This window comes from Hemiscyllium ocellatum, chromosome 3 (genome assembly GCF_020745735.1).
Source record: "Hemiscyllium ocellatum isolate sHemOce1 chromosome 3, sHemOce1.pat.X.cur, whole genome shotgun sequence".
Lineage (NCBI taxonomy): Eukaryota > Metazoa > Chordata > Chondrichthyes > Orectolobiformes > Hemiscylliidae > Hemiscyllium > Hemiscyllium ocellatum.
The window spans coordinates 96,569,815-96,641,903 of record NC_083403.1 but is presented as its reverse complement, the minus strand read 5'-3'; positions in this window follow the sequence as shown (position 1 = coordinate 96,641,903).

Genomic DNA, 72,089 nt, shown 5'->3' with positions numbered 1-72,089 from the left:
AATAGGAAGGAGACCAGAATTGCACACAATATTCCAACAGTGGTCTAACCAATGCCCTATACAGCCGTAACATGACCTCCCAACTCTTGTACTCAGTACTCTGACTAATAAGGGAAAGCATTCTAAAAGTCTCCTTTATTATTCTATGTTCCTGCGACTCCACTTTCATGGAGCTATGAACTTGCATTCCAAGGTTTCGTTGTTCAGCAACACTCCCTCAGACCTTACAATTAAATGTATAAGTCCTACGAAGATTTGCTTTCCCAAAATACAGCACCTCACATTTATCTAAATTAAACTCCATCTACCACTTCTCAGCCCATTGACCCATCTGGTCAAGATCTTGTTGTAATCTGAGATGACCTTCTTCGCTGCCCACCACACCTCCAATTTTGGTTTCATCTGCAAACTTACTAACTTTACCTCTTATGCTCACATCCAAATCATTTATATAAATGATGAAAGGTAGTGGACCCAGCACTAATCCTTGTGGCACTCCATTGGTCACAGGCCTCCAGTCTGAAAAACGATCCTCTACCACCACCATCTGTCTTCTATCTTTGAGCCAGTTGTGTATCCAAATGACTAGTTCTCCCTGTATTCCATGGGATCTACCTTGGCTAACCAGTCTCCCTTGGGGAACCTGGTCGAACGTCTTACTGAAGTTCATATAAATCATATCCACCACTCTGCCCTCATTAATACTCTTTGTTACTTCTTCAAAAAACTCAATCAAGTTTGTGAGACATGATTTCCCACACACAAAGCCATGTTGACTATCCCAAATCAGTCCTTGCCTTTCCAAATACATGTACATCCAATCCCTCAGGATTCTCTCCAACAACTTGCCCACCACCGACATCTGGCTCACTGGTCTATAGTTCCCTGACTTGTCCTTACCACCCTTCTTAAACAGTGACACCATGTTAGCCAATCTCCAATCTTCTGGAACCTCACTTGTGACTATCGATGATACAAATATCTCAATAAGAGGCCCAACAATCACTTCCCTAGCTTCCCATAATCTTCTAGGGTACACCTGATCATGTCCTGGGGATTGATCTACTTTTATGCATTTCAAGACATCCAGCACTTCCTCCTCTGTAATGCAGATATTTTTCAAGACGTCGCCATCTATTTTCCTACATTCTATATCTTCCATGTCCTTTTCCACAATAAATATTGATGCAAAATGTTTGTTTAGTATCTCCCCCATCTCCTGCAGTTCCACGTAAAGGCCAACTTGCTGATCTTTGAGGGGCCCTATTCTCTCCCTGGTTACCCTTTTATCCTTAATGTATTTGTAACAACCCTTTGGTTTCTCCTTAACTCTATTTGCCAAAACTATCTCATGTTCCCTTTATGCCCTCCTTATTTCTCTCTTATGTATACTCCTACTTCCTTTATACTCTTCTAAAGATTCACTCGATCTATCCTGTCTATACCTGACATATGCTTCCTCCTTTTTCTTAACCAAACCCTTAATTTATTTAGTCATCCAGCATTCTCTATACCTACAAGCCTTTCCTCTCACCCTAACAGCAATATACTTTCTCTGGATACTTGTTATCTCATTTTTGAAGGCTTCCCATTTTCCATCTGTCCATTTACCTGCGAACATCTGCCCCCAATCAGCTCTTGAAAGTTATTACCTAATGCATCAAAATTGGCCTTTCTCCAATTTAGAACTTCAACTTTTAGATCTGGTCTATCCTTTTCCAGCACTATTTTAAAACTAATAGAATTATGGTTGCTGTGCTCCCCCATTGACACCTCAGTCACTTGCCCTGCCTTATTATCAAGAGTAGGTCCAAGTTTTGCATCTTCTCTAGTAGGTACATCCATATACTGAATCAGAAAATGTTCTTGTACACACTTAATAAATTGCTCTCATATAAATCCTTAGTACTATGTCAGCCCCAGTCTATGTTTGGAAAGGTAAAATCTGTTATCATAACCACACAATTATTCTTAAAAATAACTGAGATCTCCTTACAAATTTGATTCTCAGTTTGTCTCTGATTATTAAGGGGTCGATAATACAAACCCAATAAGGTGATCATCCCTTTCTTATTTTCCAGTTCCACCCAAATAACTTCCCTGGATGTATTTCCAGGAATATCTTCCCTCAGTACAGCTGTAATGCTATCCCTTATCAAAAACATCACTTCCCCATCTCTCTTGTCGCCCTTTTTAGTCTTCCTGCAGCATTTGTATCCTGAAACATTAAGCTGCTAGTCCTGCCCATCCCTGAGCTATGTTTCTGTAATTGCTATGATATCTCAGTCCCATGTTTCTAACCATGCCCTGAGTTCATCTGCCTTCCCTGTTAGTCTCTTGTTTTGAAATAATTGCAGTTTAATTTATCAGTCCTACCTTGTTCTCTATTTTGTCCCTGCCTGCACTGACTGTTTGACTCGCCTTTGTTCTCAACTGTGCCATTCTCAGATTGACCTCTTTCCTCTCTATCTCCCTGGGTCGTACCCCAGCTCCCACCCACCCCCATACTTTACTCGCTTAAATCTCCCAGCCAGTATATTGGTCCCCTTCCAATTTTGGTGCATCCGTCTTTCTTGTGCAGGTCACTTCTACCTAAAAAGAGCTTTCAATGTTCCAAAAATGTGAATCCTCCTCCCATACACCAGCTCCTCCGCCTATGCATTCTTCTGATCTATCCTCCTATTCCTGTCCTCACTAGCTCATAACACCGGGAATAATCCAGACGTTACTACCTGCCTGACTGTCTGTCATCTCCCTCCAGAATCTCAACCTTTTCCCTGCTGTTCATTTCAATGTGTACAATGATCTCCTGCTGGCCCCTCTCCCCCTTAAGAGCATTCTGCACCCTCTCTGAGACATCCTTGATCCTAGCACCAGGGAGGCAATACACCATTCTGATTTTTCACTGCTGCCTACAGAAGCGTCGGTCCGTATCTCAGATTAGAGTGTCCCCTAACACAATTGATCTCTTGAAACATGACATACCCCTTAATTGCATTAGAGTCAGTCTCAATACCAGAAACTTGGATGTTCATGCTACCTTCCCCTGAGAATCCATCACTCCCTACATTTTCCAAATTAGCATACTTGTTTGAAATAAGGATAGCCACAGAAGACTCCTGCACTACCTGCCTGCCTCTCTTACCTTTCCTGGAGTTAACACATCTATGTTGCTGTATCTGAGACTTTCTCCCTTTCCGAGAACTGTCATCAATCGCATTCCCTTTTTACTGTAAATTCCTCAGTTCCTCTAACTGAATCTCCAACTAATCCATTTGATCAGATAGGATTTGCAACCGATGGCATTTACTGCAGATATAATCCTCAGTAACCTGTAAATTTGCCCTAAACTCCCACACCCATCAAGAGCATACCACGCTACTAAAGGTCATTTTTGCTTCTTTGAATCTACAGACCAAGACAATATTTATTTATTTATTTATTTATTTATTTATTTATTTCTCTCTTTCTTTCTTTCTTTCTTTCTTTCTTTCTTTCTTTCTTTCTTTCTTTCTTTCTTTCTCTCTCTCTTTCTTTCTCTTTCTCTTACTTTCTTTCTTTCTTTCTCTCTCTCTTTCTTTCTCTCTCTCTTCCTCTGTCTGTTCTACCTTTTAAAAGTGCTGTTGTTTTGACTTTTTTCTCTCCAAAAGTTCCAAAATAATGTAAGAGCATTTAAAATAGTAATTGCTGCTTCTAGAATTCGAGGAAATAACTTCCAACATCTAAAATACCTCAGAAAAGGAGCATCTGTTACAGCCAGAAGTTGTATCATCCTCCATTTTGAATTACCACGAATCCTTCCACTGGTCTGCAAGAGAGAAAGGCTCCCTCCATCTAGTGAAATAATCAAAATCTGGAAGATTCTCTGTCATCAGTTTCTGCAAGTTGTCTCTAACTAGTAACTGAAAGACTGAACTATTAAAGAGCTAATTTCCCTGTGTCTGCAATTGAAGAACTACAAGGGCTTGAAAAGAATGTTAAGCTCAGAGATCAGAAGGACTTGGGAACAAATGGAATGCCTCATCGAATTCTGTAGTCTGCTGCTATTGAACTGTGGTTCCCCAGCATGTTTTCTTACTATCCATAATTTCAATGTTTGTTTATCTGTCTGCATATATGAATAGGGGTCTAAGAAGGGTTTAGTGTTTTGGCTAGTGGTAATTCATAGAATCTCTGCAAGAATTCCTAATGGTAGTGTCCTCGACCCAACCTTCTTTAGTTGCTTCATAAATGACCTTCCCTCCGACAGAAGGTCAGAAGTAGAGATGTTTGCTGATTGCACAATGTTCAGAACCACTCATGACTTCTCAGTCCATGTTCAAATGCAACAAGATCTGGCTTGGGCTGACCATGATGAATAAGAGACAATCTTAGTGGGCGGCACGGTGGCACAGTGGTTAGCACTGCTGCCTCACAGCGCCTGAGACCCGGGTTCAATTCCCAACTCAGGCGACTGACTGTGTGGAGTTTGCACATTCTCCCCGTGTCTGCGTGGGTTTCCTCCGGGTGCTCCGGTTTCCTCCCACAGTCCAAAGATGTGCGGGTCAGGTGAATTGGCCATGCTAAATTGCCCGTAGTGTTAGGTAAGGGGTAAATGTAGGGGTATGGGTGGGTTGCGCTTCGGCGGGTTGGTGTGGACTTGTTGGGCCGAAGGGCCTGTTTCCACACTGTAAGTAATCTAATCTAACCACCATTCCTTGGCATTCAACAGTGTTATCATCACTGAATCTCCTACTCTAAACATCATTGTCATTGACCAGAAACTGAACTGGACTCACCACATAAACACAATGGCTACAAGAGCAGGTCAGAAGCTAGGAATACTGCAGGGAGTAATTCACCTCCTGATTACTCAAAGCCTGTCCACGACCTACAGGGCACAAAGTCAGGAATACTGCTTGGATGAGTGCAGCCCCAACATTAAAGAAGCTTGACACTATCCAAGACAAAGCAGCGCACTTAATTGGCACCACATTAACAAGCATCCACTCTCCCCACCACTGATGCTCAGTTGCAGCAGCATGTACTATCTACAAGATGCACTGCAGAAGTTCACCAAAGATCCTCAAACAGCACCTTTCAATCCTACGACCATGACCAGATATGGGAACACCACCACCTTCACTTACCCTTCAGAGCTGCTCGCCATCCCGACTTGTTGCCATTCATTCGCTATTACTGGGTCAAAAGGCTGGAACTCCCTCCCTACAGGCATTGTGGACTGCAATGATTCAAGAAGGCAGCTCACCACCACCTTCTCAAAGGCAACTGGGGATGGGCAATAAATGCTGGCCAGCCAGTGATGCCCACATTCCTACAAATGAATAATTAAAAAAAAATTTGCCTATGGCTCAAATTGCTTTCTTTGTAATGAATAGTAGTTTCATGTCAACTGCAAAGATATAGTTGGTACTTTCTGTTCACCTGAATCTATCAGGCAGAAAAACTGGAGACTTTGAGTAACTCAAACTGTTGCAATGACTCTGGGAGTAGTTCGGCTCTGTATCAGTGCACTTTCTCCAAGACAGTGACAGTTTAAAAATGACGTTCTCTTAGCACATTGTGTGATCTTACATTAGACATGACAAGCAAACATTTCCAATAGAATGCCCATTCTTCATAATGTAAAACAATGGAAGCAAGTGATATAAAGTTTGTTTAAAAGCTGCCCTTTAGCAATTCAAAATAGATACCTACTACTCAGTACAAGAAGGCATGGGAAAATATATGAAAACAAAATGATGAAGGATCTTCACATTGTTGATGCTGAATGGAAATTCTCACCAAGGTAGTCTTGATGGAGAAATCAGGATCCTCAGTCTGGAACATCTGGGACACTTATTGAATAAAACAGATCTTATCAGTCTCCAAACAACACTCAGTGTCAAAAGAAAATTCTGCGTGTGTTACTTGATGTTGTAAGGGCAAATAGAGATGAACATCCAAATAGGTTTCTTGATATTACTACATAATTTCAGCAGTTATCATGATTTGCAGGTTATGCTTAAAAAACAAAGATTTTTTTTATCTCTATCCATCGCTTCTGCTTCTGTTTTCTTGCATCAATCCTTGCCTCAGTTAAGTTTCAAAGATACTTTTCTGTCTTACTTCTCAGTGGTGGAAATGTATTCTTTCCTGCAGCTCACCTCAAATCTTTACTCCATATCTGGACCAAATTATGCAAAGAGGTCTAAAGCTTAGTGCTCCAAGAGGAAGCCATAAGTGAGCATGTCATTGTTGCGTGCCCATCTTATGATTGTAACATCGATGACACTTCCCATCACTTTGATTATTAAAAGACGTTCAAAGAGCAGTATTTGGCTGGAGTCTGTCCTTTTTGTGGACAGGTAATTGTCTGGTACATGTCAGTATTTAGCTGCACTGGAACAGCAAGGCTAATGGCTTAGATATTCCTGGACAATTAGTCTGCAGTACAACTGATCAGATAAAATTAGGCCCCACAGCCTTAGCAGCATACAGTGGTTGCCTTCAATGGTTGCTCAGTGAAGCTAATGACTGCTATCTTTGATTGTGTGGCCCCAGAAGCAGGCCAAGATAGACAGTCCATTTAAAAATCTGGCTGAAGATGGTTGCTAATTCTCTGCCTCAAGTACTCAGCAATTACAGATGGGGAGTTGTGGACTTGCTTCCTTTAGTTTGTTGTTTAATTGTGCGTTTCCTGTCACCACTGGATGTGGAAAGACTGCAGTGCATAGATATAATCCATTAGCTGTGGGATCACTGAGTTCTGTATATAACTAGTAGTCGCCGCTGTTTGACAGGCAAATAGCCTTCTTGACATGTTGCTCACACCTCAGTTTTAGGTAAGCCTGGTGCTGCCCTCCTGCACTCTTCTTTGAACCAGGGTTGATCTTTTTAATGAATGATAATTTACTGTCACTCGTACTCTATTTTGTGTTTTGTTCATTGTACAGTTAAAAGTTTCAACCGTTGCCACATTTCAGTGCCATTTGAATACTTTAACAATAAAAAGAATGAAAAGATAAAGTTGAAAGGGTCCATCTTCATTCTGCTGCTTCCACCCTGAGTCCTGAGCCACTCCCGCCTGCGCTGGACCCACCAGCATCAGAGTTGCCACTCTTCAGGTGCTATCTCTTCATCACTGGGCCTACACTTGCCCTGCCAAAAGGAGCCTCTGCTGCCACCATCTCCAGGATAATCAGGAGATCCTGGCTCTGGGCATACTACAACCAGAAGTCTTTGGTTCTTCTGAAGCCACCACCTTGCTGACACCTGGAGTCCCTCCTCCAGACCTACAATAACTAAGAATCCCTGGCTCTGCTATCAGGCCAGGAAGTGGCTGTCTGGAGTGGATGGGCCCAGGAGCCTGAATGTTACTTACCTTGCCAACGTTGCCATCTTTATAGAGTTGTCATCTTAACATAATTCTGGCTTGATAATCATGGTGGAAGGAGGATATACTGGTCAATGAGGTTGCAGATTATGGTTGACCACTCCTGCTGCTAACAGGTTACAATGCCTCATAGATGTCCAGTTTGAACAGCTAGGTATCTCTTCAGCACAGTGTTTGTGTCATACAAAATGAGGGAGGCTATGCTCATTAAAAAGATGCAACTCAGTCCCTACAAGGTCTGTGCTGAAATGGTCATGGACAAATCCATCTATGACTGGGTGATTGACAAGAACAAGGTCAAGGACCGGTTGCTCTGGTTTCCTCCCACAGTCCAAAGTTGCATAGTTAATGTGGATTGGCCATGGGAAATTGCCCCATACAGTGCAGAGACATGTAGGGTAGGTGGATTAGCCATGGGAAATACAGGGTTACAGGGACAGGGTGGGAGTGGATCTAGATATGGTGCTGTTCACAGGGTCAGTGTATACTCGATGGGCTGAATGGCCTCTTTCCACCCTGTAGGGATTCTATGATTCTATGAACATTTTCCCTCTCAGTTCTGAAGAGTCATATGGGATGCAAAACATTTACTTTGTTTCTGTCTCCACAATAGTCTCCCAATATTCTCTGTATTTGTTTCAGATTTTCAGCATCCACAGTATTTTTCTTGTGTTTTATTTTATTAGTTCCCTCTCCACCTGCTAAAGACTCAGCCTAGCAGCAATCTCTTTTTAGGATTCCTGGAAGCTCAGTCAGTTTCAGTGTGAGCAAGTAACTCTTAGTATGGTGCTTGAAGACTCCCATCGGAGTACATCTTATGCCTTTGCCACCTCAGTGATTCTTCCAAGCGGTATTCAATGTGGAATAGTACTGATCTATCAGTTGATGGGGTCGAGAGGTAATAATCAGCAGAATTGCAGCCGTGAGACCTTATGAAGGCCAAAGTCATTACTCAGTCACAGTTGTACACAACTGTGTCACTCCATTTGGTGGGACTGCCTTCCAGTGAAATATGACAATGCTACAGGAGTTTCTCAGAATAGTAGCATTTTCAGTTGCTTCATCAATGACTGTACCTCTATCATAAAGTCAGAAGTGGGGACGTTCACTGAAGATTGTGGGTTCACAAATCATCAGATACAGAAGCAGCCCCTGTCCATAAGTCAAGGATAAATCTAGGCTAGTCAAGTAACTTTCATTAGGTCCAAGTCTAGGAACGCCCTTCCAAACAACACTGAGTCCACCTGCAGTAAATGACTGCAGCCATTCAAAAAAAAATCAGTTCAACATCACCTCAATAACAGTTAGGATAGAAAACAAATGCTGAGTATACCTGCAGCACATGCATCCCATGATTGAATAATAAACAAAAGTCTAGTGCTACTGTTAGACCTTTGCTGTGCGATATGATTTACCATCAATGACAATGTCAGGCTGTGGCTCAATTTCTCCTTGGGACAACTCTCCCAATTTTGGCATAAGACTTCAAATATCAGACAGTAGGAATTTGCAAGGTTACTTGGGCTGAGTGTGCCATGATCATTTTAAACGAGTGGGTCAATATTGGACAGTCAGGCTGATTGTATTCTTTATTTAATTTTCTATTTTGGTTTGGTACAACTGCATGGCCTGCTCAGTCTTTGAAGTGAGCAGGTAAAAGTCAACCATGTTGCTGTACATCTGAAGTCATGTGTAGGCCAGACTGGGTAAGGACAATCATGCATGCCTGAAGAAGAGGAGTAAATTGGATAGGTTTATGTGACAATAAAATTATTTCATACTCAATACTGAGACCAGCTTTTGAACTTCAGATTTATTAACTAATGGAATTTAAATTCCATGAGCTGCTTCATTGAATTTGAATGCCTATCACCTTAGTATTCATCCAGTAATCTGAATTATTCTTCCAAAAACACTATCACTGTTCCATCATTCCCATTAGTCAGCGAAGTTCTTTCACTGCTTTCCTTTGAGACATAATTTCTCTTTGCTGCTAGTCATGTCTAGTGAAGGCATATCATATTCATAACTCTAAACAAGCTGCTGAAATTGAAGGTTCTGGAACAATCTTTTATTTTTGAAAAGGGACATGAACCAGGCTGTTACAATGGTTGCCAAAAGTAAAGTGACCTTTGAAAACTCAACACGTTGCTATATGAATGTCTTTAGTTAAAAGTCACACAACACCAGGTTATAGTCTAACAGGTTTAATTGGAAACACACTAGCTTTCGGAGCGACGCTCCTTCATCAGGTGATTGTGGAGGGCTCGATCATAATACAGAATTTATAGCAAAAATTTGCAGTGTGATGTAACTGAAATTATACATTGAAAAATTGATTGTCTGTTAAGTCTTTCATCTGTTAGAATACAGTGATAGTTTCACTTCTTCCATGTGTAAATCACAAAACCACCAAAATGGACCCGTTGGTTCTGGCAGCAGACAAGAGGAGTTCATCAGACAAAATAGACTCTGGGAATTCTTTCAAGGTGCCAGCAGTGATCCCACTGAGCCCACTGATGAACTAGAACAGTCATCACAGGGATCTGTAGAGGAGCGGCCAAAGAAGGTGTCAACATGGACCCCACTGGAGGGCCGCTGCCCTGGGCTTGACATGTATGCTCAAACTGTCAGGAAATATAGAAATGCCAGATTCATCAGCCATACCCACAAGGTAGAGCAAAACATCACCCGTTCACAATGCAATGCCATCCAGGCTCTCAAAACCAATCACAACATTGTCATCAAACTAGCAGATAAAGGAGGAGCCATTGTCATTCAGAATAGAACAGATTACTGCAAGGAAGTGCACTGACAACTGAACAACCAGGAACACTACAGGCAACTACCAGTATATCTGACCAAAGAACACACCCGAGAATTAAACACACTGATCAGAACTTTGGATCCAGTCCTTCAGAGTTCCCTACGCGGCCTCATCCCACGTACTTCTTGTGCAGACGACTTCCACTGCCTTCCAAAGGTACACAAAGCCAACACACCGGACGTCCCATCATGTCGGGCAATGGGACCCTATATGAGAATCTCTCTGGCTATGTGGAAGGCATCTTGAAACCTATTGTACAGGGGATCTCCATCTCTGTCGTGACACTACAGATTTCTTACAGAAACTCAGCACCCATGGACCAGTCGAATCGGGAACATTCCTCATCACAATGGACGTTTCCGCACTCTACACCAGCATCCCCCACAAGGATGGCATCTTGGCAACAGCCTCAGTACTCGATGCCAACAACTTCCAGTCTCCAAACACCATCCTACAACTCATCCGCTTTATCCTCGATCATAACATCTTCACCTTTGACAACCAATTCTTCATCCAGACACATGGAACAGCCATGGGCACCAAATTTGCACCCTAATATGCCAACATTTTTATGTACAGGTTCGAACAAGATTTCTCCTCTACTCAGGATCTCCAACCAACATTGTACACCAGGTACATTGACGACATTTTCTTCCTCTGGACACATGGCGAGGAGTCACTGATAAAACTACACAGTGACATCAACAAGTTTCATCCCACCATCAAACTCACCATGGACTACTCTTGACTGTCTGTCTCATTCTTGGACATGTGCGTCTCCATCAAGGACGGACACTTCAGCACCACACTCTACCGCAAACCCACTGACAACCTCACAATGCTACACTTCTCCAGCTTCCACCCAAAACATATTAAAACAGCCATTTCCTATGGACAAGCCCTACGCATACACCGGATTTGCTCAGATGAGGAACGTGACAGACACCTGGAAGTACTCAAGGATGCCCTCACAAGAACGGGGTTACGATGCTCAACTCATTGACTGCCAGTTCCAATGTGCCACAACAAGGAACCATAATGACCTCCTCAGGAGACAGACGCGTGCTGCAACTGACAGGGTACCCTTCGTTGTTCAGTGCTTCCCAGGGGCTGAAAAATTACGCCATGTTCTTTGTGACCTGCAACACATTATCAGTGAGGATGAGCACCTCACCAAGACCTTCACCACACCTCCACTACTTGCCTTTAAACAACCGCCAAACCTCAAACAGATCATTGTTCATAGCAAACTGCCTGGCTCTCAGGACAACTCCATACAACCCTGTCATGGTGAATTCCGCAAGACGTGTCAGATTGTGGACATAAATACCACTATTACGCGTGGGAACACCTCCCACCTTGTACATGGCAGGTACTCATGTGACTCAGCCAACGTTGTCTATCTTATACGTTGCAGGCAAGGCAGCCCGGAGGCATAGTACATTGGGAAAACCGAGCAAAGGCTGCGACAACAGATGAATGGGCACCGCACAACAATCAACAGACAGGAGGGTTCCCTCCCAGTTGGGGAACACTTCAGTGGTCCAGGACATTCAGCTTCGGGCATTCGGGTGACCATCCTCCAAGATGGACTTCAGGACAGGCAGCAGAGGAAAGTGGCCGAGCAGAGGCTGATAGCTAAGTTCAGTTTCCATAGGGAGGGCCTCAACCGGGACCTTGGGTTCATGTCACATTTCAGGTGATCACCATTGCATACACATAGATATTCCTCCACACACACACTCTCACATACCCAAGGACACAGGTACACACAGACGTGCACACAGACACCCACACATACCTTTACAGACACACACACTCCCACACTCACACATGCACCCTCTCACAGACTTAAGGCACTCTACACTCGCTACACACACACAAAGACATACGCACGCACACACACACACACACACACACACACATTATCACACTCACAACCCCCACCCCAGACAGACACACACACACAGACAAAGACCCACATGCACATATATATTTTGTGTGGTGAATTTGTACTTGCAGAGTTACATTGCACTTTGCTCAAAAACTGCATACATTCATGAAGAACCCTGAGCTCAAAAATTGCATAAATTTATGTAAAACTCTGTTATCTCACTTTTTAGATTAGAATCAATCTAAACATCAGGTCATAGACAGAGAACACAGGGGGCTAACACCTTCATCATATTGTTTCGCTATCACCATTGTTAACAGCTAACCCGAGAATGCAACTTTAAAAAGAGAGTTTTGTGATTTACACATGAAAGAAGTGAAACTATCACTGTATTCTAACAGATGAAAGGCTTAACAGACAATCAATTTTTCAAAGTATAATTTCAGTTACATCACACTGCAAATTTTTGCTGTAAATTCTGTTACGATCGAGCCCTCCACAATCACTTGATGAAGGAGCGTCACTCCGAAGGTTAGTGTGTTTCCAATTAAACCTGTTGGACTATAACCTGGTGTTGTGTGATTTTTAACTTTGAACACCCCAGTCCAACACTGGCATCTCCAAATTATGAATGTCTATCGATGGCAGTCTTCCCCTTGAATGGACATACTGTCCTTCTCTGAAATTCATCCTTGCCATTGTCCATGGTTAAATTTAAATTCAAAATCAACAGACTTTTAGACTACACGTCCCCAGATTTGCAAATTAGTGAAAAAGAATTACAGAAGATCAGTTAATACATGTAGTTGTGAATGACCACCTCCTTTGTACAGCAATGACTTAAACCTATTAAAAAAAACATTCTGAATGTACGCTAGTAGTTGATTATATAACTTAAACTTGTTTCTAATGCCAATACGATAAGAGCCAGAGAGCAACAGATAATTTGCAAAGAACATAACTGCAAAATGTCAGCAATAGATCAAAGGAGTAAAGTAGTGATTTTGTAAACATGGAGGCTTCCACGTTTTGGAAGTCTAGGCTGATACTCCCAGTGTTGCACTAAGGTGTGTTGCATTGTGAGAGTTCTTAGCTTCCAAATGAAAATTTGAAACCAAGGAGCTTTCTGTCACTCTCAGGCAAATGTTAAAATACACCACATCAATATTTGAACATTCTGGGAAGTAGTGAAGATTTCCTGACCAGCCACTATCCCTCCAGTCTACGTGAACAAAACACATGATCTTAATATCATTTGCAGGGCTTGCTGGGTGAACACCTGAATGATTTTCTCCCCTCAATGAAAATAATTATTGTACTTCAAAATATGCTTCATTATTGTAAGATGCTATTGGGCAAGTCGTGACCAAAAGTATTAATAAGTGAAATTTAATTTATATATTCTTGAACAAAAAAGAAACTTTAGCACATCTTTTCTGAGTGCAATGCAAGCTATATGAAATGGAAGGTAGAATACAGAAACAGAGACTTCTTTGGTGGAAATTGAAAGCTGTTAGTTGAAGGGTGGTTGCACATTGGCAAATTTATTTTACTCAGCAGTGTTCCTATTTATTGCCTTTTTACATATGGGACATCCTCATACGAGCAAGGATTTCAAAATCATGCCTGAAGGGCAAACCTTGTTAATGAGAACAAAATGGTGTCCAAAGTTAGATATTAGATTAGATTAGACTTACAGTGTGGAAACAGGCCCTTCGGCCCAACAAGTCCACACCGACCCGCCGAAGCGCAACCCACCCATACCCCTACATTTACCCCTTACCTAACACTACGGGCAATTTAGCTTGGCCAATTCACCTGACCCGCACATCTTTGTGACTGTGGGAGGAAACCGGAGCACCCGGAGGAAACCCACGCAGACACGGGGAGAACGTGCAAACTCCACACAGTCAGTCGCCTGAGTCGGGAATTGAACCCGGGTCTACAGGCGCTGTGAGGCAGCGCCTCTTTAAGCGTTTAATAGATTCCTTTACATTCTCAGTAGTTTAGGGAAGTCTTCATGATGTGCAATCACAATGTGGACTGTTATTATGTAATAAGGCTGCACTGATTCACAGACTGTGATGATAAATTGCTAGTGAGCCCTTGAGGCTGCAGTTGTCCTTATAGAGAGATATTCAGATAATACTGTTGAGTCAGGGATTCCATGATAGTGATCCAATGATGATATAAGCCCATAACGTGTGGGAACAGAAGCAGGTCATTCAGTCCATTAAGTCGGCTCCATAAATCAGTGAGATCATGGCTGATATGATGATCCTTGAGGACGTATCTGCCTTTTTCCATATCTCAGAGCAATGAGGACTGATATCAGTCATCAAGGCTCTGTTTGGTTTGACACTTTATGCTTAAAAGTGAACAACAAATCATAATTTGGCAGTTCATAAGACCACAAACATAGAAAGAAGAGTAAGCTGTTCAACCCCTTGAACCTGCTCCAGCATTCAGCGGGCTGATCTGATGTTCCTAGCGTCTACTTTCCTCCATTTTCTCTGTAAGTCTTGATTCCCTTGCTGATCAGAAATATGTCTATTTCAGCCTTACATATGCACAAGGACTCTGCCCCACAACTATCTCTGCAAGGAGTTCCAAGGAATCTCAACTCTTTGAGAGAAGAAATTCCTCATCACAGTGTTAAATTGGCACTGTTTATTTTGAGTCTGTTCCTTCTGGTCCTAGGTGGCCAGTGAGGGAAACATCCTCTCAGCATTTACTCTGTCAAGCCCTTTTAGATTCTTTTATGCTTCAATATGATCACCTCTCATTTATTCAAATTTCAAAGAGTAGGGTCCCAAACAGATTTAGTTTTTTCTCATAAGACAATCTTCCATACCAGGGATCATCCTAGTAAACCTTCTCTGAACTGCCTCTGATGAAATGATGTATTTCGTTAAATAAGGAGAGCAGATTCCCCAGATTCTCACCACCATCCATCTTGTATAGTTACAGTAAAACCCCCCTACTCTTCTACTCTAATCCTCTTGAAATAAGGGCGAACATTCCATTTGTTTTCCTGATTAACTATTGCACCAGTGTGCATGCTTTCTGCATTTCATTTCATGTGTTACAGCTTTCTACCGTTTCTCTTCATTTAAATAATACTGTTCTTTTGTTCTTCCTTTCAAATGAACATTTCACATTTTTCCATGTTATATTCCTTTTGCTAAAGTTTTGCTCATTTACTTAATCTATCAATCTCTTTCTGCGAACTGTTTGCACCCCTTTTGCAACTTGCCTTTCCATGTATTTTTATTTGGTTATAGAACATTCACTTTTTTCCTCCAAGTCATTGATGCCTATTGTAAACAGTTGCAGTTTTAGTACTGATTGTTATGGAAGTCCACTTCTTACATGTTGCCAACTGCAGCAGTGTATTGTACATGCTCATCGCAAAATGGCCCATGTCTGCTCTTGCAAAATGGCTGACAAACAAAGCCTGCCTTAGAATTAAAACAAGATGGCTGACAGGAGATAAATACAATTAACAGTGTGTTCCAACTTTTAATTAAAAAATGACAACATCTTTGAACAAAGTTACACTAAGGCCATGAGTACCCCATTCCAGGTAGTACTCATATGGGCATATAATAGACAAGCAACTAATCCTAGCCCTCATTAATGGAAAAGTAATTGCCCAGTGAATGAATGATCACCAGGCACAAGGTAAGCTCAGTCACCTCCTTAAGTCATTACCAGTACAACAGCTAAAGTTATTTTTTTGCTTGTTAGATTAGATTAACTACAGGATGGAAACAGGCCCTTCAGCCCAACACGTCCACACCAACCCTCCAAACAGTAACCCACCCAGACCCGTTCCCCTACATTTACCCTTGACTAACACACCTAACACCATGGGCAATTTAGCTTGGCCAATTCACCTGACCTGCGCATCTTTGGATTGTGGGAGGAAACGCACACAGGCATGTGGAGAATATGCAAACTCCACACACTCAGTCACCTGAGGCAGAGAATCAAGCCCAGGTCCCTGGTGCTGTGAGGCACCAATGCTAATCACTAAGCCACCAGTTGTTTCTTTGAAATGAATTACTCTGCAATAGGTTCTGGTTAAAAATTCTCTTGGGAATCATAAAGATAGTTTTTATCATAAAAAGTGTATACATACAACAAGCGCTTGATAAAAACATTAAAGAAAAAGCATTTAGTCCTAAACGTGAAAGTTAATTAGCTTCAGGAATTACCATCCTGCGCCCTGAACAAAATAGGTTGCTTACAGCCCAAAGCACTAAGAGTAGGAAAAGCTGTATTTAACCTTACTCTTTATAACTAACTTACCAACAAAAATCAACAAATCTTACAGCAACTATTTGAAACTGCCTTTTATATTTTTGCATGTATAATTAGGACAGTGGGCAATATAAAAGTAATAACTGTATTTAATAAAGAACAGCATGAAAATAAATAATCAAATTCAAACTGTCTCTACAGATAAAGCCAGCCTGACAGGCTTTACAGCAATAAACTTTGAAATGTAAATGAACAGGATGCATAGAAAAGTCCCAAGGCCAAGGAATTATACTGCCTGTTAATTACCATGAGATCGTGGGAAGCTGAGGCTGGTCAAACAGGTGCCTATCATAGATTATCAGATAGGATGTATGAATTAGGAGGGAAGGACTGCAGTTACATTGTATTTTAATAAAGAAATGTATGAAAATACCAGTTTTTGCTGTACGTGTTAGAGTGTGTCATTGATCTAGCTTCTGATTTGAGGCAAAGATTAGGCGAATGATTGAGTTTGTACATCAAGGCCAGATTCAGAGAAGATCCTTTGGTCCTGTTCCTTCTGCATGAATAAATGTCCACTTGACTGAGTTATGCCTGCCTCCTGAATTTTCATTCTCTATTAGGGAAAAATCGCTCCGACACCAACCTAAAAAAGAACCCCCGAATCCAACTCACAGTTTCCTGCCTAATTCTGTATTTTGTGTTGTTGGAAAAGCGCAGCAGGTCCTGCTACGCTAATGCTCCTTGGATGCTGCCTGACCTGCTGCGCTTTTCCAGCAATACATTTCAGCTCTGATCTCCAGCATCTGCAGTCCGCACTTTCTCCTAATTCTGTACTTTGCCAATGTACAACCTCTAAAGCCATGGGCTCTTATGACTCAACATTTTGTGAGGTACTTTGTTGAATTCCTTCTGGAAGTCCAAATACAAATCCATTGGTTTCCCTCTACACTGGTTGAGACTTCCTCCAAAACATCTAATGAATTAGTCAAGTTATGATTAGATAATGATTTTGTTAAGGTCTTCCTATTACCTCCTTAAAAATTGATTTCAACTCTAATCCAACAATAGACCTTAGGCTAATCAGCCTTTATTTACCTGTTTTTTGACTCTATCCTTTTTTGAATAGGGGGTGTCACATTGACACTTTTCCAAACCTTTTATATTTCTCAGAAACTAAGGATCTTTGGAAAATTACAACCAACGCATGCATTACTTCAATAGCTATTTATTTGAGGCTCCTAGGATGCAAGTCATCGAGGGACTTAACTACCCTTACCCTCTAAGTTCTTCTCACACTACTTCTCTAGTAATAGCGATTGTTCTTAATTTCTACCCCATTTGCTTGGCATTAATGGAATGTTGGAAGTATTTTCCATATTAAGACTGATGCAAAATATCTTTTAAACTCCTCTACCATTTCCTTGTTCCCCTTAAGTAATTCACCAGATTTATTTTTTAGGGGTCTATGTTCACTTATAGTCATAGAGTCATAGAGATGTACAGCATGGAAACAGACTCTTCAGTCCAACCCATCCATGCAGACCAGCTATCCCAACCCAATCTAGTCCCACCTGCCAGCACCCGGCCCATATCCCTCCAAACCCTTCCTACTCATATACCCATCGAAATACCTCTTAAATATTGCAATTGTACCAGCCTCAACCACTTCTTCTGGCAGCTCATTCCATACATGCACCACCCTCTGTGTGAAAACACTGCCCCTTAGGCCTCTTTTATATCTTTCCCCTCTCACCCTAAACCTATGCCCTCTAGTTCTGGATTCCCTGACCCCAGAGAAAAGACTTTGTCTATTTATCCGATCCATGCTCCTCATAGTTTTGTAAACTTCTATAAGGTCACCCCTCGGCCTCTGATGCTCAAGGGAAAACAGCCCCAGCCTGTTCAGCCTCTCCCTATAGCTCAAATCCTCCAACCCTGGCAACATCCCTGTAAAACTTTTCTGAACCCTTTTAAGTCTCACAACATCTTTCCAATAGGAAGGAGACTGGAATTGCACACAATATCCCAACAGTGGCCTAACCAATGTGCTGTACAGTCGCAACATCCCGTACTCAATACACTGACCAATAAAAGAAAGCATACCAAACGCCTTCTTCACTATCCTACCTACCTGTGACTCCACTTTCAAGGAGCTATGAACCTGCACTCCAAGGTCTATTTGTTCAGCAACATTCCCTCGGACGTTACCATTAAGTGTATAAGTCCTGCTAAGATTGGCTTTCCCAAAATGCTGCACCTCACATTTATCTGAATTAAACTTTGACCTCTGTCTTCATTTTTATCTAGTTAAAGAAGGTCATATTTGCCAGTTTTTATATTCATTGTAATTTGTCCTTTGTAGTTTATTTTTTCTCCTTATTATCTTCAAAAAAAATGGAACAGACATGCACAGGCAGTGAGCAATTGAGAGAAAAGTAAACAAACAATCTTTTATCAGGAATTTCGGGTTAAGACAAGCATATTTTATCCACCTTGATCCTTGTAGCATATTGCCTAATCCAATAAAGCCTTTCACTTCAGAGGTCCATCTGTAGCTAACAAATTTATCCAATGTTAATTGCTAGCACACATCAGATGTTCAGCTGTCAGGGAGATACAAACAGATGCCCCTGGACATAGAAACAACTTACAAATTAATCTGTTTTCTTATTAGAAGCCTCTCACACTTGTTTGTTCTGTTGCAGCAACAAGTACGTGTTTTGTGAAGTTATCAGGCTTGTAGTTATGAATTTATTTGCCAAAGTTCACAGACTAAACTAGTTTATTAAGAATCAGTGTGTGGGATGACACCAGATCATGGAAGATTTGAAACCCCAAGGGATCTTACCCCATTAAGAACAACCCAGGAAACCAACACATTAGAGAAGTGAACACAACTTGAAGTGTAAAAAAAAACTAGACACAAAAACATCAAATAGCTTGAAGCTTGCTTCTGACAAAGGGTTGAGTTTTCACCCTGGAGGCAGAAGTGGGGATTTGGAGGCTTCCTGGTTTGCTGGGCCTGCCTCAGCAAAATGTACAGCCAATATGGCCAGGGTGAGAGTGAGGTAGGCAGGCTTGGGCTTAGCAACATCTCCCTGGTGTATGCTTCATGACAACAACTCAACCACACAACAGCAGGTATAGATCAATAGGTTTATTTGAAAGTAAAGCTTTCAGACCACTGATCCTTCATCAGGTAGGTAGTTTGGCAAGAATATGGAACACAGAATTTACGGTAAAAGATCAAAGTATCATACAACTGATGTGAACCTAAATGGCTATTAAGGCTTTAATCATTTAGAATGGGGATGCTAGTTTTGATTGATTAATATGTAAGTCCCAGAATTTATTTCAAGTCACAACCCCGAGATTCCTTAAGGTTTTATCAGTAGATTAAAACAAAATCGGTGACATCTCAGCTCAGACAATGCATTGAAGGTGTAAGGTTAGAATCTGTCTGTTTCCCAACTTGGAGTCAGACTGGTTTTATTTCCAAAGTAAGAATTTATAAAATGTCACATGAACTGACTGCCTATATATTGTGTGCTTATTGAACAAAATAGAATGTAACTGCAAATGCCTTTCTGCAAATGCAAATTCACCCCACAGGCGCGTGTGTATTTGTGTGAGAGCATATTTGTGTGTGTATGCCTGTGTGTGAGAGAGAGGAAGAGAATGTGTGTGTGTGAGTCTGATGGAGCATATGCTTGTGAATGTGAGAATGTGGTGGGAGGTCGCCTGGAGTGTGACAGGAACCCAAGATTCCAGTTGAGGCTGTCCTCATGGATACCAAACTTAGTAATGAGCCTCTGCTTGGCGACCCGGCATTGTTGCATAGCCTAAAGTCCGTCTTGGAGGATGGTCACCCGATAATCCGAGGCCGAATGTCCCTGACCACTGAAGTGTTTCCACACATTGGGAGGGAACACCCCTGTTTGGTGATTGTTGGGCGGCGTCCATTCATCAGTCATTGTGTCTGATTGGTTTCACCGATGTACCATGCCTTGGGATATCCTTGCCTGCAGCATGTGTGATAGACAATGCTGGTCAAGTCACAAGACTATCTGCCGTGCACTTGCTAGGTGGTGATCCCACAGGTGATGGTAGTGTCCATGTTGATGTTCTGACATGTCTTGCAATGGTTACCATGACAGTGTTACATGATGTTGTGATTGATGTTGTCCTGAAGGCTGCAAACAATGGTCTGGTTAAGGTTTGACTTTTGTTTAAAAGCGTGAAATGGAGGCATAGGGAAGATCTTGGCAAAGCACTCATCCTCATCAACAACGCACGCTATGAAGGACATGGTGTAGACTCTCTGCTCCCAGGACCCACAGCAAAAAGTCACTGAAACACTTACATAATGATATCAACAACTTTATCCTATATCAGACTTACCATGGATTACTCTTTAGAATCGGTTTCATTCTTGGACACATGCATCTCCATCAAGGACGAACACTTCAGTACCTCACTCTACCATAATCCTAAGGATAACCTCATAATGCTGCACTTTTCTAGCTTCCACCCAAAACACATTAAAACAGCCATCCCCTACAGACAGGCCCTACACAAACACAGTATCTTTCAGATGAGGAGGAGCACAGATGAGGAAATATGCCCTCATAAAAATGGGATATGATGCTCAACTCATCGATCACCAGTTCCAACATGCCACAGCAAAAAAAAACATAATAACCTCTAAGGAGACAGGCACAGTTAATGACCAATAGGGTATTCTTTGTTGTCCAGTACTTCCCAAGAGTGGAGAAACTATGCCACATTCTTCACATCCTGCAACACGTTATTAATGAGGATGAGCACCTTGCCACAACCTTCCCTACGCCTCCACTTCTCATCTTTAAACAACCGCCAAGCCTTAAACAGACCATTGTTCACAACAAAATAACGAGCCTTCGGGACAACATCAACCACAACACCATACAACCCTGACATGGCAACCACTGCAAGACATGTCAGAGTGTTGACATGGATGCTACCATCACACATTGGGACTCCACCCAGCACATGCACAGCAGAAGTTGTCTATCTTATATCCTGCAGGCAAGGATGCCCTGAGGCATGGTATATTGGCAAAACCATGCAGATGCTATGACAACAAATGAATAGACAATATGGTACAATTGTCAGATGGGAATGTTCTCTCCCAATTGGGGTACACTTCAGTAGTCAAGGATATTTGGCCTTGAATATTTAGATGAAGGTCCTCCATGGTGGACCTCAGGATACACAACAACGCAGAGCCTGATAGCCAAGTTCAGAATCCACGAGGATGTTAGTCTCATATCACATCACAGGTGACCACCACACTATACACTCACACACACATGCACACACATTCTCTCTCACACACACACTCAAACACACTCACGGACTCTTTCTCATACACATCCTATCTCTCTCATACACACAAAGATTCAAACGCCCTCATAGACATGTACCCTGTCACACTTGCACATACACTATTAAGCACAAGTACATACATACACACAGACACATTTTTCCTCTCCTCCGTACATGCACACACAAATAAATTTATGAGGAGAATTTGCATTTGCAAATGGGTATTTGCAGATGCATTCTATTTTGCTCAAAAAACACACAATCTGTAGGCAGTTAGTCAATGTGACATTTTACAAATTCCTACTTTGGAAATAAAATCAGTCTAACTCCAAGTTGGCATACAAACAGACCCTAATCTTCATTGGATTTTCTGAGTTGAGATTTCAGCTTTTTTATCCACTGATAAAACCTTAATCTCGGGGCTGTGACTTGAAAGAAATTCTGGGATTTACATATTAATCAATTGAAACCTGCATCCCCATTCTAAGTGATTGAGAACTTAACAGCCATCTAGGTTTGCTTAATATATCACATTAGTTGTATGATACTTTGATTTTTTTTACTAATAAATTCTGTGTCCTATGAACCTGCCCCACTAGTTCCCTAACGAAGGATCAATGCTCCGAAAGCATATACTTTCAAATAATCTGTTGGACTATAACCTGGCATTATAGGATTTTTAACTTTGGCCACCCCGCCAGTCCAACACCAGCACCACCACATCAACTCTTCAACCAACACAGCTGATTTGATTTTGATTTTATTGTCACATCTACTTTACAGCAAGAATACAAAAAAAACAATAAAAAGCTTTTGTTTGTTGCCTTGAAAGGGCACCATTTTGAATAACTTAAGAATCAGGAACAATAGCAAGGTATAGCTTGAAGAGAATCCATCACAGGGTGGCTTACCAACCTATCAGTACCTTTTTATTATGCAGTACGAACTGTTCTTTCTTTTAAAATTTGAAACTGAGTAGGAGGCAAAAAATTTTGAAAGCATAGTTTGTCTTTTCAGCAATAGTCAAGTTGGAGTTTGTTGCATTATTTATCTTGACAGTGTCAGTGGAGAAGCTTGACTTTTAGAATGGCCTTAGATATTTGTGTCCATTCAAGCAAACCTTTTGAGGTACATTTTGTGAATGCATTACAGAATAACAATAAAAACAATGTTGCTTCCACAGCCACCTTGAGGCTGTCTTTTTTTTTTGCAACTTTTTTTAACATTCACATTTCACCATTTGCTGTGGTGGGGATCAAACTCATGCCTGAAGAACCTTGGCTTTGGGTTCTGGATCATTGGCCTAGCCATATTACAACTGAAACAGAGCATCCCCCTTTTCAAAGAAGACAGAAATAACCCAGTGACCTGGAACAGAAGAGTCATAACCTGCAGCTTTCTCTAAAATGTATTCTAAGTGAACTAGTTGGAATCCTCTTCTGGTACTCGACATACAACAACATCAGCAGTATTTTTACTTGAACTTGGATCTGAAGAAGAGGGTGGTGTAGATGGAAAATGTTTGTCATTGCTTTGCTTGTCATTGTTTCCGTATGTGTTAAAGCTCTGGAGACCCTTTCCCCTGTAAACTTCAACAGGAGAGCGCAGGGGTGGCATGATGGCACAGTAGCACATTGGTTAGGACTGCTGCCTCACAGCAGCAGGGACCCAGGTTTGGTTCCAGCCTCGGGTGACTGTCTGTGTGGGTTGCCTCCGGGTGCTCCAGTTTCCTCTCACAGTCCAAAGATGTGCAGGTTCGGTGAATTGGCTGTGCTATGTTGTCTGATGTTTTCAGGGATATTTAGGTTAGGTGCCTTAGTCAGGGGTAAATGTAGAGTAATAGGGAAGGGGAATGGGTTTGGGTGGGATACTCTTTGGAGAGTTGGTGTGGACATGTTGGGCTGAAGGGCCTGTTTCCACAGTGTAGGAGATTTTATAATTCTAGTGTAAATGTCTCCTTTTTGCCCTAAAGGTTTTCCATGAAGTTCTTCCTTCAGTTATTAGAGACAGATACACTTCCCTCCTTTCTCACTTTTCTCTTCAACAAAAATCCATGTTAAACATCCATTGAGCAAAGGAAGAACTGTGAGATTGTCTACCAAATCCAATTCTTCACAATCTAAGTGCAGATCAATTTTCCCTTCGACAGATCAGCCCCAGCCAGGTGGAAATTGGCAATTACATATGTACCTTAAACTTTCCCTGTTTTGCACAAGCTATTCTTAACCACAACTCGAGTCTGCACGTATACACACTCAACTGACACAGATTCATAACACTAGCATCCTACACTCTGTAACTGAAGGGCCTTTCATCCTCCCACTTCCAAGTTATTGCAGACTTGATGCCTTCCACCACTCACTGTAGTGTCAACATCTGAGAGGATCTTGAGTTGAAGGGTGTTATATAAATGCAATTTAGTTCATTGGCAGCAGAAATGAAAATTTCTGAAAACTGTGTATTCATAAAGTATCTTTCAAATTATCAGGATGCCCCAAAATTCTATGCAACTAAGAATGACTTGCTGAGGGAGTGATTTTGAAGGAGGTTTGAAAGTACTTGCTTACTCTCCAAAACAATGATGACACTTGACATGTTTTCAGTATCTTACAATTTTAAAAAAAACGTATGGGAGATAAAACTGTTTACATACATTAAACACATTGAAAATTTGTCTGAATCTTTACACATGGAGTCATTTTCAACCTTATCATGCCAATGGGATGTTCCGGATAAAATTACCTCGAGCAGATGGTGGAATGCTGTAAGGCATCAGATTTGTTGTTGGATAAAGTAGTTTAGAGTTTTCTATTATTGAGAAAATTGGAAACCTGATGCTAGATTTCTCCAAAAACTTTGCAAACACAAAATCAGGTCCTCCACTTAGATAGATTGAGACAGATAGGGTGGCACGGTGGCACAGTGGTTAGCACTGCTGCCTCATGGAGCTAGGGACCTGGGTTCAATTCCCACCTCAGGCGACTGACTGTGTGGCGTTTGCACATTCTCCCTGTGTCTGCGTGGGTGTGCTCCGGTTTCCTCCCACAGTCCAAAGATGTGTGGGTCAGGTGGTTTTAGGGGAGAGAAAGGAACTAGGGCTCTACATCTATAGCATCACCTGCTGTTCTGTAGGGGTATTCAACAGGGTTAATTTTACTGTTGAAATTAGCCTTACTTAATTTTCTTTTGGTCTCTCATTGACAGCTGCTGCCTACTGAGTGGCCTTGATATTTTCAGTGAGCTCTTGTGCCACTTTTTAATGGGGGCAGGTTCTGTGAGGGTAAGGCTAAATGGATAGTTGACTTCTTTCATGGGTCAGCCTGTCGTTAGGGTATGGGGAGTATACCCATGGATCGGGAGATCGTGTTACGTGTCATCATGAGGACAAACGGAAGTTCTGTGCCCAGGTTTCATTGTTCTGCTGCACCATCATCCTAATCATCCATATTAGGGTGTGGTTCATTCTTTCCATGATCCCACTAGATTGGGGGTGTATGCAATGTGAAATTTCTGATTGATGCCAAGCATAGTCATCGCATTCTGCATGACCTGGTGGATGAAGTAGGTTTCCTGATCTGACTCGATATTGCGGAGTAGATCCCATCTCATAACTACCTGTTATGTTAGGATTTGAACTGTCATTTTCGCTATATTTGTCCTAATGGGAAAAGCCTAGACCCATTTCATGAATGTGTTTATGATGACTAGAATATAGGTAAATCCAGTCAAACATATTGGACCTATATAATCAACTTGTAGATTCGTCCAGAGCCCTTCCACTGGACAGGGGTGCCTTAGTTCTCCCTTCTGAACGTACCTGTCTGGATTATTTTGGGCGCACACTAGACTGTTCCCTATATTGTGTGTTACATCCTTACGTAACTCAGGCCAACAACATAGTCTTTCAATCGTTTGATCGTGGCCTCTATTCTCCAGTGCCCATGCCTGTCACAGTACTGGTACATGATTTGATTACTGTCTTGAATCAGAGCTACATAAACTCCTGCATTTAAAATTAATGAGTCCCACAGGAATCCTACAGGAATCTCTCAATTTAGTGTAAGCATCCGGAAAAACTTCTGCCACAATCTGTTTTAAGGAATTATGGCAGTGTTGTGCTTGCCTTCGATCCTTTATGTTTGTTTGGTTTACAGTGACTGCATTTGCCTGCTCACCTATGGGTGGCTGCCAGAATTCTCCAACATGAGCACCTCTCTTAGTTCACTCATCTTCTTTGCAGTTAACTTCTGGTGGTGTTTTGTGGTGGCAACTAACTTTAATGATACCATATTTCCTTCCACCGGTGGCCTGCAGTACGTATTTTAATAAGGGAACAGACGGTAGGGGTTTCCCATTGGCATTTATAAAACCTCTGGCTTCCCATAATGGTAAAAATTCAGTTAAACTGTTGCACACATGCATGCTATTAGAGAGTTTTGAGAAGATTTGAAGCTCAGGTTCTGGATGTAATTTTGCTCACTGAGCTGGAAGGTTTGTTTTCAGACATTTTGTCACCATACTAGGTAACATCATCAGTAAGCCTCCAGTGAATCACTGGTGTTAGTGATAAATATGAATAGAAGGTGTGTCACTAACGCCTTCGCTTCACCGGAGGCTCACTGGTGATGTCGCCTATATGCTGACAAAATGTCTGAAATTGAACCTTCCAGCTCAGCAAGCAAACTTATATCTACATGCTATTTTAGAAAATAGTATCATGTGTGAAGAGAACAGATCAAGGTGGCTGATTACATAGACTATAGCTGCTAGTTCTGCAGCTTGTGCACTTAGATGGCTGGGCAATTTTAAAGCTAGTTCAACTAACGGCTGTCCTTGAGTGTCTGTCATATATATCCCACAACCGGTAAGCAGACTGCCATCCTCTATGCTGTAGAATTTGTACCTTTTTTGAGTTTATATTATATCCTAGCACCCGTAAACAAGTTGAGTAGTTCATGTGCTCCTCCTTTGTTTCAGTTTATAGGAGTAGGTCATCCACATATTGGGTTAGGCAGTCAGGTCAGGAAAACCCTTCCAGTCCCTTGGCTCACCCTGTGAATTATGGAATCTTTTGGGTAGACAAGTCCAGGTATACTGTGGTTCCTGGAAGGTAAACACAATTTTGTACAGACAGGATTGTTTTAAGGGTATGGACCAAAACCTATCACTGAGGGAAGTACTGTGAAATACTTTGCTTATGGGGCTTGCTTCATTATTGTGGCTAGGCTGGTGGATACTGTTGGTGCAGTGAGAGGGCTGACTTTATTATGTTCCTGGTAATCGATTGTGAAATGCCATGAACCATCTGGTTTCCTGACTGCCCAAATTGAAGCATCATTAGTGGAGACTACAGGTCGCAGCACTCCTTGCTGTATCATACTGTCAATTAGCTTGGCTACCCCTGCCTCTGCCTATCTGGGGAAATCATAATGACTTTGTGGTTTTGTGTCAAACTCCTCGATTCTCACCTCACCCGGGATAGGTCCACAGTCATGTTTATGTTGGGCAAATACCCCTTGTATTCCACTATCACATGCTTCCAAGCTGGATACTTGGTCTTAGTCATAGGATTTCAACCAAACTACCCTATTGCGTTGATCCGATTAGCATAATTTCCTGTGAAATGATGGATGGGGAATTGCTAACTGGAAACAGTTGTTATATGCAGGTATTCACTGGAACAAAGGTAAGATTACACCTAGTCATGTAATCAATGCTGAGGATGTGTTCTGCACCTGGGGGCTGGTTGACTAAGATATCAGGGTGCTGGCATGGAATGTTGCCTCGTCTAAATTCTATAGGTTCAGTAATGTATCCCTCTTGTACATAGCCAGTAAATCCACTTAAACAATAGTCCCTGTGATCTGTAGATCATTGAATTTCAAGGTGTCCAGGGTTGCACAGGAACTTCCAGTAATCCCAAGAGATTTTACAGGGAGGTCTCCTACCTCACTATTGACTAGTGGTCTACCTATACCATCCCAATTCATGATGTAGACCCTCACTGGGGAGGCAGAAGCCTGACACCGTCATACATTTACCTCATAGGTTAGGAGTCATGATTGGGTTGGCTAGTGTCCACAGTATGGACCAGAGTCAGCTGAATTGGGCCTTCAAACAGGGGTTGGTGACTCCTTCTATCACTCTTGGTCCCACTGTGGTCGGTGGTCCGTGTGGCTGAGAGTGCGACCATGCATGGGCTCTACATTCCCACATATAGTGTCCTGTGTGCCTGCAGTAGTAGGACCATGCTAGTTGCCAAATGTTCCTCTGCTGTGTCCCTCTATCTCTACCCGTGGCTGTGTAAGGTAGAACTGGGTTCTTTTAATAAGAGATTCCCCATTATCCTTCATTTCTCCACACTGGACCCTGGTTGGAGATTTGGAGAGGAAGCATTTTCTCTGCTTTTGCTGTTTTACTCTTGTTTAGTTCTTGAGCTTCTTTCTCCCACACCCAGGACATTCTCCTCAGAATCCCTGTCTCATTGTGGATTGGCTCTGCAGGATTGAATTTCACACATACTTTCCTGCTGTCTTCGGTGATGCAGAAAACTAGAGTCCTAGCCTACTTAACTAAGTTAGCCTCAGGTAACTGACCCCTGTTTAAATCTCCCAAAAAGTGCACCCATAAACGACTAGCAAAGGCAGTTGGGTGTTCCCCCTTCTATTGCCTACACTTGTTAACCCCATCTATAGGGTCTCCTTTATTGTACCAAATTGCTCTTAGGATCACCTTTTTCAGATTGGCTTGGGTTCCTTCCCATACATTTAGCAGGGCTGGCATTGCAGACTGCACTGACTGGTTCAGATACATTGCAATAAGTTTTACCTCCTCTCTTTCATCTAATTCACATAAAGCTTTTTGTTCTCTGACCCTTACAAAGAATATAGATGGATCAACCGATGGCTCAAAATTGGAATCTTTTCAGCAATTTTCACTACCTGTGCCACTGTAAATGGAGTGGTGTATGTTATTGCTGGGACATCGGCATCTCTGCTCCATCTTCCAATGGTAATTGGGTTCATTATGACAGGGTGTGTCTCCAGGGGGGCTGAAAGAGTTGACTCATCCGGGAAGGTTGGGAGCAGACCCCGATCCTCCATGCACATGGCGTAATGCTGCAAGTCTTCCCTGAGTTCATCCCAGTCTCCCTCCTGTCCTTCTTCCCTTTAACTTCCTTATATGTGCACATTATTCCATTGCAGGTTGTGAGTTGGGCTTCTAACTTCTCAATCTCCCACAGTCACTTAGTGTGGTCTGCGACTGCCTTTTTCTCATCTTTACCTACCTAGTGCATTACCTTTACTGCTGCTGCAAATCTGCACATTTACTTCTTAACTGACACTCTTCATTCTCAGTGGCATCTTTAGCTGACTCTGCACGTTCGGTATCCCGATATGCTTTTGCACACTGGGTTTGGAATTGCCTCATGATTTCTCTGGTCCTGAACTGCATTTTTCAGTTTTAACTCTGTTATTTCTTTCTTTGTGTCCTCTAAATCTTTACAGACCGTTTTGAATTCCTGCTCCATCCCTAACGACTGACGCAGACAGCACATCACTGCCATGACCTTTTCAAGTTTGGAAGCCTGCTTCCCTTTAAGTTTCCTGAAAACCTCCCAATAAATTTGTCCTAGAGATTCTGGTCCCATTTCATCATTGTAGCAAAATTGTGCCCATGTGGGCCACTTTTTATTACTAATGTATTGCCTAGCATCTTTTCCCATATGGGACCATTTCCTATTCCAGCATCTTTCTCTGCCATTCTTGATTAAACTAAGGGCTATAGGGGGTGGATCCGACTGAGGGCATGGCTTTTGCTATGTTCCGGTCCTAATCCTACTGTGTGTCTACTGACTTATGGTGTTTTACCTTACATATCCCACTAAGGATCTCTCTCCCATACACATGCACACACACACTCATTTGCTTGATCAGGAGCAAACACTTGTTGGCTTTATCCTTTAAAGAACAATTCAATTTAGACCTTTCTATTCCCTTCAATTTACTTGAATTCCTGGCCTTCGCATGGGACAGCTGTCCTCTTAGGTTCAGGCAAAATCTCAAGAAATATCCAGTTCTGCGGGATTCGATCTCAGAGCAACAAAGACACTCCTTATTGAAGTCCCATCTGGAGTGCCAATTGGTTGCGCCTGTCACACAATGTGTTTGACTCTTTTATCTATCAAAGAAACTGTGAGTCGACTGTTCATAATAAGGAATGATAATATTTATTTAACATAATTAATATTACAACAATAAAATACTTTACAAACTAACAATTTATACTATAAACCTAATCAAATATTTTGTGCTTTAACTTAACTCAGGATGATCAGATACCACCACAATAAAACTTGGCAATGATCATCTGGTCTTTCCCCGATGGTCACAGGGGTGTCTTCTCTTCTCAGTGGTTGGTCTCAAATTACTGTGGTCTTCGATGTCCACCATTAGATTAATCAGGGTTTGATCACCCTTATTGATTGGACCCAACCAGGTATTGATATGTCGATAGCAGGGTGGTGCTTGAGCATCCATTCCTGGAGGTGTAGAGAGCACGTAGGTCAGGTAGACCTTTCCAAATAAGGGTGTGAGAGACCCTTGTGTCTGGTAAACAATTGGTGTTTCCAATTGTCCTGGGAATGTCATTCAAGTCGATTCCATTCCGTTCAAATTAAAGTGAATTGTATGGTCTGCTGCTGCTGAGTCAATTACATACTGTCTGTAGCTGCAGTCCGTCTGGATTATACAGCATGTATATTCCAGGATCTTTGAATATGGTCACTTTTGACCAAGGCTTGTCTCAATTTCCCAGCATGCCTCATTTTAATAAATGTATCATTTTGAGCAATAGATAAACACACCAAAAAATGTCAAAGCTTTTTGATTAAGTTCAAGTGAATCTTTAATAATGCAAATAATTATCATCCTAGGCTGCACAGAAACCTTGGAGTAACCACATCAGTCTTTCTTCAAATTAAAATACCCTGAAATACAAACAAAAATGCAAAAGGTACTGAGCATTGAAAACTGGACAAGTCTAATGACAACATTTTGTAGGAATATTGATAGCAAATATTGCATAATGACCTCATTTCCCACCGGAAAATTAACTTTACAAGTTTGGTGTCTCAGTCTTTCAGACTGCTTTTACGGCTAAGGATTTAAATAAAAATATTAGAGGTCCTTATAGCTGATTATTTTATCTTTGTTTTTAACTCATATTTACATTCCTCTGTACAGTAATGTAGTGATGATTCTAATTTACAGTTTCTAGTTCAGACTCAACATGGCTAATTAAAAATTTCTTATTCAGATTGGTTAAAGAGTTACACAGTTGCTGTTCCTTGGCTCTGTATTCCCAGATCCCGCTGTAAAGAGCACTATGTTTGCTCCCTCTAATTTATGCTGAAAAATGTGTTGCTGGAAAAGCGCAGCAGGTCAGGCAGCATCCAAGGAGCAGGAGAAACGCGTTTCGGGCATAAGCCCTTCTTCAGCCCAAAATGTCGATTCTCCTGTTCCTTGGATGCTGCCTGACCTACTGTGCTTTTCCAGCAACACATCTTTCAGCTCTGATCTCCAGCATCTGCAGTCCTCACTTTTTCCCTCTAATTTATGATAAGCTTCTCGTAACAAATTCAATAGAAAGTCAGTGGGCAGGTGCAGTGTAACAACTGTCGGGGCTTGTCAGTCCAAAACATCTATTTTCAATTTTATACGCAACTACCCCCTAAGATAGCATTATGTTGTCTCCAGAAAATGTTCAAAACATGTTTTTAAACCATTGTCTTCAGCATCAAATATACAAATCATCCCTTGCTTCTCTTGGATGCAGTTACAGTGTGCTTGATGAAATATATTGTTTGATCTTCATAACTGAACAACTGTGAGCTGGGCTACCACATGACTGGATCACCTTCCACAAAATATAAACAAATCCAGTGAAACCTTTTCTTCTTCATACAACACTCATCATCTAACAACACACAACCACACATGTACCTCGATTTTAACAGTGGTCCTCCTGGTAACCAGAAGGAACAAAAGCACAAAGGGTGAAGCACTTCACACACAAAATAGTGATGCTCCTGGATGTGAACATGACTCGAAGGGCAGAATGGCCTACTCCTGCACCTATTGTCTATTGACAAAAGGAGAAATGAATGCACAGCAACAGCTGTATAAAATAAATTGAAAACTATGTTTCCAAAATATAAATAGGGTAAGAATGATCTGGTTGGTATAAATTTAAGTTTGATGCAATGATGATAATTAAGATGATGACAGATTGTCCAGCTGATTACTGCCTCTTTAACACAAGTGTACTGAGCAACTGTCTCGATTACAGTCTGTTCTCATGGAGGAATGCAGCCTGCTGACTATAACCCAGAAAAAACGGAGCTGCTGCTGAATTTAAAGGACAAATATTTGTCCAAATATAGGTTTCTCTGTTATTTGCTCAAACTCCATAAGGTCTGTTTGGACAATAAGGTTGATGCAATCAAAAGACAAAATGCTGGAAAATCTCAGCAGGTCTGGCAGCATCTGTAAGGAGAGAAAAGAGCTGACATTTCGAGTCGAACTGACCCTTTGTCAAAGCTAAAAAAAGGGAGAAATAGGGAGGTATTTATACCAGGCTGAGAGAAGGTGAGTCAAGGCTCCAGACGCAAAGGCAGCAATAAAGAGGTGTAATGACAGTGTATAGAGAGATTATTGGGAGATTAGGCGCTGTGAATGACCAAACGTGAACAAGTGATATAATCTCCCACTAATCTTTCTATGCACTGTCATTATCACCTCTCTATTGCTACCTTTGCTTCTGGAGCCATGACTCACCTTCTCTCAGCCGAGTATAAATACCTTCCTATTTCTCCCTTTTTTTAGCTTTGACAAAGGGTCAGGTAGACTCAAAACGTCAGCTCTTTTCTCTCCTTACAGATGCTGCCAGACCTGCTGAGATTTCCCAGCATTTTCTCTTTTGGTTTCAGATTCCAGCATCCACAGTAATTTGTTTTTATCCAAGGTTGGTGCAATACTGTAGAAGTGTTGCACTGTCAGTGCTGCTGTCTTCGAAATGCGCCATTAGGTTTCCCTGACAGGATATAAAGACCTCATTGCAGTGTATTTTGGAAAGCAAGGAATTTTTCCTTGCTGTGCTGACTAAAGTTTAACTTTCAACCAACTTTACTGGAAAAAAACACATTAAAAACAGCTGAATTTAATGCTTTCTTAGTTAAGTATGGGTTGGGATGAGATTTGAGAGGTTTTTTTGCCTGAAGGCTGAGTGGGAATATACAGCACATTTTACCAATTCCACCTCATTCCAGTATTGCTCACATTCATTTCTAGAAATATCTTACCATGCACTGTTGCTGGAACATCTCACCACTGCCGGTGACTCGCATCTTTGGCATAAGTGCCATCTTTAAAAGCCTGTTGTACATACTCTTTCAGTCTAGAATTTTCATACACAGTTCCTGAAGTCTGCATAGATGGCAGATATGGGAAGATTATCACTTTACGTTTTACTGGCAGGGACCTACTGGATGGAGTCATACTCTTTTTCCATAACCATCAGAGGAGGCTACAACACCAGAATATACCAGTCTAGTTTGAGTTTGGAATCAGAGTCCATGCAGTCTAAGGCATCTAGAGAATTGTCCAATGCTGTAGGAAGACATAATTGACCTTTTCCACTATGTCATCATAACTGTTACTATTTTGTCTCTGATGCTTCAGTCTTTTGCTAGTATTGTACCCATCTCCGTCTCAGCCCAATGCTCTACTATTCTCACTGTTGCCTGCAACACCATCCCACACCAGCCATCACCTGCACCAGCACCCTCATTACTAACCTTGCACGAACTACTGACTTGCTGAGAACCACACCCCTTCTGTCCCATAGTGCCAACCACTTTCATTTCCTGTAATACCTGTCCCTCCCTCATCCCAAAAGGCAAGCAATGCATATTAGGATAGAACGTATCAAGACGGTGGGCTGACTGACATTATTTCCTTACCTTTTTATGAGAAGAAGGCATTGAGTCTGACTGTCCAGTATGCTGACTGACCATGTCCAAGTCTCTGGACTATATTAGAGTCTGTCCTTGACCTATTGTAACAGTACCCAAGACTGTGAGCTTGGAACCTCTGACAAGGTGGAATGCACAGATAGGCAATGCAGGAATGTTGTGAGCTTCCAAATAGATATTGTGATTGGTCAGAGAGCAAGTAAATATAAATAAGCAATGTTGCAGCATTAATAAGGCATTTTGGATGCTATAAGCCCCCTTAATTGGCAACTCACCACAGCCAAGTGAGAAACTTGCCTTGTCAGTCAGTAGATGCATTGGAGATGCAACATGTCACTTCTGTTATTGAGAAAGGCCTTATCAGAATACTCATGGGATTCTACCACAAATCTCGCCATAGCTCAAATTGTTCAAGCCTCAGAAGTTTTTCTTTTAATTCACTTGTAGGACGTGGATGTCATTAGCTGAACCAGCAATGTTTGCCCATCACTAATTATTTGAGAAAGTGGTAGTGAGCTGCCTTCTTGAATCACTGTAGTTATGTGCTATAAGTAGACCAACAGGACCATTACGAAAGGAATTCTAAGTCAAGAACCAGTAACAGTGAATAAACAGCTGTATATTTCCAAGTCAGGATGGTGAGTGGCTTGCTGGGGTACTTGCAGGTGGCAATGTTCCTATGTATCTGCTGCACTTGTCCTTCTAGATGTAACTGGTCATGGGTTTGGAAGTTGCTGTCTAAGGATCTTTGGTGAATTTCTACAGTGCATCTTGATGATGATACCAATTGCTGCTATTGAGTGTCAATGATGATGAGAGTGAATGTTTTTTGTGGATGTAGTTCCAATCAAGGGGCTTGTTATGTCCTCGATGGTATTGAGCTTCTTGGGATCTGTACTCATCCATGCAAATGGGCCATATTCCATATCATTCATGGTATGTATTCTTGTCATGGTGGACAGGTTTTGGAGAGTCAGGAAGTGAGTTAACTGCTGCAGTATTCCTAACCTCAGACCTGCTCTTGTGGTGAATCCAGTTTAATTCCTGGTCAATGGTGAGCTTCACGATGCTGATAGCAGGGGATTCTGTCACGGTAATGGCATTGAATATCGAGGTGCAGTTGTTATATTGCCTGGCATTGGTGTGGCATGAATGTTAGCTGCCATTTTTGGCACAAGCCTGGATATTGTTTATATCTTCTTGCAATTGAACATGGACAGCTTTAGCTTCTGAGGAATTGCAAATGGTGTGAAATTGTGCAATCAGTGGCAAACATCCCCAATTGTGATCTTATGATGGATGGATGACACAGCTGAAGATGGTTGGGCCAAAGACATTACCCTGAGGAACTCTTGCTATGACATTCTAGAACTGAGATAACTGACCTCCAATTAACACAACCATCTTCCTCTGCACTAGGTCGGACTCCAATCAGCACAGAGCTTCCCATTCTTATTCCTTTCGATTCCAGCTTTGCTATGGCTCCTGTTACCAAGCGCTGTCACTTTCATCTCATCTCTGGAATTCAGTCTTTTTTCCATGTTTGCAGCAAGGGTGTAAAGAGGTCAGGAGCTCAGTGGCCATGGTGGAACCCAAATTGGGCATTACTTAACAGATTATTGCTGAACAGATACTGCAGTTGATGACAACATCCATCATTTTACTGATAACGTAGAGCAGATTGGTGATGTGGTAATTGGCCAGGTTGGATTTGACCTGCGTTTTTGTGTTGAGGACATGCCTGGGCAATTTCCCATATTTTCGTGCAGATGCCAGTGTTGTAACTGTTGTCGTGAGTTATAGCTTTTTCAGTATCCCGTGCCTTCAACAATTTCTTGATATTAAATTGGCAGAGTTTGAACCAGATTCCCGGGACATAAACTGAGATTCTTGATTAATACTCTTGCAATAATACCACTGGGCTATTGCCTCCCGTGCCCCTTGTTATTGCTGCTTTGGTGATTTTGCTGTGTACACGTTGATGGGTTGTTTACTTCAAAACCCCCAGTACTGAAGGACGTTACACTCGAAACATTGACTTCTTCACCTCCTGATGCTGCCTGGCTTGCTGTGTTCTTCTAGCCTCCTGATTGTCTACTTTGGATTCCAGCATCTGCATTTTTTTTTGTCTCTAACCAGTGTGTCTCACCAAGCACAAATAATTCCAAGCATCTGTTGAAAGAATGGCTGCTGTCAATAGGAACTGCATTCATCCTGTAGCCCATTGCAGCATAAGACCACACATCTGATCCATATAGGGCTTTGCAGGAGTCTTGTTTTTTCACACAGGGTTTGGGTTTACAGATCATCTTGAAATCAGTAAGAGTGTGCATGAGCTTGTGCGGTGCAGTGGCGAGTTGGTAAGAACGCAATCTGTGGTTTTCAAACCCACTTCAGTTTAGCTCTCAATGACATTTAAAACTCCCCTAATCATGATCTCTCACCTTTCCTACTCACCCCCATGTCACATTGCATTATTCAATTCCTTATGCCACCTGTGTACCCTTACAATCTCTCACAACCCCTTTGTCCTACTTCTTTTACATATCCTGCATGTGCACTTACCTAATATGCACTAAGTACTGTTCTCAGGAACAATTCGATAAAACCTATTGGAACTATATTATAAAATCATTGAAAAAATAATTAAATCTATATGAATCTAAGGAAATAGGGAACTCAAGTTTAGCATTGTTGATAATGGGCAAAGAAAATGTCAGATTTTGTGCTTTTTTTAGTTTTAAAACACATTATATTCATGGGCGGCACAGTGGTTAGTACTGTTGCCTCACAGCCCCCAGAGACCCGGGTTCAATTCCCGACTCAGGCAACTGACTGTGTGGGGTTTGCACATTCTCTCCTCGTCTGCGTGGGCTTCCTCCAGGTACTCCGGTTTCCTCCCACAGTCCAAAAATGTGCAGGTTAGGTGAATTGGCCATGCTAAATCACCTGTGCTGTTAGGTGAAGGGGTAAATGCAGGGGAACGGGTCTGGATGAGTTGCGCTTCAGCAGGTTGATGTGGACTTGTTGGGCCGAAGTAATCTAATCTTTCAACTATATATTTGTATGAATTTTAATATTTCTTGATTATGAAACTTCTGAAGCCCAGCCAAACATTCACCAAAATTGTCATTAAATAAAACTTCATATTCCATTGACAGAACAAATATAAATTTCATTTCATTGCAGAGTGCCTAACAATTACACCTGTCTTCGCAAACACTATCTTTAATGAAAAACAGCCAAATTTGCTCAGCTCCCAAGTGTCATGACCTTAATTCCTACCTTTGTAACTCCTTCCTTCCCTATAAATCTCTGAGAGCTATGTATTTTCCAATTCAAGCCTCACACATCCCTAATTATCATTGCTCTACCATCAGCATCCATGTTTGTAGCTACCTTTGCTCCAAGTTCTTAAATTCTCTCCCTAAACCTCTCTAATGCTCTCCCCATTTCTCCTTTAAGAAGTTGCTTAAAATCATGAAATTGACAAAGCTTTTTGGCCACCTGCCCTAAATTCTCTTCATTGACTGAGGGTCGATATTGCTGTTTGATTATTATCCCACACACAACCTTGGATTATTAGCAACTTTAATATGGCACACAAATAAAGTTGCCATTAATATCTCTTCAGTTTGTCATGACTGGGTTGAAATGAAAGGCAAACAATGGCTCCAATAGTGAAAGTTGAAATGCTGTGAACACTTAGTTGGCCAGTCAGCATCACAGAGTGAATATGAAATAAAGTTATACCAAGAATGTAATCATGTCTGCTCAACTGACCAAGCCACTGAATGATTTCAGTTTGGTTTGGTTGTTCAGTTTGAAGAACACAGCAAGAAAGGTTTCAGAAGAAGAACATGATTGCTTGCAATCAGTCAACAAAAAGATCTCTCCAGACATTTATTCAACACTTGGAGAGTCAGACTGATGAGATTTGCGTCTTACATTGGAACATACACAATGCCAGCTTTGATCAAGGCAGTGGGGGCAGTAATTTTATCAATACTTTCTTTTTCCATGATTAAATGCAAATCAAAAATGTAACCTTTTAGATACAGAAAGCAGCATTTGTTGCACTTAGGCACTTTGTCCATATGAGACTGTTTGTTGATTAACACTTGTTTGAGTCAGTAAACTACATAATAAGGTGACATACGAGAAGTTACAGAGCTGCAACAATCTCAGAGGACATGAGAAAATTGGAGACTGACCCAATAATTGACAAATGAAATTGAATATAGACAAATGTTCAGTTATACATTTTGGCAGAAAGAATGGGGAGGTCACTTATTATTTGTAAGGTGCAAGTTTAAGTTAACTAGAGAGGCAAATAATTTAATGTATAAATATATTCATTCCTAAAAGATGTGTCTTATGCTATCTAGCTGAAAATGTGTTGCTGGAAAAGCACAGCAGATCAGGCAGCATCCAAGGAGCAGGAGAATCAAATCATTCCTGAAGAAGGGCTCATGACTAAAACGTCGATTCTCCTGCTCCTTGGATGCTGCCTGACCTGCTGCGCTTTTCCAGCAACACATTTTCAGCTCTTATGTTATTTAGGCCATAAAGAAATCAAGCATTGGTGTTATTTCAAGGGTGATGGAACCGAAATACTAAACTGAAAGCAATACTAAACTATGGCTAGCATGCAGAAATAAAATCAGAAATTGCTGGAAAATCTCAGCAGGTCTAGCAGCATCTGTTTTCTCTGCTTTCTGTCCACAGTTGCTGCCAGACCAGAGGTGGGGGTAGGGGAAATGAGTAAACTGGTGAAGTCCACATTGATGCCCTGGGGTTGAAGTGTTCCGAGGTGGAAGATGAAGCGTTCTTCCTCCAGGCGTTGGGTGGTGAGGGAGCGGCGGTGAAGGTGGCCCAGGACCTCCATGTTCTCGACTGAGTGGGGGGGGGAGTTGAAATGTTGGGCCACAAGTTGGGGTGGTTGATTGGTGCAGGTGTCCCAGAGATGTTCCCTAAAATGCTCTGCTGGGAGGCATCCAGTCTCCCCAATGTAGAGGAGACCGCATCGGGAGCAACGGATACAATAAATTATAATGGTGGATGTTCAGGTAAAACTTTGATGGATGTGGTAGGCTGTACAAACAGTATAGACTACAGATTCAAAAACATCAGCAACGGTTTTCCTTCAAGACCCTCTGCTCCACGCTCGCAGCAATGCGCCGGCACCTTACCTCTCTACAGTCAACCCTGCCACAGCTGAGGGCCACACTCTCTCAGAATTGCAAAGGACCCCTTCTGTACTATATTCTCAGGAGAATTCATACTGTCAACAAACAGTATTTCAACTCTGTCTCAAACATCAAAAACTGTAAGTACACACTGCCCTTTTACATTTTATTTTGCTAAAAACACTGCATGAATTCATGAAAGATTCTGTAAATCCATCTTTTAGATGAGAATCAGTCTGACAGCCTCACAAGGAAGCTCACACCTTCAATACACTATTTGGGCCAACATAACACCAATTGTTAAAGTTACTTGAGAATGTAACTTTTTAAAAAAACATTATGCAATTTGCATATGAAAGAACTGAAACCAACGTGGTCATTCTAAAAGATCAGAGACTTTACAAACAATCGAGATCTTTTTCATTACATAATTTTAGTTACATCACACTATAAACTTCTGCTATGATTTCTGTGTCTTATTCTCCTGATGAAGGAGCAGCGCTTCGAAAGCTAGTGTGTTTCCAAATAAACCTATTGGACTATTACCTGGTGTTGTGTGATTTTTAACTTTGTACACCCCAGTCCAACATTAGTGCCTCCAAATCAAGAAAAAGATAGAAGGAGAAAAAACTTTGAAAGCAAACTGCGAGTAACATTACAATGGACAGCAAAGCATATTTAAATGTATAAAAGGGAAGAGAGAGGTCAAAGTGAACATGGGTCCCCTAAGAGAATTAGGCTTGGGAAATAATAATGGTAAAACAAGAAATGGCAGATGAATTAAATAAATACTTTGCATCAATCTTTATAGCAGAAGACACTAATAGCTTCCCAAAAATACTAACTATTCTTCAAGAGGGAAAAGAAGGAAAAAAAATATAAATACAATAATTACCTTTAGAGGAAAATGTACTAGTGAATTGAATGGGAGTAAAGACTAATAAGTCCCCTTAACCTGACAGTGAAGGATATTAAATATTAATATCTAGGATATTAGAGGAAGTAGCTGCAGAAATAATTGATGCAGTGGTAGCAGTCATACAGGAATCTAGAAGTACTGGAAAACTCCTAGATAATTAGAAAACTGCCAATGTAACATCTTTACGTAAAAAGGGAAGGGAATAAAAATCAGGTAACTTTGGCTTGTTAGTTTAACGTCTGCTATTAGGAAATTGTTCACATTATTATAGGGAATCTAACAGCAGAGCATTTAGAAATGCATAATATAATCAAGCGTAGTAAACATGGCTTCATGAAGGGGAAATCATGCGACACATTTACTAGAATACTTTGAGGACATAGCATTTGGATAGATAAAGGGAAGCAGTTGATTTCCAGAAGGTCCATAAGCTATTATACATTTGTCTACTTAATATGATATGAATCCATGATGTTGAAAGTAATATATTAGCATGGATAGAGGATTGGCTAACTATGAGGAGACAGAGAGTGATGATAAGGGAATATTTTCAGGATGACAATATGTTAGTGTGCTATAGATGAGAAGGCAAGTGCTGAGGATGACACAAAGATTTTGTAGACAGGCATATTGAGAGATTAATGAATGGGCAAATATTGGCAGATGGAATAAAATATGTGGAAATGTGGGATTATGCATTTTATTAGGAAGAATAGAGGAGCTGAATATTATTTAACTGGAGAAATGCTGCTGAAAGCTACAGAACACAGGGATTTGGGAGTCCTCATCCATGAACCACAAAAAGCTAGCATCCATTTTAAGCAGGTAATAGGAAAAACATATGGAATGATGGCATTTATTTCAAATGAAATGGAATATTAGTGTAAGGATGTTTAACTAAAATGATACAAGGCACTACTCACACCACAGCTGGAATACTGTGCAAAGTTTTGGGCCCATTATCTAAGGCAAGATGTACTGGCATTGGAGGCAGTCCAGAGAATTTTCATTCTACTGATACCAGTATAGAAGGACTGTCTTATGAGGGAAAATAAAATTAAGTAGATTGGGTTTGTACTCCCTTTGAAATCTAAAAGAATGAGAGAGAACCATAGTGAAAAATACAAGACTTTTAATAGACTTGACAGGGTAAATGTTGAATGGTTGTAGGAGAATATACAACCAGAGGATATAATATCAGAATAAGGGGTTGCACATGTAAGACAGAGGTGATGAGGAATTTATTTTCTCAGATGGTTGTGAATCTATGGAATTTCTTACTACAGAAGGCTGTAGAGGTAGTTTTATTATCTATATTTGAGGCTGAGATGGACAGATTTTTAAATCAGTGAAAGAATTAAGGTTAATGGGGAAAAGGCAGGAAAATGGACTGAAGGATTATTACATCAGACATGATCACACTGAACGGTGGAACAAACTCAACATGCTGAATGGCTTACTTCTGTTCCTAAGCTTTGAGATCTTAAGGATTCTTTGTCATTATGTTCACAAAATCCAGGCCTACATGAAGCACTATCTAATGCTGAAATTCCTGAAACAACTAACAAACTGGGATTGAGTCAATTTTAAATGTTCTTAAGTTCTTTAAGTGGAATCAGGAATATGGCCTTTGAGCCATTAATAGCATACGATGAAACTGATATTCTCGGTGCTGAGGCTTGTTTGAACTCAGCGGTGTCAGCAATGTGCTTCATCAAAACTTGGTCCTATTGAACTCAATATGTGTTCAGAACTTTGGTGTGTCAGCATTGCGCATTCTCTGAAAAAAATGTTATATAAACAAGATAGTTTGCTTGACAATGACAAGATTGAACTACACGTTACAAACAGATTAAATGACTACAGACTGGATCAAATTACCCATTTCAGGTGAGGTGTTGGATTTCTTTTGTCCCCGATGTTTCTCATGGTGAGAATTCTTCTTTATTTGCATCCAAGTGGCAGCAACATATGCAGCAAGCAACTTAACAATTTGACATTTTTTTCTCTAAACCATATGGGAAATAATGTTACTCAAACATTAAGCTCCTCTCTTGTTGCGGTTCTGTAATAGGAGTGGGTAGTTGAGAGAACTTATAGCACCTTATTTACTGATGCAATTGCTTCTTGACTACTTCCCAGAAATAATAACTTCTCAATTACCTACGAGACTAAATGCAAACAGATGGCAATAACCACTAAAGTTAATTTAATCGGCAAATTGCTATTGTTCTTTGAGTGGTGATAGCATCTAAGCAAGACATTTTGTTTCAGATTTCCAGTCTATACGAACAATCTGTGCTTCGGGAAAAAACGTGAAAAATGAATACATCCATTAAAAGCTCATAAAGCCATTAACCAAACAAAACTTATAAAAAAAAATGATCTACCCTGCAGTGCTTACTTCCCATCACAAAGGCATACTTGTGGTTTCTGGGCAAGAGTACAATTAAATTGAGCTGAGAATAACCAGGCTTAAGTAACACCTTCAAACCTCTTATAAACAGAATTCTAGACTTGGAAATGTTTACAGCACTGCAAAGGCCATTTGGTCTACCATCCCTGCTTCACTCAATGAAGATTTGACTGCACTAATCCCGTTTTCCTGTTTTTGGTCATGGGAACAAAAGTTAATATCTAAATACTGCTTAAATGTTGCAAGATTTTCTGACTCAAAAAGAAGAGTAAGCTGGATGTTTCATAAAAACTTCCATTTGTCAGAAATAATAAGTTAGTGAGTTTTAAGAAGGCTTGTAGCTCAGGCTGAGGTTCTGGATGTAAGTTTGCTCACTGAGCTGGAAAGTCTGTTTTCAGACATTTTGTCACCATGCTTAGGTAAAATCATCAGTGAACCTCCAGTGAAGCATTGGTGTTAGTGACCTGCTTCCTATTTATGTGTTTAGGTTTCCTTTGGTCGGTGATGCCATTTCCTGTGGTGATATTGTTTCATTTTTTTCCTCAGTGGGTAGTAAACGGGGTCCAACTCAATGTGTTTGTTGATGGAGTTTCGATTGGAATGCCATGCTTCTCAGAATTCTTGTGCATGTCTCTGTTTGGATGGGTTGTCCCAGTTGAAGTGGTGTCCTTCCTCATCTGTATGTAAGTATACCAGTAAAAGAGGGTCATGTTTTAATGTAGCATGTTGATGTTCACACATCCTGGTGGCTAGTTTTCTGCCTGTTTGTCCAAAGTAGTTCATGTTACAGTTCTTGCAAGGTATTTTGTAAAATACATTAGTTTTGTTTATAGCCTTTGTAGGGTCTTTCAAGTTCATTAGCTGCTATTTTCGTGTATTGGTGGGTTTGTGGGCTACCATGATGCCAAGGGGTCTGAGTAGTCTGGCAGTCATTTCAGAGAAGTCCTTGATGTAGGGGAGAGTGGCTAGGGTCTGGGTGAATTTTGTCAGCTTGTTTGGGTTTGTTGCTGAGGAATCACTGGACTGTTCTTTTTTGAACACGCTGTATAAGTGATTTCCCTCTGCTCTTCATTGTTCTGTGTGTGTGTGACTCATTGAAAGAATGTTCTATTGCAGCTCTGTTTGTGGGTGTTGGGATGATTGCTCATGGGAGGTCAATATTTGGTCCGTATATGTTGTTTTCCTATAGATGTTGGTTTGAATTTCCCCATTGGGAAATCCACTTTCCTCCTCTTCCATGAATTTTAGAAAGAATGTGTATTTTAAAGAAACACTTCAATGACCTTAAGACAACCCAGGAAGTCTATCTGTTGTAAAATCATTTTTTCCTAAAATTCAGACATGGAATGTGGATGTCACTGGCCATCCTAATTGACCCAAAGGGTAGTTAACCACATTGCTATGGTTTTGGAGTCACATGTAGGACAAATCCGATAAGGACAGTAGATTTTGTTCCCTGCACTGTAAACACACCTCACAATGAAATCCAGTAACGTTTTTAGAAGTGTAGTAATTCCTTCTATAGTCTTGGCTTTAAGATAATCTCTTTCACATTTCAGTCTATAATAAAAAATAAAGAAACAGCAAAGGGTGTGATTGTTGCATATGAAAACAGACAATAAAACTGGATAGGAGATAAATGCACACTCTAAAGTTGCAGGGACAGCAAATGCAGTCAAAAAGATAACTTGAAGGTCAAGACCCTAGAATAAGATGACGAGGTACCTACTTTATTAAGAGCGATGCACAAAGATGAAAGGCAAGAAAGAAAGAATTCGAAAAGCTTGCATTTATATCATGCCTTACTGAATGACCAATGTCTCAAAGCCCTTGACAGCCAATGAAAGACTTTTGAAGTGGCCGCACTGTAGGGAATACTACAGCCAATAAGTGTATAACACTCCCACAAAGGCGGTAAACATTCGACTCTACTGCCTGTTCTGTTACTCATTAAAAACATGTTTGTTTGTGTTTTGAATTTCACATTCTCAACTACCCCTGACAATCTTTTTTGATTCCCTGCCAAACAAGAATCTATCTACCTGTCTTAAAAATATTCAATGACTTTCCTCCACTGCCTTCTGAGGCAGTGTTCCAGAGCTGCACAACGCTCAGGGAATATAATCATCTCTTCCCAGCGTGCATTGCCAAAGATAGAGGAACACTTGGAGAAATCATAAGAGACCGTCTTGCCTATCCCAGACACTCATTTTTGTTCCCATGTCCTGGCAGTGCAACTGAAACATTTTACCTAATTAAGGCTCTGAGCTACAGAAAAAAAACTATCGCTGGTGGTTCTGGTTTCATGATGGAGACTGTTTCATAGTCAAGAATTGAACTTTACTTCCAGTTTCTCATTTCATGTGGCAAATGGGATAATGTGATTAAAGAGAAATAAATGCTGAAAAAAATTTGGAGAAATTGGGCAGGTCTGGCAGCATCTGTGGGGAGAAAACAGTGTTTTGAGTGCAATATGATTCTTCTTCAGAACTAAGCAGTCATATTGGACTCAAAACCCATATTTTTCAATCCGCAGATGCTGCCAGACTTACTGAGTTGCTCCAGCATCCTCTGCGTTTGTTCCAGGTTTCCAACATGCACAATATTTTGCTTTTGAGTGGTTAAAGTAGATTTGCTCTGGCTTTTGGGATGTTACATAAATACAGGGATGCAATATATACATACAGGTTGTTTTGTTATAACGCACGTTTCGTCAACGCAAATTCGCTGTAAAGCAATTAACGAATTGGGGATACTGTTTCTAAAGTGCAAACTTTTAAAACTTGATGTTTGATGCGATTACATCGCCAACACTTCAAGCGCCATTTCTGAAGATCCTTTTCTATAACACAGAGTTGCACAAGAATGCAACCATCACGTTACAGAAGAACTGACTGCATATATTTCAGGGCAAAGGTGAGGACTGAAGATGCTGGAGAATAGAGTCGAGAGTGTGGTGCTGGAAAAGCACAGCAGGTCAGGCAGCATCCAAGGAGCAGAAGAGGCAACATTTTGGACAAAAGCCCTTTGTCAGGAATCATATATTTCACAAGTATTACAAATAAATCTGTCCACTCAGGGGAAAACCAACATTATTTTGAAATGAATGTGCTAGTCATGCTGGAACTCCAGTTTGAAGTATACACGAGTAATCAGATGAGTATGTGCGTTTGACAGTATTTTTTTCCTTCTGGATAATGCATTAAAGGTACTTTTTATCAAATGGTGATGCACTAAAACCATTTGAATCTCACAGGTACAGTATGGTAAAAGTTGACTATAGTCAGTTGCTGCCAACAAAATGATATGTGTGGGCTGCATGCAGTTGTACAGTTTCAAATCAAAAATGTATTTTTGTTGCTTGCTTTGTTGAATAATAAATAACATGTTTAAGCAATGTCACAGCCACTTTGTGACAAACATGAGGCCATGGTGATAATTCACAAGCAATGAAGTTGAAAGTAAGTTAGGTTTAACCTCAAGAATGGAGTTATTTATCATGTCTTGCTGCTAGTCATGATTATTTAGGACATTCACTTAGGATGTAACAGATGCTTCTATTTGTTTGCGAGTACTGAGATATGCAATCCTAGGACACATATATGTGCATTTATGAAGAAGTTTAATCAACAATTTTAATAGTATCAACTGAGGCATGCTTGGCCTGTTAAGACTGCCATTCTGAGAGCAAGAAGAAGAATATGAAGTGATTATGTTGTCTTTTTATAGGAATAACATGAATAATGCTCAATTCACCTTTGGATCAAGAGACTTTCTGCTAGTCTCTTTTGACAATTTTGACAATTACATATTTGCCAATACATGATAGGCAGCATGGTGGCTCAGTGGTTAGCACTGCTGCCTCACAGTGCTAGGGATCCGGGTTCAATTCCAGCCTCGGGTGACTGTCTGTGTGGAGTTTGCACATTCTCATTGAGTTTGCATGGGTTTCCTTCCACAATCCAAAGATGTGCAGCTTAGGTGAATTGGCCATGCTATAGTGTCCAGGGCCGTGTAGGTCTGGTGTATTAGTCAGGGGTAAATGTAGAGTAATAGAGTAGGGAAATGGCTTTGGGTGGGATACTCTTTGGAGGGTCAGTATGGAGTAGTTAGGCTGAAGGGCCTGTTTCCACACCTTAGGGTTTCTAAGATTAAAACCTGTTTAAATAGTGTAATAATACTTCCAATAATAAGTATCCCAGATATGTCAGCAAACTGTCATAAGAGCTTTCTGTTGCCACAATGCATATTTTGCTATTGTACGGATTTGCTTAATGCTCATAAGTACCCATTTTAACAATGGTTAACTGTTTAACTCAGCGAACATTAATTCAAGAGAATTACTCTTTTGATGTACCCACACACACAAAAATGCTTTTGAGGATATTTGCAAGGTCCACTACTTTTCGTCATGTATATAAATGATTTGGACATGAGCCTAAGAGATATAATTAGTAAGTTTGCAAATGACACCAAAATTGGAGGTGTTGTGGACAGCGAAGAAGGTTACATCAGATTGCAGTGGCATATTGATTAGATGGGCCAATGGGCTGAGGAATGGCAGATGGAATTTAATTCAGATAAACGTAAGATGCTGCATTTTGGGAAAGCAAACCTTAGTAAGACTTATACACTTAATGGTGAGGTCCTCTGGAGTGTTGCTGAACAAAAGGACCTTCGAGTGCAGGTTCATAGTTCCTTGAAAGTAGAATTGCAGGTAGATAGAATAGTGAAGAAGGCATTTGGTATTCTTTCCTTTATGGTTAGATTATTGAGTACAGGAGTTGGGAGGTCATGTTGTGGCTGTACAGGACATTGGTTAGGCCACTGTTGGAATATTGTGTGCAATTCTGGTCTCCTTCCTATCGGAAAGATGCTGTGAAACTTGAAAGGGTTCAAAAGAACTTTACAAGGATGTTGCCAGGGTTGGAGAATTTGAGGTATCAGGAGAGGCTGAACAGGCTGGGGCTGTTTTCCATGGAGCGTCAGAGGCTGAGGGGTGACCTTATAAAGGTTTATAAAATCACGAGCAGCATGGATAGGGTAAATAGACAAGGCATTTTCTCTGGAGTGGGGGAGTCCAGACTAGAGGGCATAGGTGTAGGGTGGGAGGGGAAAGATATAAAGGAGACCTAAGGAGCAACTTTTTCACACAGAGGGTAGTGCATGTGTGGAATGGGCTGCCAGAGGAAGTGGTGGAGGCTAGTATGATTGCAACATTTAAAAGGCATCTGGATGGCTATATAAATAGGAAGGGTTTGGAGAGATATGGGCTAGGTGCTGGCAGGTGGGAATGAATTGTGTTGGAATATCTGGTCGGCATGGACCAGTTGGACCGAAGGGTCTGCTCTCTATGACTCTATGTGTGGTCTAAAACAATCGTTTATCAATAAATATTTACTCAGAATGAATATTATTACTAATTTGAACTCAAAGCACCATTTTCAGTCAACTGGCAGATCTTTAGTCACGTTGTTTTTCTTTATAGCAGCAGCCCCTCCAGTCGTTAGTTCTGCAAGAAAGGCATGAAAATTGCTTTAATAATGTGTTATCTGGCTGCAGTTGCTGTCTGCTATATAATATCTTATAGCTCAAGGCAAATTGCATGCAGGAGTTATATAGTTTAGAGGAAAGTGGCTCCAGGAGAAGTAACTTGATTTCTGGAAACCACCTGGAGGGGTTAAGCTAATACAACTCATCCCCCTGAAGCCAAATAAGTAAATATAAATTTTAAAAAACTCAGTAAGATTAGAGGTAACTAACACGTGAGGAAATAACAATGGCAAGCAAAAAATATTAAATTTTGTAAGCTGCCTTTATTTTTCTGTCATTATTTTATATTTTATCTTCTTTTGTGTCTGACATGATTTTTTAAAATATGATGGCTTCTAATGTGCGAATTGCACAGATTTAATTAACATTCTGCTTGACCGATAGTCAGAGTTATTTTTTCATGGATGAATGTTTGATCAAATATCCTTTCCGTAATTCTAATAATTTGGATTATCTACATATTCTCTGCATAGGTTAGGAAGTGGAGCAGATTTAGGGGCTAGCTAAAAATCTCCACACTAAACTGCATACAACTGTTATATGCCAACAAAGACCTCATGGCAAATCTTGCTAGGCTGTAAAAATGCTTGTGACTTTGCTGTCTTCAGGTATTTTGTACCAGCAGTGTATGTAAAATAAAAGCGTGCACCCACATTACTTGTGTCCCACATACATTTTGAGGTTTTCCAGTCAGCTGCAACCTCTGTGCCGTAGACAATGGCGATCATGGCGTTTTTATATTTTGTTTTATTATTGTCAGTTTCAACAGAAGCATACACAAATATCAGTTGTAACATATGTAGGATCAGGTCTTTAACAAACTCAGGTTACATGACTTAATGAAGATACTTCATCACATTAATTGTAAGAACTTAAGTGTGTCATGATTCAGAATTCATGACTAAAGCCAAAAGTGTTTATTCAGAACTTTTGTACCAAACTCACCTTTGATATTTACATGTGCTTATTATCACAAATCCTGGAAATGTATGCATTAAATATGATGGCATAGAGAAAACACTTTTTTTTTCTAAACTAACCTCTCCTGATGATTCAGTTACCATGATTACATAATCCATTTATGCCCTTCAATCACTTTACTATTAAACAGTGGCCAACACAAACACCCCATATCCTCAGATCAATTATCTTCACATATTCCTCCAGTTTCTCATCCATGTCTTAGAGTCATAGAGTAATACAGCATGGAAACTGGCCCTTCAACCCAAACTGGCCCATGCTGACTATGTGTCCACTCAGTTCCATTTGCCTGCATTTGGTCCATATCCCTCAAACCCTTCCCATCCATGTACCTATCCGAATGTTTTTAAATGTTGTTATTGTATCTATCTCAACCACTTTCTCTGGCAGCCCATTCTTATACGCACCACTCTCTGCATGAAAATATTATCTCTTAGATCCTTTTTAAATCTTTCCCCTCTCACATAAATCTGTGCCCTCCAGTTTTCAATTCTCTATCCCTGGGGGATAAAAAGATTGCATGCATTCATCCTATCTATGCCTGTCATGCTTTTATACACCTTAATAAGGTCACCCCTCATTCGCCTATGTTCCAGGAAATAAAGTCCTATCCTGGCAAACCTCTCCCTACCACTCAGGCCTACTAATCCTGGCCACATCCTTGTTAACATTCTTTGCACTCTTTCCAGTTTAATTATGTTTTTTCCTATAACAGGGCGATCAAAACTATACAATACTCCAAGTGTGGCCTCACCAACAACTTATATATCTGTAACATAACATCCTAACTCTTACACTCAATGCCTCAACGGATGAAGGCCCCCACACTAAATGCCTTCTTCACCACCCTGTCTACATGTGACGCCACTTTCAAAGAACTATGTACTTGTACTCCTCGGTCCCTCTGTTCCTCAGGACCATATTATTTACTGTTTAAGTTCTACCTTGGTTTGACTTTCCAAAATGCAATGCATCATACTTATCCGTATTGAATTGTATTTGCCAATCCTCAGCCCACATCCCCATCTGATCAAGATCCCCCTGTAATTTTAGATAACCTTCCTCGATGTCAATGACACCTCTTAATTTTGTATCATCCACAAACTTACTAATCATGATTTGCATATTCACATCCAGATCAGTATTCATCACAATTAATTAGAATGGATGGCTTTGAGGTATGTAGGGAAGAGGTGTTGGAAATTCTGGAAAGGGTGAAAATAGATAAGCCCCCTGGGCCTGATGGCATCTATCTTAGGATTCTCTGGGAAGCAAGGGAGGAGATTGCAGAGCCATTGGCCTTGATTTTTATGTCCTCGTTATCCACAGGAATAATGCCAGAAGACTGGAGGATAACAAATGTGATTCCCTTGTTCAAGAAGGGGAGTAGGGATAACACTAGTAACTATAGGCCGGTGAGTCTCACTTCTGTGGTGGACAAAGTCTTAGAGAGAATTGTAAGGGATAGGATTTATGAACATCTGGATAGGAATAATGTGATCAAGGACAGTCAGCATGGTTTTGTGAAGGGCAGGTCGTGCCTCACAAACCTTATTGATTTCTTTGAGAAGGTGACTAAGGAGTTGGACGAGGGTAAAGCGGTAAATGTGGTGTATATGTATTTTAGTAAGGTGTTTGATAAGGTTCACCATGGTAGGCTACTGCAAAAAATACAGAGGTATGGCATTGAGGGTGCGTTAGAGGTTTGGATTAGGAATTGGCTGGCTGGAAGAAGACAGAAGGCAGTAATTGATTGTAAAGGTTCATCTTGGAGTGCAGTTGCTAGAGGTGTTCCACAAGGATCTGTTTTGGGACCATTGCTGTTTGTCATTTTTATAAATGGCCTGGAGGCGGGGCTAGAAGGTTGGGTGAGCAAGTTTGCGGATGATACGAAAGTCGGTGGAGTTGTTGACAATGAGGAAGGATGTGGCAGGTTACAGCGGGATATAGATAAGCTGTAGAGCTGGGCAGAAAGGTGGCGAATGTAGTTCAATGTAGGTAAGTGTGAAGTGATTCACTTTGGTAAGAGTAACAAGAAGATGGAGTACTGGGCTAATGGTCGGATACTTGGTAGTGTGGATGAACAGAGGGATCTTGGTGTCCATGGACACAGATCTCTGAAAGTTGCCACCCAGGTAAATAGTGCTGTGAAGAAGGCATATGGCGTACTGGCTTTTATTGGTAGAGGAATTGAGTTCCGGAGTCCTGAGGTCATGTTGCAGTTGTATAAGACTCTGGTGCGGCCGCATCTGGAGTATTGTGTGCAGTTTTGGTCGCCATACTATAGGAAGGATGTGGAGGTACTGGAACGGGCGCAGAGGAGGTTTACTAGGATGTTGCCTGGTATGGTAGGAAGATCGTATGAGGAAAGGCTGAGGCACTTGAGGCTGCTTTCATTGAGAAAAGAAGGATTAGGGGTGACTTGATAGAGGTGTACAAGATGATTAGGGGTTTAGATAGGGTTGACAATGAGAACCTTTTTCCACATATGGAGTCAGTTATTATGAGGGGGCATAGCTTTAAATTAAGGGGAGGTAGGTATAGGACAGATGTTAGGGGTAGATTCTTTACTCAGTGAGTTGTGAGTTCATGGAATGCCCTGTGAGTAGCAGTGGTGGACTCTCCCTCTTAATGGGCATTTAAACAGGCATTGGATAAGCATATGGAGGATAGTGGGCTAGTGTAGGTTAGGTGGACTTGGGTTGGCACAACATCAAGGGCCAAAGGCCCTGTACTGCGCTGTATTTTTTTTAATGTTCTATGTTCTAAGAAAGGTCTCAGCACCAATCCCCATAGCACATCACTCGTCACAGGCCTCAAGTACGAGAAACATTTGCTTAGATTTGCTTCACCAAGTATCCATATTCAACAAAATTGAAACCTGTTTGAACCAATCTTACTTACATCTTATGGTTTTAAGAGGGAGCTGCAGAGGATGCATGGCATAAAATCTTCTAAAATTCCTTGGATACTAGAATGATGTACATGGACTGGCAGGTAGCTAATGCAATATTTATGTTCAAGAAAGAGAGGTAAGAAAGGAACTAAAAGCTACTTAGTCTGGCATTCATTGTAGACAAATTTGAGAACGTATCATCAAGGAACAGGGTAATTGGGCACTTGGAGAGTCACAATATAGATTTACAATTTATCTCCAAGATCTTATATGAAGTGAAAATTATGCTTGACAAATGAAATCTTTAAGTGTGTAACTAGTAGGATAGGTAAAAGAGAAATTATAGGATGAAACGTAAGTGGATTTTTGGAAGACATTTGTTGAGAGGTTGTTAGTCTCAAGTTTAATGCTCATAAGATGTCGAAATATATTATGAAGGACAAAGGCTTGGCTAAATTGCAAAAGATAAGTATTAGTAGATTAGATTCCCTAGAGTGTGGAAACAGGCCCTTCGGCCCAACCAGTCCACACCAACCCTCCGAAGAGTAACCCACACAGACCCACTTCCCCTCTGACTAATGCTCCTAACACTATGGGCAATTCACCTCACCTGCACATCTTGGAACTAGGGGAGAAAACCAGAGCACCCGGAGGAAACCCACACTGATACGAAGAGAACGTGCAAACTCCACACAGTCGCCTGAGGCTGGTATCGAACTGGGGGCCTTGGCAGCAGTGCTAACCACTGAGCCACCGCGCTGCCCCACAGAGAGATCACATTTGAGATAAAATGGTGGAGCTAATGGCTGTTAAAATAATCAATTCTGGGGCCTCCCTTTTTGTTAGTTAAAAGAAAGGCATACATGATGGACCTAAGTATAATATTTCTAAATTTGCTGACAACATATTACGGAATCAGCTGACAATAAAGCTATTTTCGGATCTATTATAATCAATGAGGCAAGATTTATTATTAACTTCATAGCAAACTATCTGCCAGGAAATAGTGATCATATACAATTAAATTCCATGTTCAATTTGAAATTGACATACTCCAGTGCCAAACAAGAATCTTAAACTTTATGAAAGCTAACAGACAGACAGAAGAGCAGAGCTGACTAAGATTAACTTGATAAATAGATGCAGTATCTTGACTTGCAATTATATTGCTGTTCCTTGACTGTTAGTGAGTCAAAATCTTGGAACTTACTTCCTAATAGCACTGTGATATCTCTCTATCTCAAAAACTGTAGCAGTTCAAGGTAACAGCTCAGCACACCATCTTAAGGACAATTAGCAACAAATACTGGTTTAGTCAGTGACACCAACATCATAGCACCAGATAAAATAAAAACTACATTTTTTACTTATTTGTGGGATGAGAGTGTTGCTGACTTGCCAGCTTTTATTGTCCATTCATAGATTGTCCTTGAGAAGTTGGTCCATGTGCTGTGGGTTGACCCACAATTCCATTCAGGATAGAATTTCAGGATATTGACCCAGCGACAGTGAAGAAATGGCGATACATTTCCAAGTCAGGATGGTGAGTGGCTTGGAAGGGAACTTGAAGGTGGTGGTGTTCCCATATATCAGGTGCCCTTGTCCTTCAAGATGGAAGTAGTCAGGGTTTAGAAGATACTGTCTGACGATCTTTGGTGAATCTTTGCAATACATCTTGTAGATAGCACGCACCAGACTGCTGCTACCAGGCGTGAGTAGTGGAGTGAGTGGATGCTTGCGGATGTAGTTCCCATCAAGCAGTCTGCTTTGTCCTAGATGGTGTCAAGCTATTTGAGAGTTGTTAGAGCTGCACTCATCCAAGCAAGTGTGGTCTATTCCATTCCACTCCTGACTTGTGCTTTGTAGATGTGGAAAGGGTTAACAAATATACTGTGGGAAATAAAACCAGTAAACAAATAAACAGTGGGAAACATTGACAGACAATTCGAAATGTTGAACAAAATACATCCCATTAACTAAAAACTCTGAGAAAGCTCCATCTGTAGCTCAGGAAGGAAATTAAGAATAGCACTAAATTAAAAGAAGAGGTTTCCAGACAATAAAGAACAGCAGTGAGCCTGAGGATTGAGAGTGTTTCAGAAATCAAAGGTGCCCCCAAAACTTAATTTAAAAATGTAAAAAAAAGAATATGAAGATAAGCTATCAAATACATAAAATGCAAGGAAGTAATATTGTCCCTTAGAAGCAGAAACAGGAAAATTATCATGGCACTGGAAGAAATGGCAGAGATATTGAACATATAAGTAGTGTCTGACTTAATGTTGAACAGTGAGCTAACCAAGCTGTTAAAAGAAAATGGAAATATAAGGTCATTAACATTAACAGAAAAAAAAACACTTTTGAGAATTTTAAAGACTCAAATTTTGCAAATTACCAATACCTGATGGCCTAAATCTAAAATCTCTTTTGGGAAAATGGAATGCAGTCATGATTTCTTAAAAAAAACCCAGATTTTGGAATGGTCCAACTCAATTAGCAAATGTAATGCCACCACTCAAGAAAAGAAGAGAAGTAGCAGCAGGTAAGGCAGTATCCAAGGAATTTGGGCTTATACCTGAAACATCGATTCTCCTGCTCCTTGGATGCTGCCTGACCTGCTGTTTTTTTCCAGCACCACCCTCCCGCCTCTGATCTCTTGCATCTGTAGTCTTCACTTTCTCCAGGTAACAGGGAATACTCAATTATCCTGGCATCTGCCAAGGAAAAAATACTGAAATCTATGACTAATAAACTTTTGCTATGATTGACATTGTTGTGAACAGTTTTGATGTCCTTATTTAAACAAAGTATAGCAGCCTTAGAAAGTATTCAACAAAGGCTCACTAGATTGATTGTTGAGATGAAAGTGCTGTCCATGAGTTGGATTAGCCTGTAGGCTATGAAGTTAAAGGATGAGAGATCACACTGAAACCTCAAGAAATGTTCAAGGGTTTGAAATGGTTGACGCTAAGATGCTAATTTTCATGGCTGTAAAATCTAAAATGAGAGGTCATAATCTCAAGGACATTTAGCACAGAGGTGAGAAGAACTTTTGGATCATTGGAATCTCTTCTTGGGTAGAAATGACCTGTACAAGAAGGATGGATTGCACCTGAATTTGAAAGGGACTAACATAATGGCAGGAAGATTTGCTAGAGCTCTCCAGGAGGATTTAAACTAGTAAAGTGGACTGGTGGGACCCAGGGAGATAGTGAGGAAAGAGATCAATCTGAGACTGGTACAGTTGAGAAAAGAAACGAGTCAAACAATCAGGTCAGGCAGGGACAAAGCAGAGAACAAAGTGAGACTGATAAATTAAACTGCATTTACTTCAAAGCAAGAGGTTTAACAGGGAAGGTAGATGAACTCAAGGCATGGTTAGGAACATGGGACTGGGATATTATAGCAGTTACAGAAACATGGCTCATTGATGGACAGGACAGGCAACTTAATGTTCTAGGATACAAATATTACAGGAAAAACAGAAAGGGAGGCAAAAGAGAAGGGGAGTGGGGATTTTGATACGGGGTAGCATTACAGCTGTTTTGGGGAGGATATTTCCAGAAATATATCCAGGAAAGTTATTTGGGTGGAACTGAGAAATAAGAAAGGGATGGTAACATTATTGGGATTGTATTATAGACCCTCTAATACTTAGAAGGAAATTGAGAAACAAATTTGGAAGGAGATCTCAGCTATCTGTAATAGTAATAGATTAAATTACTTACAGTGTGGAAACACTGGCCCAACAAGTCCACACCGATCCTCCGAAGAGCAACCCACCCAGACCCATTCCGTTCCATCGAACACTACGGGCAATTTAGCATGGTCAATTCACCTAACCTGCACATCTTGGGACTGTGGGAGGAAACTGAAGCACCCGGAGGAAACCCATGCAGACGTGGGGAGAATGTGCAAACTCCACACAGACAGTTGACCAAGGCTGGAATTGAACCCAGGTCTCTGGCGCTGTGAGGCAGCAGTGCTAGCCACTGTCCCACCGTGCCACCCAATAGGGTGGTTATGGTCGGGGATTTTAACTTTCCAAACATAAACTGGGACTGACATAGTGTTAAAGGTTTAGATGGAGAGGAATTTGTTAAGTGTGTGCAAGAAAACTTTCTGATTCAATATGTGGATGTACCTAGGAGAGAAGGTGCAAAACTTGACCTACTCTTTGGAAATATGGACTTCAGTAAGGCATTTGGCAAGGTTCCACATGGGAGACTGGTTAGCATGGTTAGATCTCATGGAATACAGGGAGAACTAGCCATTTGGATACAGAACTGGACAGCAAAGAGGGCTACTTCAGATTACAACAGGATCTTGACCAGATGGGTCAATGGGCTGAGAAGTGGCAGATGGAGTTTAATTCAGATGAATGTGAGGTGTTTCACTTTGGGAAAGCAAATCTTAGCAGGACTTATACACTTAACGGTAAGAGCCTAAGGAGTATTGCTGAACAAAGAGACCTTGGAGTGCAGATTCATAGCTCCTTGTAAGTAGAGTTGCACGTGGATAGAATAGTGAAGAAAGTATTTGGTATTCTTTCTTTTATTGATCAGAGTATCGAGTACGGGAGTTGGGAAGATATGGTGCGGCTGTACAGGACATTGGTTAGGCCACTTTTGGAATATTTTGTGCAATTCTGGTCTCCTTCCTATCAGAAAGATGTGTGAAACTTGAAAGGATTTAGAAATGATTTACAAGTATGTTGCCAGGGTTGGAGGATTTGAGCTGTAGGGAGAGGTTGAATAAGCTGTGATTGTTTTCCCTAGAGCGTCAGAGGCTGAGGGGTGACCTTATAGAGGTTTAGGGTGAGAGGGGAAAGATGTAAACAAGACCTAAAGGGTAGATTTTTTATGCAGAGGGTGGTACATATATGGAATGAGCTGCCAGAGGAAGTGGTGGTGGCTAATATGATCGCAACATTTAAAAGGCATCTGGACCAGTATATGAATAGCAAGGGTTTGGAGGGATATGGGCTGGGTGCTGGCAGGTGGGACTACATTGGGTTGGGATATCTTGTCAGCATGGATGGGTTGGACCAAAGGGTCTGTTTCCATGCTGTACATCTCTATGACTCTATGACTCTAACTTCACAAAACCTTCTCACTCACAATAATATGAAACTTTGAAATTCTCTGCTCCAGAGGGTGGAAGATACTGGGTTGATGACAATATTGAAGTGAGATTGATAAAAGCTTGGGCGCTGGATCAAGGGCTGTGTGAAATTGTGTGACAGAATGAGGTAGGTGTTGAAGTTTAGACATTTTAGTACAGAGATTGGATACATAAATCACGTAGCTGACAATTGCTTTTATTTATTTTGCTTTACTAGCAGAAGAACTAAGGAGGATAAAACTGGACCCAATTGATCTAGGCTGAGGGTCATAACATAGAAGGGTGTCCATGTTTTTCCATACATAAGGTAGGTATAGCCAGGAATGTCTAACTACTTACTGCTAATGAGTAAGTGCGGATGGTTGGAGGATCGGAGCCCTTCTGGCGTCCATGCTACTTGTGTTATGAGGACACTAAAAGAAGACCAGATGCAGACTTTAAATTAGTTATTTATACAGTGCCAACACAGGTAGAAAGTATATGTGGAACATAACAAAAAACCCCAGTGATCTCTGTAGCACCCCACATGACGCATTGCCCTTCTCCTGCAATCCTCTGGAAAGGGAACCTCCTCTCTCTCACCACAACATTAGATGCTAATTTACAATCAAAGATAGGGAGAGGCAATGCCTATTGATATTATCATTGGACTGTTAATCCCAGAAATTCAGGTAATGTTCCAGGATCCTGGTTTAAATCCTATCTCATCAGACAGTGGAAAATAAATTCCATGAAAATTTGGAATCAAGTCAAATGATAAGCATGAATCAAGTGTTGATTATTGACTCACAAATGTCCTTAAGGATACAAAACTACCATCCTTACTTGGTCTGGTCTATAGGCAACTCTAGACCTACTGCAACATTATTGATTCTTAATTGTCCTCTTGTCAACTAGGGATGGGTAATAAATGCTGGCCTATCCAGTGATATTCTCATGCCATGAATGAATAATAATAAAAAAGGCATTACTTAGCCCCAGGTACCACTCCTTTGGCTATTCTTTGACATTTTGCTTGCCTTTGGTGTGATGGAAGGCTTTGGCACAATCAACTGATATCTCCTTTAGGAGATTCAACACTCTCAATGATGACTGCCCTGGGATGTGTAAGTCAACACAACACTTTGACCAACTATCTCCATTTCCACCCTTTCTGGCAGTGATTGGACAGGCCTGCCATCTATCAATTGACAGCTCACATTGCTGTGACAAACCTTCACCTCACCCAGAAGCAGACTTCTAATTGGAAGACAAACCTTGCTACTTATTCCCACCACAGTACCTTTGCTCAGTTTCACTTTTATCCCACTGATGCTGGATTTTTTCCACTGCACAATTCAATCACATTGTTATTTAATCAAATTAGGTATGTTTGCACTAACTGATAACTTGTTAACCACAGGAAGCTGGACATGTCCAATGAGTTACTCAGGCTGAAGTGACAGCAATTGTGCTGCATATCACTCTAACGACAATAGTCTATGACTGTTCTTTTTTTAATGGACAAATTGTTTTTTTAATGCAAAACAATGGAAAATAATCCAAATGTGGTGCTTCAAAATTCAGTTTTCAAATTATTTTAAACCATATTATTTTTGAAAAAGGGAAAAAAAGATTTGTGTATTCTGTGGACATGTCTTTCAGCTTTTAAGCTATTTTAGAATCTAGCATATATGTTTTGGCACTTGGCAGCTGATGATTTGAACAGCTTGACGAAAAGGAGATTTTGCTTTGAATTGCTAGGAAGGCTTAAAGACACAAATATCCTGGAGAAAACATTGATTTATGTAAAAGTTTGCTTCTGACATAAATGGAGTGATAACTCACATTAAATTTCTGCAGTGAACAAATTTCTAAAAGGTTCCAGTTTTGTTGTTGAGTAGTCCTAAGACAAGTGGCTCTTTAAAAAGCGTCACTGGCTAGCCTAGCAGTTACTGCATATTCTTAATTACCTTGGAGAAATTAAAAAGTCCATTTGCAGGAATTCCATTGAATATTATCAGGGGAAGCAAAGTCTTTATTCAAATTTATTGGACTCTTTATAAGTACGGTTGTTACTTTGAAATGTTAAAGCATGACCAGAGTTGAACTGTATATTGTGACTGCTATTAAACGGGAATAAAAAGATGAAGCTCTCTTACATTTTTAGCTTATGGAGTTTCTGACTAATACAAAATTACAGCTGCAAGTTTTCAATTAATAATCCTTTGAACCAGATGTAAATATATTTAACTGTGAAAGTAAATCAATATGAAGGCAGACTTTACTAATTTGAATTGCCTGCACAACGTGCATTTATTTGAAGTTGGCATCAGGAATTCAGACACAGGGGTTAGTTATTTAATTTAAATTTTGCAATAACTGTGCAAGATTAAATTTCTGAAGGATAATTTCAAGACTGGATGCACAAGTCTCCAGGTTAAAAGCAAAACTCCAATTGAAATCAATGCTAGAAAAATAGCTGTACAGCAAGACTTAAACCATCAACCAAGCCCTTAGTCATGAACATTCCTGTATAATTGAGCCATAAAACTATTTGCTAAGCCATAATCCATGAAGCAATTAAAATCACTAAAGTTCTGAAGTTACGACTCCAGAAAGAATATGTATATACGCATTATTCCCGAACACAACATCAAAAATGTTGGTGTTCCCATTTAGGGATAGCAGTTTAAAAGGCATAAACATGTGTCATTTCCCTATTTCTGTGGAACAACCTTTTGAGAAATTAACAAAGAGATGCATGTCATAAGATGTCAGGCACAATGTCTGCCAACTCTGTGAAAGCCATGCCCTGGTAATTTAATGATAGAAGTCTCCAACTTTTGTGTGAAGATCCTCTGGCCAAAACTTTGAACAAATGTCATTTGGATTTGCCCATGAAATGTAGACAATGCCACTGAAATTATGATATTAAAAAGTTTTGTACTACTCACAAATTTATCTTGAACTCAATATACCAGCAGAGACTGAGACCGTTAGCCTTTTTTGGTAGATGCAGTTTTCTTTGATCATCACAGTATCAAGTTTGAGGTGGCACAGATTCAACGTGATTTTCAAAAAATGTAAATGTGAGGCAACAAGAAAGTGTTTCATATAGTGAGTGGTTTGAGTCTGAAATGCACTGTCTAGAAGTATGGTGGAAGCAGATTGAAACAAGGCATTCAATAGGGCATTGAAAAATCATTTAGAAATGGTGTGCAGAATTACAGGTAAAAGGCGGGAAAATGGTACTGATTCATAATGCCTGTTAGGAAAACAGGTGCAGTATTGATTGATTGAATCGCCTTCTTCTAGAGCATAACAATTCTTTGATTTTGTGATTCTTTATTATCTCCTTTTAGCAAATTTGATTAAAAATAGGTTAAAAATGATTTGAAAAGAACACTACATTCAGGACAGAAAACAAGTTAGGTAGTCAAATTAAATGCTTAGAACAGCATATTAAAGCAAAGGCACAATTGTTAATTATCTACCAGATCAAGAAAAGAAAGAATGAAGCCAGTTTCATTCCTATTACTGATATGCAAGGGAGCCTCAGCTTGGACCAAAGATTTAAATGGATTCTCATTACAGAAAAGATCACATTGACTTGACACTTCAATGTAAGTGGGTTGAAGGGAAGATTTTGTATGAAGCATTGATTTTAAAAGTTTTAATGTGCGAGACTGTATTAAGCTCCACTTGACCTGACAATGCCATAGGGACCTTGCTGGGAAAAAGGCAGATCACCTTAGGATCTTGTGCAATGAAGACCTATAACCCACCAGTCACCCAATAGTCTTATTAACAGTGTCCTTCTTATTAATGTAACTTGCACCTGATTGTTATCATATGATAAATTATACATGAAGACAAGAGTTACTTCTCATTAATTTTCTCTAGTGGTTTTCCGCTATCACCATAAAACAACTAGTCTCTTCGAGGAACAGAGCAACACGAGAAGGCCATTCAGCCTGACGAGCCTGTTCCACCTTCAATCAGATCATGGTTGATCTGTGGCTTAACTCAGTATGCCTGCCTTTGGCCAATATCCATCAATACCTTTGCTAAACAAAAAAAAGTACCAGGTTTAAAACTAATAACTGATCTAGTATAAACCTGAATAACTTAACAGCAGTCAAGCGGACTGCACAGAGACAACCTGCTGTCAGCTCACTGCTCCTGTTGCCTCTCTGTGTTGCTCTCTCTGCCAAAACACTCCGATTCCTCTGAAATTCCACACCTCCAGAGAGCCAGGCTCGATCGTTCCGAACCCTGACAAGGGAGGGTTTGTGAATCATAAAACTAGGGCTGGAGACAGTGGTTGGGGAGGGGTGGGGATTGTTTAGTTATAGGGGAATTTAGAAAACCCGAATTAAAGGAGGAGGTAAGAGTGCAGAACTCAGGAGAGGTTATTAAAATGTCCAACGAAGACACAAATAGGACAGAATGTTTGGAAAGGGTTCGCAATCTAACTTCAAGCACACTGGGCAAACAAACGACAATAAGAGGATGGTTCATACAGGACTGAAGGTGTTATATCTGAATGCGTGCAATGTGAGGAATGAAGTAAATGAGCTTGTGGTGCAGATCAAAATTGGCAAATATAGCATGGTGGGCATCACGGAGATGTGGCTGCAAGAGAATCAGGATTGGGAGCTGAATATTTAAGGATTTTCATACTATTGAAAAGGTAGGCAGATGGGCAGAGGGGGTGGGATTGCCTTATCAGTAAGAAATGAAATTAAATCAATAATAAGAAATGAACTAGAGTCAGATGGGGCAGAAACCGTATGGGTAGAATTAAGGAACCGAAAAAGTAATGAAGCCATAGCGAGAGTTATGTACCAGCCTCCAAACAATAGTCAGGAGCTGAGGTGCAAGATACACTAGGAGACAGAAAAGATGTGTAAGAAAGAGAAAGTTACAGTGATCGTGGGGGATTTCAATATACAGGTGGATTGGGGAAATCAGGTCAGCAGTGGATTGCAAGAAAAGGAATTTGTGGAATGTCTATGAGATGGCTTCTTGGAAGAGCTTATGGTGGAGCCCATGAGAGAACAGGCAAGACTGGATTTAGTGTTGTGCACTGAGGCAGACTTCATAAAGGAGCTTAACATGAGGAAACCTTTTGGAGGCAGTGATCATAATATGATTGAATTTACTCTGCAATTTGAGAGGGAAAAGATAGTATCAGAGGTAACGGTATAACAGCTGAATAAAAGCAACTACAAAGGCATGAAGGAGGAGCTGGATAGGTTTGATTGGGAGGTGAGCCTAGCAGGAAAGACAGTGGAACAGCAATGTCAGGAGTTTCTGGGAGTAATTCAGAAACACAGCAGAGATTCATTCTGAAGAAAAAGAAGCATGATACAGGGAGGATGAGGCATCCATGGCATTGCATAAAAACAAAAGAGAAAGCATATGATGTGCTGAAAAGCAGTTGAAAACCAGAGGATTGGGAAGCCTACAATGACCAACAGAGGGTAACAAAAAGAGAAGTAAGGAGGGAGAAGATTAAATATGGGGGTAAGCTAGCCAATAATAGAAAGGAAGACTGTAAGAGTTTCTTCAGATATATAAAGGGCAAGAGAGAGGCAAAAGTGAATATTGGGCTGCTGTAAAATGGCACTGGAGAGATAGCAGTGGGGAACGGGGAAATGGCTGAGGAACTGAATAATTACTTCGTGTCAGTCTTCACAGCAGAAGACACGAGTAACATTCCAAAAATTCGAGAGAGTGAGGGGGCATAGCTAAGTATAGTGGCCATCACCAAGATGCTAGAAAAAATGAATTGCCTGAAGGTGGATAAATCACCTGGACCAGACAGACTACACCCCAGAGTCTAAGGTAGCTGAAGAGATAATGGAGGCATTAGTGGTGATCTTTCTCATTTGAATGGAAAATTGCTAATGTGACACAGCTGTTTAAAAAGGGTGTAAGCTAAATGATGAAAAATTATAGGCCAATTAGCCTAACCTTGTTTGTGGGTAAGATCCTGAAATCCATTGCGTAGGATGAGATTTCTGAATACTTGGAAGAGTATGGTAAGACAGGGCAAAGTTAATGTGGTTTCATCAAAGGGATGTGTAAGAAAGGCAAAGTTACAGTGAGCGTGGAGGATTTCAATATACAGGTGGATTGGGGAAATCAGGTCAGCAGTGGATTGCAAGAAAAGGAATTTGTGGAATGTCTATGAGATGGCTTCTTGGAAGAGCTTATGGTGGAGCCCATGAGAGAACATGCCTGACCAATCTGCTAGAATTCTTTGAAGTTAGGTTAGACCAAGGAGAGCCAGTGGATATTAGCAACCTGGACTTCAAAAGGGCTTTGACAAGGTGCCATACAGGAGTCTACTGAGTAAGATAAGGGCCCATGGTCTCAGAGACAAGATGCTAGCATGGATAGAAACTTGGCTGTCTGGCAGAAAGAAGAGAGTGGGGATAAAAAGATCCTTCTCAGAATGGCAGCTGATGACAAGTGGTGTTCCAGGAGGCTCAGTGTTGGGATCACAATGTTTCAGTTTATACAAGAACGATCCAGATGAAGAAAGTGAGGGCATTCTGGCTAAGTTTGTAGATGATGTAAAGATAAGTGGAGGGACAGGTGGTATTGAGGAGGTGGGGAGGCTGAATAGGATTTGGACAGGTTAGGAGAGTGGGCAAAGTGGCAGATGGAGTACAACATGGGAAATTGTAAGATCATGCACTTTGGTAGGAAGAATAGAGGCATGGATTATTTTCTAAATGGGGATAGAATTCAGCAAAGAGACTTGGGAGTTCTAATCCAGGATTCTCTCAAGGTAAAGTTGCAAGTTGAGTCAGTAGTTAGGAAGACAAATGTAGTGATGGCATTTATTTTGAGAGGACTTGAGTATAAAAGCAGGGATGTACTTCTGAGGCGCAATAAGGCTCTGGTCAGGCTGCATTTAGAGTATTGAGTGCAATTTGGGGCCTCATACCTCAGGAATAATGTACTTGCCTGGGAGCATGTTCAGAGGAGGTTTACGAGAATGGTCCCAGGAATGAAAAGCTTAACGTTTGTGCGAAGATTTGTAGCTCGGGTGCTCGTTGTTGTGGTTCTGTTCGCTGAGCTGGAAGTTTTTGTTGCAAACGTTTCGTCCCTTGGCTAGGAGACATCATCAGTGCTTTGGAGCCTCCTGCGAAGCGCTTCTTTGGTGTTTCTTCCGGTATTTATAGTGGTCTGTCCTTGCCGCTTCCGGTTGTCAGTTTCAGCTGTCCGCTGTAGTGGTTGGTATATTGGGTCCAGGTCGATGTGTTTGTTGATGGAGTTTGTGGATGAATGCCATGCCTCTAGGAATTACCTGGCTGTTTTCTGTCTGGCTTGCCCTATGATAGTAGTGTTGTCCCAGTCGAATTCATGTTGCTTGTTGTCTGCGTGTGTGGCTACTAGGGATAGCTGGTCGTGTCGTTTCGTGGCTAATTGATGTTCATGTATGCGGATTGTTAGCTGTATTCCTGTTTGTCCTATATAGTGTTTTCTGCAGTCCTTGCATGGTATTTTGTACACTACATTAGTTTTGCTCATGTTGGGTATCTGGTCCTTCGTTCTACTAAGTTGTTGTCTGAGCGTGGCTGTTGGTGTGTGTGCTGTTATGAGTCCTAAGGGTCGCAGTAGTCTGGCTGTCAGTTCTGAAACGCTCCTGATGTATGGTAGTGTGGCTAGTCCTTTTGGTTGTGTCATGTCCTCGTTCCGTGGTCTTTCTCTTAGGCATCTGTTGATGAAGTAGCGCGGGTATCCGTTTTTGGCGAATACCATGTATAGGTGTTCCTCTTCTTCTTTTTGCAGTTCTGGTGTACTGCAGTGTGTTGTGGCCCTTTTGAATAGTGTCCTGATGCAGCTTCATTCGTGTGTGTTGGGGTGGTTACTTTCATAGTTTAGGACTTGGTCTGTGTGTGTTGCTTTCCTGTATACCCTTGTGGTGAATTCTCTGTTCGGTGTTCTCTGTACTATCACGTCTAGGAATGGGAGTTGGCTGTCCTTTTCTTCTTCTCTCGTGAATCGGATTCCTGTGAGTGTGGCGTTGATGATCCGGTGTGTTTTTTCTATTTCCGTGTTTTTGATGATGACAAACGTGTCATCGACATATTTGACCCAGAGTTTGGGTTGAATTTGTGGTAGGACTGTTTGTTCTAACCTTTGCATAACTGCTGCTGCTATGAGTCCCGAGATTGGTGATCCCATGGGTGTTCCGTTAATTTGTTCGTATATCTGGTTGTTGAATGTAAAGTGTGTAGTGAGGCACAAGTCCAGTAGTTTAAGTATGCCGTCTTTGTTGATAGGTTCCACGTCCTGTTTTCTGTTCTGTGTGTCCAGTAGGTTGGCTATTGTTTCTCTGGCTAGGGTTTTGTCAATCAAAGTGAACAGTGCCGTCACGTCGAATGAGATCATGGTTTCTTCTTTGTCTATGTGTATATTTCTGATGATGTTCAAGAATTCCTGTGTTGATTGTATGGAGTGTTTGGATCCGCTGACCAGGTGTTTCAGTTTCTGTTGTAGTTCTTTGGCCAGTTTGTATGATGGTGTCCTGGTAGTGATACTATGGGTCTGAGTGGGATGTCTGGTTTGTGTACTTTAGGTAGTCCATAGAATCTGGGGGTGTTGTTACTTTCCGGTTTCATTCTTTGTAGATCAGCTTTGGTTATCTGTCCGTTTTTTTTGTAGATTCCTTAGTGTGTTATTTATTCTATTGGTGAGTTGTGGTGTGTGCTCAAATTCCTTCATTTGGTAGGTGTTGGTATCTGCGAGTAGTTGTTATGCTTTTTGGATGTAATCTGATTTATCTAGGATGACCGTCATTCTTCCTTTATCTGCGGGTAGTATGATTATGTTCTTATCGCTTCTTAGTGCTTTCAGTGCTTCCCTCTCCTTGGTGTTGAGGTTATGTGTTTGTCTTTTCCTTATCATCATGGGTACGACAGTTTGTCTCACTGTTTGTTGTGTCTCTTCTGTCAGTCCATTGTTTCTGAGTGTGCATTTCAGTGCTGCTAGGAAGTCTGCTGACTTGGCATCCCTGTGGTTGTAGTTGAGTCCCTTGGCCAGTATTGTTCTTTCCATGTCTGTGAGCTGTTTGTGGGAGAGGTTTTTAACCCAGGTGTGTGTTGTAGTGTCCTCTTTGTTGTGTGTTAGTTTGGCCATTTTTTTCTTTTAGTGCCGTTTTTTTGCGGTGTGTTGTCCTGTTCTGTCCTATAGTGTCATACCCATGACGATAAGGAAAAGACAAACACATAATCTCAAAACCAAGGAGAGGGAAGCACTGAAAGCACTAAGAAACGATAAGAACATAATCATACTACCAGCAGATAAAGGCAGAATGACGGTCATCCTAGATAAATCAGATTACATCCTAAAAGCACAACAACTACTCGCAGATACCAACACCTACCAAATGAAGGAATTTGAGCGCACACCACAACTCACCAATAGAATAAATAACACACTAAGGAATCTACAAAAAAAACGGACAGATAACCAAAGCTGATCTACAAAGAATGAAACTGGAAAGTAACAACACCCCCAGATTCTACGGACTACCTAAAGTACACAAACCAGACATCCCACTCAGACCCATAGTATCACTACCAGGACACCATCATACAAACTGGCCAAAGAACTACAACAGAAACTGAAACACCTGGTCAGCGGATCCAAACACTCCATACAATCAACACAGGAATTCTTGAACATCATCAGAAATATACACATAGACAAAGAAGAAACCATGATCTCATTCGACGTGACGGCACTGTTCACTTCGATTGACAAAACCCTAGCCAGAGAAACAATAGCCAACCTACTGGACACACAGAACAGAAAACAGGACGCGGAACCTATCAACAAAGACGGCATACTTAAACTACTGGACTTGTGCCTCACTACACACTTTACATTCAACAACCAGATATACGAACAAATCAACGGAACACCCATGGGACTCATAGCAGAGGCAGTTATGCAAAGGTTAGAACAAACAGTCCTACCACAAATTCAACCCAAACTCTGGGTCAAATATGTCGATGACACGTTTGTCATCATCAAAAACATGGAAATAGAAAAAACACACCGGATCATCAACGCCACACTCACAGGAATCCGATTCACGAGAGAAGAAGAAAAGGACAGCCAACTCCCATTCCTAGACGTGATAGTACAGAGAACACCGAACAGAGAATTCACCACAAGGGTATACAGGAAAGCAACACACACAGACCAAGTCCTAAACTATGAAATTAACCACCCCAACACACACAAACGAAGCTGCATCAGGACACTATTCAAAAGGGCCACAACACACTGCAGTACACCAGAACTGCAAAAAGAAGAAGAGGAACACCTATACAAGTTATTCGCCAAAAACGGATACCTGTGCAGCTTCATCAACAGATGCCTAAGAGAAAGACCACGGAACGAGGACATGACACAACCAAAAGGACTAGCCACACTACCATACATCAGGAGCGTTTCAGAACTGACAGCCAGACTACTGCGACCCTTAGGACTAATAACGGCACACAAACCAACAGCCACACTCAGACAACAACTTAGTAGAACGAAGGACCAGATACCCAACATGAGCAAAACTAATGTAGTGTACAAAATACCATGCAAGGACTGCAGAAAACACTATATAGGACAAACAGGAAGACAGCTAACAATCCGCATACATTTACATCAACTAGCCACGAAACGACATGACCAGCTATCCCTAGTAGCCACACACGCAGACAACAAGCAACATGAATTCGACTGGGACAACACTACTATCATAGGGCAAGCCAGACAGAAAACAGCCAGGTAATTCCTAGAGGCATGGCATTCATCCACAAACTCCATCAACAAACACATCGACCTGGACCCAATATACCAACCACTACAGCGGACAGCTGAAACTGACAACCGGAAGCGGCAAGGACAGACCACTATAAATACCGGAAGAAACATCAAAGAAGCGCTTCGCAGGAGGGTCCAAAGCACTGATGATGTCGCCTAGCCAAGGGACGAAACGTTTGCAACAAAAACCTCCAGCTCGGCGAACAGAACCACAACATGAAAAGATTAACATATGAGGAACGTTTGAGGACTCTGGCTCTATATGCAATGGGGTTTAGAAGGATGGGGGTATCTAATTGAAACTTACAGAATACTGAATGGCCTGGACTGCATGAATGTTGGGAAGACATTTCCATTATTAGGAGAGACTAGGACCCAAAGGCACAGCCTTAGAATAAAAGGACAACCTTTTACATCACAGATAAGGAGAAACATCTACAGCCAGAGAGTGGTGAATCTATGGAATTCATTGCCCCAAAAGTCTGTGGAGGCCAGGTTATTGAATGTATTTATGATTGAGATAGATAGGTTCTTGACTGCCAATGGTTATGGGGAAAAGAAGGGAGAATGGTTTCACAAAAGCAATCAAAATGATTGAATGGTAGAGCAGGTTTGATGGGTTGAATGGCCTAACTTCTGCTCCTATGTCTTATGATCTGACTGCTGATTGGAGAAGAGAGCCCCAAACCTCTACCACCCTTTAGGTGTAGAAATACTTCCTATCATCTCTCCTGAGCAGTCTGCCCTAACATTTAGGCTATGACTGTAGTTCAAGGCCATATAGAAAGAAGGTGGTGGCACCAATCTACCTTGAAGCACAGATGGTAGTGGTTGGCTGTTAGGAATACCCATGACTGAGCAGCACAAAATGGTTGGTACTACCTATGGCTAATGCAGCAGGACATGGTGAACAGTAATTAGACCATGTGGGAAAATAGTCTCTGTAAGTAGAAGAGTAGTACACCTATATAATCAAGGCTGCTTAGATGAGATAGAATTCACAGCTGCAATTGGTTACATAGATAAGAACATATCACACTAATTAATTGGTTCTCTTGAATTATTTAATCAATCTGTTACAACATTAAGAGTAAGTTTCAATTAAGATTTTCACAAAATCATAAATATAGATTTCAAAGTAGCTATAGATCAGAAAGCTTCAGACTGGAAAAGTGGTCCCTCCTCATCATTAGAGAGAGGAATGAATACAGAGATTAGTAGACAGTAGAATGTGGATTGAATGAACAAATTATGTCATAATTTTTTAGTTAAAGAATTCTAACATTAGATGTAACCCCATAACTTTAATGTAACTAATCAAAAAGCAGTATTCTTTTGTTTTCAAGTAACTAATTAATTGGCAGTTGACACGTTGCAGCTGGCAAACATTACTTAAAGGTGCTGTACCTGAGAGTTAATTACTAAAGGGAAAACCCGGTACCGCTGACAAGTAGTCATTAAAGGTGGGGGTGGGGGCAGGCTTTGTGCATCCTAAGTTTAAAAACTGTATCAATTAAGACAGTATGACGCTTTTGTCTGCTTTACTGCGAAGAGAATCTGAGGCTGTAATGAAATTGTATGATTGTAGCTGGAAAAGCACAGCAGGTCAGGCAGCATCTAAAGAGCAGGAGGATCGATGTTTCGGGCACGAGCCCTTCTTCAGGAATGAGGAAAGTGTGACACTTTCCTCATTCCTGAAGAAGGGCTCATGCCCGAAACGTCGATTCTCCTGCTCTTTGGATGCTGCCTGACCTGCTGCGCTTTTCCAGCAATACATTTTCAGCTCTGATCTCCAGCATCTGCAGTCCTCACTTTCTCCTTGTATGATTGCATTCAATATATTCTATGTAGTCTATTCAATAGGCTGGTTAGTCAAGTTGTTAACTTGTCAACTATTTTAGAAGGTGCCCTGAGAGTATTCTCACCAATTGGCAGTCTTAGACGTCGTGCGTTGTTGTAATTAGGTTCAGTGCTGCTAAAGCTGACATACTGAATTACTTGTTTAAATTGACTACTTAATTTATTAAGTAACTAAGTAAATCAATGATTGGTTTTGAACAATGTTGTTCAGTAACTCAGTCTGCAACCTTTCATATCTTTCAGTTGATCTTGTCCATAACTTTGATCTTCAACCTTGATTCTGTAACTAATAAATTGTGTTGCAAAATCATGAGCAGTTGTCAGACTATGTTCTGTTATTTCGCAATAGAGTTAACAATGTATGGACATTTTAATCAAAAGTTTAATTATAATTGCCTAAAATAAGGGCAATTTACCCAACAAATCATTCACTTCGAGACAAAAACAAAGCAATAAAAATAAATAAGAGAAGGCAAAGCCTGATAGAATTTCTGTTTTGCTGACATTTGATCACTGCGATACCAAAGTCCTGTGTTAATAAAAGTTTACACCCCAAAATCCTACAATGTTTCAATTTCCAAGTGAAAACCCCCGCCACATAGAGCCTTTTCCCAGAAATACAAAATTGCACAAATCCATTTTGTAATGCATGTGAGCAAACACAGTGAATGATTATTGTGGCAAAATAAAAGTTGATATGGCTCTTGGTCCAGCGACACCTCATTTTTAAAACTTCCAGCCTTGGTCCACAAAGAGATTTGAAGCAATCTCTGATCTCCTCTGAGATCTTGGATTCCAACAATTTCTGCTTTTTGTGCATTCCTGATTTCCACTGCTCCGTCATTGGTGTTTGAACATTCAGTTGCCTGGGTGTTCGGTTGGAATGATCCCCCAACAAAATCTCTCTGCAGACAGGGATTTTTAGCATCACGTAGAGAGGAGGTCAAACACAGTCAGGTGTGAATACTCATAGCTGACTTATTATTTTTCTAACACCTTCCCACCTTTAGCTCACTTTTCTTGAGGCAGGATAGGATTGGTGAACAGCAGATAGCTACGTATTGAGTCAGAGGCTGGTGAGTGTTTTTGAGCAACTAAGGACTTGCTCAGATGCTGGAGCTAAGCTCCGATCATGAGCTGGAGAATATTTCAGGGAAGTTTCAAGGCTGACTACAGGCTGCCTGGAGTTGGGGTCTCCCTTTCACAATGGTAGACCAGGTTTAACTGTCATTTTTTATTTAAAATTAAAAGCTACATTTTTATCATTGAATAGAAATGTCCAGGCACATAACACCTGCCTTGGGGAAAAAAGTATCCCAAAACACTCTCCTCATTCTGAGAGATAGGGGTTTGCTGGATGGTAGAAATAGGTTTTTTTTCTCTCTCTCTCCCACCACTACCTGAAAAAAGTTGCCTACTGCTTCTCCAGAATTTGAGAATCTCCCAATGACCTGCCAGCTTTGAGAACTTGGCAGCATCCTTTGATGAATCATAAATCCACCCTTTAACCTCTAATTGGGCTGCTTTAGTGAAAATTTTAGAATTAACTTTTCCCCACACAGTGGGACCTCATCATTAGAGTGCAGGCCCAAAGGCAAAAATACTGCCTCATGTCTCTATCTTTAATCATTCCAGACAACTCTTTCATGAAGTTTCTGATTACCTGGATTAACCTCATATTTTGAGGCTTAGCATTGTATTTGTGTGGTAATGGCACCTATGAAACCTTGGAATATTTTCACAAAGTTAAATGTGCTATGTAATTGCGAGTGTTCTTTTTATTGTCAAATCTCCTTCAATAACAGGTGATAAGAATGGGCCTTGAGATGGCTGTGATCATTTTACATCAGCTTAGAGGAAGAGAGAAATCATTTAAATCAAAGGTTACAAGTCCCTAATTGCATTTTAATATTGCTCATATACGCCATTGTAAAGAATGAACCTGCAAGTTATACATGAGCAGCATCAGAATGGAATTCAGTTCAATTCAATTTAGGACAGTCCTATCTATTTGGTATAGTTGGAGATTTACTGATGAAGGCTGTCCAGCCTGAAAAACAAGGGGAGCAGATGCATGGAACACAATAATCTAAGAGCTTCCCTGCAACCACTCAGCATCCTGACTTGAAAAAATATCACCATTCCTTCACTGCCATGAGGTTAAAATCCATAACTCTCTCCCTAACAACACTGTCAATCTACCTATACCCCAAGGGTTATGGACATTCAAGAAGGCAGCTCAACACCACCTCCCACAGGACAATAGATGTTGGCCTTAACAGTGACATCCTAAGAATAATTAAAAGAAGTGCTGACTGTGATAACAAAGATATTAAAAAAAAGACTTACAGAGAATGAAGTGTGCACCAGCAACAGTATTTCCTTCAGAACTATTTCTGTTTTATCAAGGAATTCTCATTCAGTTTAGAAGAAATACAGAAAATGTGAGTAATTGGGAAAGGCTTTGTTTAAGAAATTGAATAAGATTCAGAAAACATGTGGATTTTGGTGTGATTAATTCACCTCTGTTCACAATATTGTAGGTGGCACAT